General features: G+C 45.2%; 2 protein-coding genes across 2 annotated transcripts; both read left to right on the forward strand.

Moving 5' to 3' along the window:
• The first annotated feature begins 401 nt into the window (after window positions 1-401).
• FLT3 (fms related receptor tyrosine kinase 3) lies at window positions 402-44354 on the forward strand. Its single transcript, XM_058829711.1, has 24 exons — window positions 402-474; window positions 13237-13361; window positions 14850-15052; window positions 15837-15952; window positions 18185-18302; window positions 20813-20949; window positions 21550-21689; window positions 21771-21924; window positions 25389-25554; window positions 29540-29646; window positions 30854-30965; window positions 32488-32666; window positions 33920-34032; window positions 34132-34264; window positions 34354-34458; window positions 36080-36190; window positions 38075-38228; window positions 38574-38704; window positions 39087-39211; window positions 39568-39690; window positions 40312-40423; window positions 40507-40606; window positions 41939-42044; window positions 42774-44354. Exons 1-24 carry the CDS (start codon window positions 420-422, stop codon window positions 42906-42908), a joined length of 3060 nt encoding a protein of 1019 aa, XP_058685694.1. The 5' UTR covers window positions 402-419; the 3' UTR covers window positions 42909-44354.
• Window positions 44355-53023: 8669 nt separating this feature from the next.
• CDX2 (caudal type homeobox 2) lies at window positions 53024-56181 on the forward strand. The gene is made up of 3 exons (XM_058861939.1): window positions 53024-53528; window positions 55672-55817; window positions 55969-56181. Exons 1-3 carry the CDS (start codon window positions 53024-53026, stop codon window positions 56134-56136), a joined length of 819 nt encoding a protein of 272 aa, XP_058717922.1. The 3' UTR covers window positions 56137-56181.
• The last annotated feature ends 14827 nt before the right edge of the window (window positions 56182-71008 follow it).

Below are 71008 nucleotides of genomic sequence, written 5' to 3' on the forward strand. Positions count from 1 at the left end.
TTTAGCTTGGCAAAACACTAGCTCTTCCCCTCATCAGGACTCGTAGAAATGATGCTTACTGCCAGCACATGAAAGCAGAAATTCTAACTGCTTCAAAAATAAGAATTGAAGTGAGACAGCAAAAAGTCTTCTGCACCAAATTTACATGAGAAAATATGTAAGTGTGAGCAAAGGACTCAAGACTGAGCAGCTGAAATGGAGGCAGCTGCTCAGTTTGGTGGAGGCATCCTCTGACAGAAGGAAGATGCTCCCCAACCCCCAGAGAGGCCCCTCCACGTCCCACAGCTGTTTCCTCAGGTCTCGAGCCCTCTCTTTTGAAGAAGTGGTTTCTCTGTGGGCAGTGACATGCACCCTTAAGGCAACCACCTGCAGGCTCAGTTTCACTTGTGGGTCCAGGGGATTGCAGGGCACCACCAGCCATGACAGCGAGCCGGCCCCACGGCTGCTCCGCTGGAATTCCACTTCAGCTCACAGGTGAGGTCTTCTCATTACACTCCTCAGGCCCTTTCATCTCCACTTCCCTCTCTCTCACTGCATCCCTTCACATATTTCCTTTCTTTATCCTTTGATTTCTTTTTCTCTTGAATCTTTTATTTTCTGTATCACCTTTCTTCTCTCTTTTGGTGATGCTTTTCTTCCTCCCATCACCCTTATCTCTCCCAGCCCATCCTGGCTTTTGCTCTTACTGCATCCGACACATTTTATGCTCATGGCAAAAACTATTTAAATTATTGATTTTTTTTTGTTGTTCTCTTTCTTCTGATGTAAATGTATTTCCTGCTGTTAATGCTAGCTTGACCTGAACACTTTTAATAATATACCTGCAATTTCCCACATAAATAATCTGTGAATCAGATATTTTAGTTCAGCAAAATATAATGGTGCATCATTGTCTTATCAGGTTTTGTTGTTGTTTAGTGATCTAAATAGAAGAAGGCATTATATTAATATATAGAATGTACCTTTGTTTACTCTTAAGAGTGAAGAGTTTTGGAATTTAAAGCTTGATTTCCTCTACTGAAAATCAGCCCAGCAGTTAACTGTTAAGAAAAAAAAGGAAATAGCATTTGCTTCTATCTCAAATGCCTGAAACTGTTTTTTTTCTAAAATTAATGGCTTGTTCCTATCAAAAATGATCTTGCTGATTCAAAATCCAGAACTAAGTGCATATTTTTCTCCTGATTGATATAGTTCTGATACACACCTGAGAAAGTTTGTTAACAACCTGTGGTCCATATTCAGCTCCATATACAGAGATAATATTATTTACTTCAAAGAGAAATTGTTAGGTATTATTCATTCATGGTTGAAAGTCTACGTGAGCTATTTGAAGAGAAGGCGGAGTAAAAATGAAAATGAATATTTTATGATCTCATGCTTTGCATGACTGCTGATACTACTAAGCAAACCCTGTCAAAGAGGGATTTCTGTGTTTTTTTCTTGACTGAGCTTTGCTACTTTTACAGGCTGCATAACAAAAGAAATAAAAATTATTAGCATCTGGGATGTGATGGTGCCCAAAGGCCCCTGTCAGCATGGCTAAGAGATGGTTCTGCAGAGAGCAAAAGGTGTGAGAACCCCATGATGTGATTATCCTCCAGGAGGACTGCTGTTCTTTCTGTTGAGACATTATTTAGTCAAGACAAGGTGTACAGGGAGGCAGTGTTTCTTCTTGTAAGGCTGGCTATTATAGGGGAAAAAATACAAATGCTTTTAGACATACGAAACAGCCAGGATCTGAAGCATCAGAGACAGAGTTGACAACAAAAATTCTGAGGACTGCTAGTTCCATACATGTCTCTAACAGATCACTCTTAAAAACAATTTTGTAAATAATGTTAACCATTTAATGAATTATATATACTTTCTTAAAAATGCCTATGTCCCCTTTAAGAATCTGTTGTCTAGAGATAAGACTGAGTAATAAATTGTGCAGACAACAGATGGTATCCGTATGATGAACCAGTATCATCAGAAGTGGCAACACGTAACCAGCAAAGGGAAGCTAAACTCTAATAACACCTGGAGGAAAATCTCCTCAATATCTTTACACTTAAGGCAGCAGGTCAGTCTTAAAATTACAAGCTCAGAACTGCAAAAGTTTCAAGAAAGAACAAGCACTGTGCCTGTGTTATTTGCTGGAAATAAATGCTCCCCAGCAGCAAGAAATTTAATTCCAAGAACTTCAGAAAACAATATATGCAATATATATGTAAATACAGCTATATACATTAAAAGCACTATTCCAGTTTCTCTTCTTACATACTTCTGGTCACCCCAAAAAAGAGTTTGTGGCTAAAGGGAATGTTATCCAGCATAAAATTAGCCTTACGTTGGTGGATGAGGTAGAAGCATGGATGGGGCCTGGGAGCAGAGGCAGTAGTAGTTTTGTGTTTTAAAAATTAGAGAATTTTATAAAAAGAAACTTTCACTGACCTTTCTCATTAGAGGAAGTTTTCCACTGAAAACTGCTCCTGCTCCCTTTTTTTTAATTGCACCCCTTTCTTACTGAGAGATGTTCATTAAACCAAAGAGAGAAATTAAGACATGAGAAGCTGCCTAAGATCTCCCTGTGGCTGACAAATGAGAGGAAATTGTATATGAGCAAGGACTGCAAACTCAGATCCCAGCAAGACACAGATTTGATTATGGTGTGTCTGACTGCACAAAAATTATAGGGCAATACTGTTGAGAATTCCCTCACAAAACATACCAGTGTCCATTACATTCCTATGGCAGAGATCCTGGAAAATATGAGATGGGCCAGCACACTTCTTTTGTAGGAGAACCCAGAAATATGTGGGAATCAGCCACCTGCAGGATCTGTTCAACTCCCAGCAATACCCTGATTTCTCTCCAACAAAACAGCTGACAAACATTCCAGAGCAAGTTCAGGCGCTGAGCCCTGCCACTGGCAGGAAGGTGAAATCAATGAGCACCCCAGGGGGAATCAAGTTTGATCTTGTTTCTTTCCCAAAACATGCAAAAACTTGGGTGCAAGCTGCTTGTGAATGTTGAATAAGGCCAGTACGTGGTCTGCTCACTCAGGGAAGCTGTTGGGCCCAACAGACCACACATTCATGGTCATCCATCACCGTATATTTCATGGATCAGAAGATAAGGTATCACTTCTGAAGATTCCTGAAGGTGAAAGGACTGTGAAGGAAAACAATTATTTTCCAATGGAAGTAAATGCCACTTAAAACTATGGGTGTTTAGATTCTTTTGAGGTTTGGAGCCGTTTGCTTTTCCCCTTCTTTTCTTCAGAAAATCCTTCTGGTTACCCATATTCCAAGCTACTGAGAAGGAGGAAGGTGCCCAGAATGCAGCCCGACTTCCTGGGCTGCCCCACATGTGTTGGATGGGTGCTGCTGCTGTGGCTGCTCAGCAGAAGCAGGTTTGTCAGCTGAGCAGAGCTGTGGGAATCCTGTCCTGCTGCAGCATCCATTTCAGGAGCCACTCCTATAATGACCCCCAGAATAATATAGCATGGAGCACCTCCTGTTCACAGGCTTCTGAAAATGCATCTCTCAAAATTCCTGGAATTTCATGAAACTCACATTTCAGCTGAGAAGCTGTTTTAGATCACTGGGTTGATTTAGGTTTTCTGAAAATCTTCTTTTAAAACTGCTGAAAAAAATGAGCAGGGCAAACAGACAGAAAAGGTAGCTTATTGCCTGGTTATTTAGCTCTGTTAGTGTTGTAAAAGTAAGACAGTATTTACTCCTTTGGTGGTAGATAAGATTTCTAATGTGTGAGATACAAGGGCTAGTTTGAAAAGTGATTTATTGTTACAACATGCTCTATAAGGAATATGTTGGATTTTACATTTGTACAGCTGATTTGGAATTGAAATTATTTTTAACCCTAACCTCCTAATGAGACAAATTAGAAGAACTAGTATTTATTTTGTTAATTTTTACCATGGTTAATTCCGAATAGCAACTATACTTTTTCAAATACCTTAGATTTATTTTTGTCTTTTTTCATTTTGCAGCAAAATTGTTCTCTCCCACTCTCCCTCTTTCTGTCCATTCTTCCTCCATACACATCTCAGGCCTTCTGTGTTCCCTGCTCATCATTCCCTCTTTCAGGAAAGTAAGGACAATATCATCTAATCTGTTATAGAAACCTGTTTTCATTTAAAAGGGAAGTTTTACCGTACTAGGATGACAAGGAGTATCAGTTCATCTGCCATCTTCTGTTTTCATTTCTGTTTCAGGCAGATCTTTTTTCTCTTTCTTGAATATGTGTGAGGACTCTTATACCTTTACCTTTAGATACTTAAGTTAAAGTAGCCTTTGCTTGCAAGAAGTTAATAATTCCACTAATGTCAGTAGAAGTGCTAGAGTGTAATGAGACTGGAGTACTTAAACACAGAGCAGTTAGGGGAAAAAAAAAAGAGTTAAAGCAAACTTACTTATGTCATTAGATGAGACAGATCTGTTTACCTTACTTCAGGGTTGTCTATCCAGCTTCTTAATAGCACAAACATGCCATTCTCATGAACAAACATCCTCTAGAGAATAGTCAAGGATAAGGACAACCCAATGCCACTTTCTGATTCATGGGAGACCTCTGTGGTGGCACCACACCAGTGCTTCTTTGCCCACTAAATTATGCAGTTGTTCACACAATCACAGCAGGGTTGAAGAAAGGACCTCTGGAGGTCACTTGGTCCAACCCCACAGCTCAAGTGGAGCTGCCTAAAACCAGCCGCTTAGGATCCTGTCCAGGTAGCATTTCAATACCTCTGAGGGTAGAGACCACAACCTCTCTGGGCAATGTGTGTCCATGTTTGGTCACTCACATGGTGGAAAAGTCTGTACTCATTGCCTCTGTGTCACTGGGCACAACCAAAAAGAGCCTGGCTCCATCCTCTTTGCACCCTCCCTTCAGGTGTTTGTACCTCTGAGCCTTTTCTTCCCTGCACTGAACAGTCCCAGTTCTCTCAGCCTTTCCTCATTGGAGAGATGCTCCTGTTCCATAATCATCTCTGTGGCACTCCACTGCACTTTCTCCAGTGTGCCCATGTCTCTCTTAGACTGAAGGAACCCACAGCTTGGCACAGGACTCCAGGTGTATCCTTGACAGTGCTGAACAGTGGCAAAGGACCTCTGCCTGCTGGCAAAACACCTCCTAACATGGCTTGTGGCTCCTTGTTCACCATACTTAGTGGGGTGAAAAGGTAATGTGGGAGCTGAGAAGAAGCTCTCTTGAGAGCATGGAAGATGTGAACAAGAAGCAGAAGAAGAACCAGCCACAATGTAGGCTCTTCCTCAGAGAGGTTGCCATGGTAGCTGAGGCTCACTGTGTTTTCAGCCACTTTTCAGCCACTTCCCAAAAAAGGGTGTTCTCAGCAGTTCCAGTTATTCTTTGCAAACTGGATCACAAGTGGCTGGAATGGCCCCAAATGTGGCTAAAGCAGCAGGGATTTCCCTGTGAGCACCAGCCTGAGCAGTCAAACTAGGTTGTTATTCTTCCTGACTTAATGAATGCTGAAATCACAATGCTTATCACAAGGCATGGTTTGGATATCAGTCTGTAATAACGTCAATAGGAAAATTAATCAATAACACTGGATATGTAATAGTATCATGTGAAAAATACATCTGCACTTCCTCTCATTGTTAGCTTATTTTTGCTACATAAGGCACTGAATCTAACATACCTGTAAGGAATCAGTAAAGAACAGGAGTATCTGCTGACTCACAGCTACCTGTTCTTTGGGGCAAATTTTTGTCTGTTTTTCCAACAGAGGAGTGTAAAATACATGCCCTGTGTGATATCTTATTTGAAAAGTTCAGCCACCTCAATTATTCCTTGATAAAATCTCTATGTAATTTATAAGTTGTCTGCAATGAGCCATAGGCTGAGTTGCTGACTGTCCTCCTCTAAGAAGATAGGTATTAGCACTGAAAAGCATAATTGTATCTAAAAGATGAAGCTTGCTGAAATCTGTACCAAAATTTCTTAGGACATAACAAGACAGAGGAAAAATTGAAAACAGTGACCAAATCATTAGGTATTTATTTTAAAAAACATGAAAGAGCAAATTTATTGCAGCTTTTTTCATCTGGGGCCTGAAAATGGAGGGTTCATAAAAAGATGAGGAAAATTTAAAATGCAGAAAAGAAATTTGTGGACAGAGTTTTCCCCATTGCTTGTGACTGTTGAAGTAGGTGGGTCTTGGCAGTAGTTTTCTGAGGCAGATTGAGGAAACTTCTCCATTTCTTGTATGTTGAAGAAGATCTTTTAGATTAAGGCACAGATTAAATTTGGAAGAACTAGGGAAGCAAACTTCTTAGGAAAGGCAGTATGGTTTCACTACAGAAACCAACATAAAATGGATGTTATCAACCAGTTATCAACCCTTTGCTGAGACTTTCATTGGATGCATAGAAATGGTTTACTCACTGTGACTACAAGTTCTAGCTTAATCTCTCTTCTGAAAAAACACTTTTCAGAACACTATAATAAACAGGGGCACAAACTACAAAAAGGTGTTCTTCTGAGAAAGAAGTTTTTACTGTATGAGTTGTTCTTAGGAAAAGAAAACCCAAACCTTTTTCTTTTTTTTTTTTTTTTTTTTTTTTCAAAATCAGAGAATCATAGAATCACTTTGGTTGGAAAAAACCTCTGAGATTATCAAATGCAAGCAGTAATCCAGCACTGCCAAATCCACCACTAAATCAAGTCCCGAAGTGCTACATCTGCACATCTCTTAAATACCTCCAAGGATGGTGACTCAACCACTTCCCTGGGGCAGCCTGTTCAAACTTTCTCAAAGAAATTTTTTTCCTGATACCCAGCCTAAATTTCCCTTGATATAATTTGAGTCCATTTCCTCTCATCCTTTTATTTGTTACCTAGGAGAAGAGTCTGATCCCCCAGCTTACCACACTTTCTTTAAGGTAGTTGTAGAGAGCTACTGGGTCCCCCATGAGCCTTCTTTCCTCCAGGCTAAACTCCCTCAGCCGCTCCTCATCAGACTTGTGCTCCAGAGCCTTTCCTAACTTTTTAAAGTATTTTTAAGCTTTCTGTCTTTCAATAAAAGAATAGAAAATGTTTGCTGGAGACTGCAGGGAAAAAAAAAATATAAGAAAATAAAATCAGTCATCAGAGATTTAACTAATGCATGAAAGAATTTAAAAGGAACTCCTGTGCCACGTTTTGTTCCCTAAGAATATAAAAAGCAGGGCGTCTCCTCTGCAATCACACAGGAGCCAGAATTGGGCGAGTTGGGGGTCGGCGCCGGGCCTGTATCCCGACGGCAGTCCCTCAGGAGCGCCGGGGTGCGCGGGATGTGCGGGGTGTGCGGGATGTGCGGGATGTGCAGGATGTGCGGGATGTGCGGGATGGTGCGGGATGTGCGGGATGTGAGGGGTGTGCGGGATGTGAGGGGTGTGCGGGATGTGAGGGGTGTGCGGGATGGTGCGGGATGTGCAGGGTGTGCGGGATGGTGAGGAATGCGCGGGATGGTGCGGGATGCGCGGGATGGTGAGGGATGTGCGGGATGCGCGGGATGTGCGGGATGTGCGGGATGCGCGGGATGCGCGGGATGCGCGGGATGCGCGGGATGTGCGGGGCCGCAGCTCCCCCTGCCGCCCGCACGCCCCGCCGCTGCTGCGTCTCCCCGCACGGACACTGTCCCGGGACAAAGAGCGCGGAGTGCCAGCGCCTGCACCGGGGGCAGGAACTGGAGAGGAGCCGGGCAGGCGGGGGAGCAGGTAGTGGCAGATGCAGGCGGAAAAATAATCCTCGCGAAAGGCTGCGGGCCACGGCAAGCAAGACTGGCAAGCCACCGTAACATTCCAGGATGTTGTATAGTATCCGTGTTGGGCCCCATTATTAGTTTTTGACTCTGTACACAGACCCGAATTGAGCACTTTCTGAAACCACACGACCTCCCCTGCTCCACTCTTCTTGCTCAGTGATTCAAGTCTAGAGATTCTTGTCCCCTCCCTCTAAACCCTCACACAGAGCTATCACACTCTATAGGCTTTCCTTTCCATCTCAAATCTCAATCATGCTTGAGCATGACTGTGAATAATTAAATCAATTCACGTGACATTTATTGTAATTAACTGGTAAGACCAGATAAATGACTGCTCCTGACCCAGACATACCCCAGCCAGTGTTACAACAGCTGGTCACAATTAGCATGAGCTGCAGCAGAGCCATCTTGTCACCCACCTTGCTTGTTAAACCTTGTTCTAACATGGTTATTATTCCAAAACACAAAAAAAAACCACCTCTGGCCCCATCATCATATGAGAAAAAACTCACAAGGGGCATATTTTTCTGAGATAGAAGTTATTTAAGCTGAAAGGATGAAGATGCTGAGGAATGTGCATCTTTTTGCACACTTGCTGTGCACTTGATGTGCAAAAAGATGAGGAAGGTCAAAAGTTAAGTTTGATGGGAGAGAAATGAGATATGGTTAAAAGTAAGGAATTAATTTAAGATCACTTCTTTTTGCCTGTCCTGCCTCCCCCTGATTGTTAGCATATTTGTATTGAGTACAATTCTCACTTCAGGATCCACCACTTTAAGGGAGATTTCAGAAAAAAGTTACCACATGCAAAAGTGGGAGTTTTAAAGAGTTAATGAATGAATATGAAGCTCATCCATGCCACTACTTTCTGGCAAGTCATGACTTTTTTTTTTTCCTGGAAAAAAAAAATTTCCTGGAAGAAAAGGTTCATCTGCCTCCCCTGATCACAAAGAAAATTTTGGAAAGTTGATCCTGAGATTCACACCCATTAGACATAGTCAGAAGCCAAATAAGACCCAAATCATAGTTTGCTTTATGTAAATCTTCTGAGCTGTAAAGCAGGGTGGAAGATTGTTCTATATCTAGGAAAGGCCTGACTGCTATGTAAAATATTAAACACCCTGAGCTGAACACAAATACAAAATGCATCCCTTGGTATGAAGAGAAAGGTTTTAATCTTTCACTGTTCTCCAGTTCCCAAGCTATTGTGTTCCTGGTAAACTCAGACTTTCAGCATATTTTGGAGTGGTTTTCCCAGTCTTCCAAAGGCTACTTTTGTCACCCCCCCCCCCCCATTTGAAAATAAAATTTTGGAAGCAGATGCTTTTATCTGATAGCTGAACTATAGCTTAAACCGAGCTTCTCGGTTTGGTATCTCTCCAGGAGATTCAAGCCTCTCTTGTCAGCACCATAACACTTAAGCTCCCTTTTTGCCTTTTACAGGCATTTCCCCAAGCATGTGCCAACACTTTTTTATGAAGTCTTGGCTCTGTCTATGGCAACTAGATGTTTGTCTGACTGAAGTGAGAACAAGATTTCTCCTGTTGCCTTTATTTTTGTATCACCTATAAAAAGATAATGAAGATAGAAAGCAGAAACAAACATTGTTCAGAGGCAGCAATTTACTTTCATTTCAGCTTCACTCTAGTTCAGCAATAGACAATATGATTATGCATGCTACATATTTGATATTCTTTACCCTGTGCTTTCAGCCTCTGCAGATCTTAATTTGGGTTTTCAGGAAGATGACTGATGTGCAGACCATAACAGCAGCCCTTGAATAGGTCAGATAGAAGCTGGAAGATCAAGATGGCAAGCCAGAGCATTACCATTTTCCCAATGTTTCTTTTCCTGACTTTACTTTTTCTGAAAGGCTCATTCATGCTCTGATCTTTTGTTTTGTCCTGTACAAGTCTTGAAGATTTACACAAGTTTAGGCTACTCTATATCATGTAAATACTTCTTACTATCATATTACTCATTTGTTTCTCACTGTGAATCACTTGGAATCACGTCAGGTTCAAAACATCCTTCCTTACCCTGAAAACCTTCACAGGGTAAAGGTACACCACAGCAGTGGCAAGCTGTTGCAGTTGCATGAAAAGGAGTCCCATTTTCACCTACACATGAGGGTGTCAGGGTGCTCACTACTTCCAGCAGAGTCCCACATACCATCCTTTATTGATGCAGTTCCAGCTCATCAGACACTTTGTTTGCATGTCTCACTCACAGTCTGGTTGCTACAGCTGTCTAACTTTTAGCTGCAAATCTGCTCCCTGTTGGTGTTTAAATACATCCTTCCCTTTTCTGCTGTGGCCTTAGGAATCCCTGAAACAAGGCAACATGAGCAAAGTAGAGTAATGCCATACTGGGATACACTGGCTTAACTTGTACAATCAGAAGTTAAAATTATTCACAAATCAGAAACCAAAAGCAAGGGAATGCTCAGCAAGCCAAATGAGTTGAGCTTTTGAGGTCATATTTCCAGGTGGTTTCTGCTGGTGTGTTTTAGAAATCAGAGGACATAGCTGGGTTTCCATCAGCTAAATTCCTGGCCATAAGCCAAGTGAAAGGTCTCTGCTTTAAAAAGGGTAAAAGCAGAATCAGCCAACAAACCAACAAAAGTGAAGAAAGCTGAGCAGAGAAGGACTTGGTGAAATGCTAAGGATGGAGCAACCTGAGTTGCACTGATGGAAGGAATTCAGCATGCTTGGTGTAAATACCTAATGCATACCTGCCTTTCAGCTGCTCTCTGGCACTCCCTGTCTCAAGAAGTGCCATTATTATTTTTATAGTCAATGGATGGAGATACATGTCTCCACAAAGAAATCACGTTCATCTTTCTTAGGGATGACACAAAGGGTTTTAATATGCAAAAGCAGACCATTGCCTGTGCATGTTGTGGAAAGGTGGCACCCAAAATGAAGTATATGTTGGGTGCCTCAATGAGAAAGACTCAGCCTTAATACGCTTTGGCAAGGAGAAGAGGTTGTCAAAGTGTTGCCAGCTCAGAGCTCAGACAGTTCCAGAAGACACAAATGGCAAGGAGGAGATGGCAACAACTCTTACTAATTTCTTCCTGCTTCCAGTTTTGCTCCTTCATTGCCTGCAGAAAGAGACTCATCATATCCATCCTTCAAGTACTTTTTGATATATTTACCTTTTTTCCTTCTTTCAACTCTGCTTCTAGCTTTATGTGCAACCATCTCAGGAGCTGAGGGGGGGAAAAAAAAGAAAACAAAGTAAAAAGCCAAGGCCTGAGGGCATAAATCTTTCAGGTTGCCAGGAGAAAGATGTTATTTTATGATTCACTGCTTATTTGTAATGTTGACGGCTGGCTTTAGGGAATTAATGGAAATCAGACACATTTCACCCAGCCAGTTATACAGTTGTACTTCTGTTTGGTGTAGTGGTGGGTACATGGTTACTGTAGCTCCTTTAAGGCTAGAAGATCACCTTTGAATCTGCAGTCCCTGCAGAAAGGCTTATAGGAAGCATTCTGGAGCGATGATGTCTTTGAGGAATCAGCAGCTTTCCCATGCTGCTCTTTAAGCCTAAGTATAAAGGACTTCTGCTACTCGGGGCATCTGCAACTCCTCTGGGCAGCCTCATCCAGTGCCTCAACACCCTCCCAGTCAGGAATTTCTTCCTAAGATTTAATCTGAACCTGTCCTCTTTCAGTTCAAACAGTCCCCTTTGCGTATCACTACATGCCCTTGTAAAACTTTCCTCTCCAGCTCTCTTCTTGCCCCCTTCAGGTGCCTGCAAAATGCTAGAAGGCCTCCCCAGAGCCTTCTCCAGGCTAAATAACCCCATATCTCTCAGCCTGTCTCCATAGCAGAGGTCGTCCTGACCTCTGATAATCTTTGTGGCCCTCCTCTGGACACCCTCCAATGACTCCATGTCCTTCTGTGCCCCAGAGCTGAACACAGCACTCCAGGTGGGGTCTCACAAGAGCAGAACAGAGGAGCAAAATTCCCTTCCTTGACCTGCTGCCCACGCTGCTTTGGATGCAGCCTAGGATGAAGTTGGCTCTCTGTGCTGCAAATGAACACTGCCAGCTCATGTTGAGCTTCTCATCCACCAACACTCCTGAGTCCTTCTTCCCAGGGCTGCTCTCAATCCACATTCCACACAGCCTGTGTTTGTGCTTGGGATTGTGCTGACCAAGGTGCAGCACCCTGCACTTGGTCTTACTGAACATCATGAGGTTCCCACAGGCTCACCCCTCAAGCCAGCCCCGGTCCCTCCCTTCTCTCCAGTGTGTTGACTGCAGCACACAGCTTGATGTCATCAGCAGACTTGCTGAGGTGAACTTGATTCCACTGTCCATGTCATTGATAAAGATGTTAAACCACGTTGGTTCCAATTCCGACCCCTCAGGAACACCACTGCTCTCTGCTTGGACATCAAGCCATTGACCATCCAGCCAATTCCTTGCCCACCAATTGGTGCTTCTGTCAAATTCACGTCTCTCCAGTTTAGACACAAAATTTCATGCAGGACAGTGGCCAATTCTTTGCATGAGTCCAGGTAAATGATGTCAGTCACTCTTCCCTCACACACCAAAGCTGCAACCCCATCATAGAAGGCCACCAGGTTTGCCAGGTGCCATTTGCCCTTAGTGAAGTCATGTTGGCTGTCACCAGTCACCTTCTTAGTTTCCATGTGCCTTCTCATAGTTTCCAGGGAGACCTGCTCCATGATCTTGACAGGCACCAAGACTGCTTGTCCTGTAGTTCCTTGGTCTTTTTTTTTTCCCCTTTGAAAAGAGGACTTATGTTTTCCCTTTTCCTATTAGTGGGAATTTCACAGGATTGACACAGCTTCTTAAATATGATGGATAGGAGCTTACTTCCTCTGCCAGCTCCCTCAGGATTCTCAGATGCATCTCATCAGGTCCCATGGACTTGTTCACCCTCTGGTTCCTTAGATGTTTTCAAATCTGATCTCCTACAGCAGGCAGTTCTCTATTTTCCCAGTGCTTGCCTTTGCCAGTGCTTGTGTGGGAAGGAAGGTGCATGATCATTCTCCATCTCACAGTGGGCAAACACTGACCTGTGCGTCAGAGTTTGGTGCTGCAGGGTTTGGTGCTTTCCAGCACAAGGATGAAAAAGGGAAGTGCAAGAGATCATCTGTGTTTGGTAACGTTGTTTCTAAAGGAGCCTCCATAACACAAAGTGGTTTTTGTCTTTAGGCTTTCTCTGCACTATCATGGGACATACTTCTAAAGTGTGATGTGCCTGTGCTTTTAAAAGGTTTTCCAAATAGAGCTTCCACTCAGCTCCAATACACAAATGCAGAGTTAGCAAATTCATAACGTATGTTTGTATATTCAGTTTGTTTATTTTTAAAAAGATGTAATCTTTTTACAGTTTCATTGTATTTTAACTAAAAATTACTTTCCCATAGCAGAGATATAGATTTTATTGCATATGTTTTCTATTTCTATTTTGCAGTTTTTGTTGTGACAGCAGTTGCTTTCACTTCTGCAATGACTCAAAATACATCTGAGATCACGTGTGGGTTTATCAGTCAGAAGGATGAAGGTTCAGGAGCACCAGAGACATCAGTATCTCCTAAGGTGATATAATAGAGAACAAGTTGCTTATAAAATGTTCCTATCCATTCCAGAAATACCTTCCCAGGCACTTACAAAACCCTAAACCTTTAGAATGTGAGGGCATCGCAGCCAAAATCTCCAGTGTTATGCCAAATATAGCTGCAGAAGGTTAGAGGGGTATATATCTCACAATTCATACTTTGAAACTGTGAATAGTTAAGTACCAGTTTTCTCTAAAACTGGCTCTTTAATTGATATCTTGATGTTATCTTGTATCAGCATGCCTGAATATTGCTGAATATTGCTGGCAACATATCAGTGTAAAAATATATATGAAAATAAGTGCCCTTAAGAGAAGGAGACTGCCAAGGCCATGGTGTGTGTGTGCCATGGCTGCTGGGACTGACAGGGAAGCTGTACCAACCTCTATTCCCACCACCAAAGCCCATAAACTCCTACCAGGTCCAAACCTTGACTTAGACACCACAGCGGAACGATGAATCAAATACAATTTTATTTTCTTCCCTTCTGACTCAAAATGGTAGAAAGCAAGGTGGAGGTGATGTGTAGCTGAGACCTGTGGTTAAAGTATTTCCTGAGGATTCTTGTTTCAAGGGAGTCTTATGAAACTTTTTTCTTTCCTGAACAAATAAATCAATAATTCAAATAACAAATGAAGGTATAGCAGCCAAAGCTGTGCTGTCCTTGTATCTGACAAGACAGAATATGGCTGTTATTTCTAAGTACTTCTCAGGTCAAGAGAAAGGAAAAAGGAGAGAGGCATGAGAAGAACCTACCAAATAAGCAAAATGGGGATGCAGTGAACTCTGTCCTTTCATAAATTTACACTGGATAAAATTCACCCAACAAAGCAAGCTCCTCTTCAGATGGAGCTACTTACTTGCCACCTTTTTCTGCAGTTTATCTTAGAGACTCATAAATCCGTTGATGACTTTCAGAATGACTGTGGAAGATTCTGCTTCTGTTTGCAATTCTCCTTTAGCTGTACACAGGGGTGGGGAAATGAAAAATATGACAGCGTCCAGCCCAAATATTCCTTAACCTTGTAAAGCCCCCAAGGAGTTGAGGAGCAGTCTAGCCAGATGATGCAGTGACAAGCAGTGAGATGATAAAATAAACCAAACATTCTGACCCTGCCTTTGCATCCAAGTTGCAAGAAAGATTTTATTACAGTTCTGTGTCTCCCTATGGTTCTAAATAACAGGAAACAAAATCAAGTGCAAAGAATAACCTGTATCACTAGCTGAAATTATCATGGCTCTGGCTAAGATTGTTCTGTGGTGTCTGTCTAGAGAACAGAATTGACTAATTCAACATGAACCCTATAGAGTTTCCTCATGCAGTAGAATTCAATATATTTATTAATATGTTGGGTGGTAGAAATGAAAAAAAGAGCATCCTTTAAAAATATTTGAATACCAAAAAAAAAAAAAGCAAATAAATCTAATTGCTAATAAATACCTAACAGTCTATCGTCCTGCATTGCAGGTTTCTAATATTTTAGAAGATCTTGGGTGTTACTTAAGTTTTCAAGGAACAGAGAACATCTACCAAGCAACTAAAAATGTGGAAGTCAACATATTTGAAGATATTGAACTAAGAATAACAATGAGCATTTCAAATATCATTTCATGCTTTTGGTTTTTTAAAAAGAGCAAAGCCTGTAAACTTTCTTTTGACTCAGAGAATAGGTAAGTCAAGGGATGTACTGGATCAAAGATCCTTTAAGAGATCTTTTCTTTTAGAATGCAAATTGAATGTTTTCTGTGACTGTGCCTGTGTTTGATTTCATGTTTTGCATTATCTTTTTCAGCCTCTTAATCCTTAACTGTTGTCACCCAGCAGCACATTACTGATTGTCATTTAAGTCAATGTACACATCTGAATCATAAAACCAAGAACACTTTAAAATAAGCTTGTTCTTTTAATTTGTATGGCATCATGCATAGGGAACCCCAGGCACTCTCTGACAGTGATGGATTTGAGCTTTGCCATGCTTGTGAGGAAAAATTGTGATTTTATAGTCAAAGAAACAGAGGCATGGAGAATTATGTGACTTTTAGGATCACAGCGCAGATCAAGAACAACAGTGACAGCATTCTAACTCTCACAGCCAAACCTGGACTGGAACCTGAGAAACTGCATAATTGCCTCCTCATGCAAAACTTGTAGAATGAGACTGTAGGTAAAGCATTTGTCTGTGGAGCTCCTGAATTGCCTCAAGCTCAGGAAGGTCATCCTTCCCAATGCTCAGCACTGAGCATATGGTACTATGGTTCTAAACTCCTGTGTGCTGCTTGTGTAGGAAGACACATTAGGGAAGTATTTCAGGTTGAAAGGCACTATGTAAATAATGAATGCCAGTGTCTTTGAAGGGTTTTTGCAAGCACTAAAAGCTAACATTTAATTGTGTGTGCTGCATATTACCTTCTTCATATTAGAGCAACAAACACAACTTTACTTTCTGTTTTATAGATATATTGCATCTTTGGCTTTTTCCCAAATAAAAGAAGGACAAGCTGGAAAATACACCCTCTTGGTCACGAGTAAGACTGGCAATTACACAGTAGTTGTGCCTGTTCTCATCAGAAGTAAGTATGTCTACATGAAAGGAGTCATTCCATCAGTAGGTGCAAGGGCAGAGGCTCAAGTTCAGTCAAAGCGATGAAGCTTTCATGTGCTGCACTTCAAGCTTCTTCCTAGATTAGCATAGCACTTGGAGCTGTCTTTGGAGGCTGAAGTCAGAACTACAAACTATGTGAGAGTCAGCTTTCTCTAGTCAATAAACCATGCAAATGAACAAATAAAGATGTAAATTTGCAGAAGCTTTCTTCTCCCCCCGTGAAAAATTCCCCTCTGTGTCAAAAGGGACAGATTGCTGGTGTCTTTTTTTGTGCTTTCAAGGCTCATGGGCTAGATTTGTTAGCTTTCATTTTAACCTGTTAATTGTTGGGTTTGCTAGCTGGGTTGTGATCTGGACCAGATGAGGATGTGCCCTTGATATTCTGGGCACACTTTGACCTGCTGTCAGTTTTTCACTTGTGCCTGCTGCTGGTTCTCTCACTTCTCTCACTGCTTTTACAATTCTGGGTGGCAAGAGGTACGCTGAGGAAAGGAGAAAGGAAAGGTCCCTCTTCTCAGTGCTAGCTTTCACTTGTTCATTGTCTTTTAAAGCAAAACACATCAGTTCTGCAGCTCCTCAACACAAGCATGCTAGAGAAGCTGAGGTTTTAGCTGCTGTTAAATACTTATGACAGAGCACCTGTGAGGTGCAACTTCTTAAAAGGCTCCCAGTGGGAGTAGATTTGATTGAGTTTTCTCAGGGTTCACACAAGAGATACCTCTGATGCAAAGGCAACAGCTGCAACAAAGTGCAAGCTTCTGTTTCCAACTAGGGGTGTCGAAATATATCTCAAAAAAAACCCATAAACAAGCATGGTGGCATGATTTTTTAACAGAAAAGGAAGATTATATTATTTTGTTTGGAGAGGGATAAATTTAAAGTTTAAAACTCCAAGAAGAAATTTCAAAGGTAAAGCCTCAATCCAAACAGCTGAAAGACTAGCAAACCCTTCCAGGTTTAACAAGAGCTCTTACTTGTCTTGATTTTAATAAACTGTGACTAATCAATATTTGTTTTTCCCTCTTTATTGGTTTTTAAAGTATTTCTTCTGCTTATTTTTTTTTTCTCTCTCTGGTGTCAGAAAAGTCACCTCTAATCTTTCCTTGTTTAATTTGGAAACTTACTGCATACCTCAATTATAATTTTAACAGCTTCGTTGAGGGGACAAGGTATTAAACTTTTCATTAAGAATTGCCATCTCTATATCAATTAGGCTTTAGAGGTAAAAAGTGTTATTACATATGCAAGCAAGAATAGTTTGAAACAATGTCAGTAAAGGTCTTTTCCATATCAATTGCTTGGATTGCTTTCTCTTTGCTCGTGTGAATTTAATGCCATAATTACATTTCTTATAAAACACTTTAGGCTAGATGTGAATCCTTCAATTTGGAAGTGAATCTCTGTAGGTAAAGAAAACCTCTTGGCCTATTCTATAAGATATAAATGAAGAAAGAAATTACAAAGCCATGAGGATTACTTTCACCTTAGCACATCGCCTTGCCTGCAACAGAAGTATGACTGAGGAAAATGTCACTTTTACATGTGGCAGCTGCAATTTCATTGTAAGATGACTTAAAACAGGACTCAGTGCTTTTCATTTTGAGTCAAAACTTTAGTAGTTTTCATACATTAATTTTTTTGTTCCTAGTCCAGGTCTGTGCCTGAGAAGTTCAGGTTTCTGGAAATTGTCTCGGAATTATTTCCCTCTGGGTTACAGATGCAGGGGTAGAGGAGGGTAGAGAAGTTTGCTGGTTATCAGAAGTCATTATCACCCCTTCTGTCTCCATTAAGTATCTGATCTGACTGAGCAAACCCCATTTTGTGTACAGATTTTGTAGTCTCAACAGATACTCCAGCAAAGGACTGGTTTAGGATGTGATTTCAAAATCACAGGTGCTCCTGTTCAGTGAAATGAATAGCAAGCACAGCAAATTAACACCTTTCAGTATCAGTCTCAGGATTATTCCTTGGCACATAGAGGCAGGCCTCTGGTACAGGGAAGCTGTGCGTTTAGCAATCAAGGCTAAAAGGCTCATGAAACCAACCCACAATATGCCCAGGGCTAAATCATTTTCTGTTCCCTCGGTACTGAAACTCCTGAAACAAATCACAGCTCTGTAACTTTATGTACTACAAAATGAGCAAAACACTGTTTCAAAATTATTTCAGCTTTCTTAAACATTTGCATGATTTTTATCAGAAAAACCAGCCAAACCCTATTTCAGGAAAAGGGAAAAATCAGATTCTATCAAGTGCATATCTGAGAGCTACCCTCAGGCCTCTGTGGAATGGATATTCTGCAAAACACCTGAAAAGAGGTATGTGTATGTTTATATGCATGTTGAATCTCTAGACCATAAGTTTGCCATCTTCTGAAGAAAAAGTGACAGGGTGAGAAGAAATGACCTCAAGATGTGACGGGGGAGGTTTAGATTGTATATTAGGAAAAATTTGTTCTCTAAAAGGGTTGCTAAGCACTGGAACAGGCTGCCAAAGGAAGCAACTGAGTCACCATCCCTGGAAGTGCTGAAAAAATGTGTAATGTGGCACTTTGAGACCTGGTTTAGTGGTGAACATGGCAGAGTTAGGTTGACGGCTGGACTCAATAATCTTAGAGGTCTTCTCCAACCTTAATGATTCTACAATTCCACACTGCTTAGTGTACCTACTGAGCTGGGGAGATAACTGAAGAAGAGCTTTTGATTCAGAATTTTTGGAGATGGGCCCTGCTGGTTGGCACACCCGCTGCTGGTTGAAAACTAATGTCCATGTGATCCACTTTTGGAGTGCTACAACAGATTTTTCCTAGAAATTTTGACAGCTGTGCTCTTTTGGAAATTGTGGGCTCTTGGATTTAGAAATGTTATTCCGGATTCATATTTTGATGTCACAAGAGCAAATCAAAGGCATCTTGTTTCCCTCCAGTTTTAAATTTGAATCTTACAGTCATAGAACACTTTGGATTGGAAAGGACATTTAAAGCTCATTTTTAAGTCTAAGTGCACTACAATATGCAGGTACATCTTCAACAAGATCAGGTTCCTCAGAGCCTTGACCTTGAACGTTTCCAAGCATGGGGCATTTGCCACCTCTCTGGCAACCTGTGTCGGTGTTTCTCCCTCGTCATAATAAAAAAACCATACTCCTTATGTCTAGTCTAAATTTATCCTCTTTCAATTTAAAACCGTTACCCCTTGTCCTATGGTAACAGGCCCTACTAAAAAGTTTATCCTGATCTCACTGATAAACTCTCTTTAATTACTGGGCAGCAGCTGTAATGTCTTCCCAGAGCCTTCACTTCTCCAGGCTGACCAATCCCAGCTGTCTCCACAGGAGACGTGCTCCAGCCCTCACAACTTCTTTGTGTCCTCCTCTGGACTGTCTGCAGTATAGCCACGTCTTTCATATGTTGAAGGCCCCAGAACTGGATGCAATCCTCCAGGTGGGGTCTCATGAAAGTGGAGTAGGGGGGCAGAATCTCCTCCCTTTACCTGTTGGCCACACTTCTGTTGATGCAGCCGAGAATATGATTGTTTTTTGGGGCTGAAAGTGTACATGGCTGAATCAAATCCAACTTTTCATCTACCAGTTCTCCCAAGTCCTTCTCAGCAGGGCTGCCCAAGGTCTGTTCATGCCCCAGCCTGGATTGATACCAGGGATTGCCTTGACACAGGTGCCAGCACCTTGTGCTTGGCTTTGTTGAACTTCATGTTCAACATGTTCACGGGAAACCTTTTTCCCCATAGGCCCACCCGCCTCTTGAACTTTTCCAGGTCCCCCTGGATGCTATCCCATCTCTCATGTGTGCCACATGTGTACCACACAGCTTGGTGCCATCTGTAAGCTTCCCACTGTCTGTGTCATTGATGAAGATTTTAGTCCTGATCCCAGTACAGAGCCCTGAGGGGCCTCGCTTGTCTCTGAGGGCCAACTGGACACCGAGACATTGACCACTGCTCTCTGAATGCAACCATCCATCCAACCAAAGTCTCATTCCCCAAACAGCCCACCCATCAAATCTGTATCTCTCCAGTTTAGAGAGAAGGATGCTGGGGGGGAAGATGTCCATTTTTTTTACAGAAATCCAGACAGATGGCATCTGTTACCATTCCCTTGTCCACTGATATTATCACTGCATCACAGGAGACCACTAGGCTGATCAGGCAGGATTGCCCATGGTGAAGCCAAATAGCTTCCCTGTGTCTTAGCAGAGCTTCTAGGAGGGTCTGTTCTTCCCAGGCACAGAAGTGGGGCTGACAGGTTGGCAGTTCCCATGGTCTTCCTTTCTACCTTTTTTAAATGATGCAATGTTTCCCTTTTTCCAGTCACTAGGTGCTTCACCAGGAGCATTAGAGCTGAGAAGACAAGGGATCATGATTTTGTGAGCTAAATAATGTTTCCAATTCTATTAATATATAAAGCTCACTCTATTAACAGAAGCAATAATATCTTTCTCTGCAGCATGGCAGTTTCGGGGTCTGGATCTCATAATAGCCTCTGGATTTGCAGCACCTCCCACCACTGGGAAATCAGAGATGTGGTGTGAAAGCTCAGCCTCTATGATTTCACTATTTTCTGGATTTTAATCATGTCATTACCTGTCTAAGAAACAGTTTGAGCATATTCAGGTCATTTCAGCCCACATTTATGCCTAGGCTGTGACATTTTTGTTTTCTTATCTTCACCTTTCCTAGTTCCTTTTTATTCAATATGTGAGATCCAGTTTTCCCACTATTGTTTGCATATTCTCATGGTTTGGAGATTTATCAGATTTATTTGCTTGAGGTTAACCAAATGAGTCAATGAATAATTATGGTTGTAATTGCAGTTGCCCTTACAAAAGGCATGAAGAAACTGGAGAAATAGATGGCATCCAGATGGTGCAACATGAATTATTTCAAACTTACATATGGTGCTGCGCAGTTAATGTCCTGGGCAGAGAATGCACCAGCCTCTTCACAATAGGTAACTTCCCTCTAAGGTTTACGTGCATGTGAGCTCAATCCTGCTGCTGAATTTAGTTGCACTGCCCATATGAGCATGATTTCTGGTCTAAGCTACTTGTTTTTAATCACTGCAATAAAGCTAACAGTGAATATGATTGCTCTGTCACATGTTTAATATGACCTAGTTCCAATAACTCGTTGTGGTCTCTGTAAAAAGCTTCTTGCCTTTCTACATTTGCTATACTTGTATTGACTTTTTGTTCATGCTTTTAGAACTGTGTGCGTGGAAAAGCTCTCCAAAGTGTTGTCAAACATATATATTTATATATAATTATTAACTAATATATGCAATCAGGTTTGCTTGCCTGTTTTTTTACAAAACCACACCCTGATCTAAGCTCTATGCTGCATTGTGCCCTAGAGGTGTCTCGTGAATCATGACCAAATTTGTTTGCAGTGATCTAAATCCATGAAGGTTACTAATTTAATGATTATGGTAATTACCATGACAATGTAAAAATTAATATCTATACAGCATTAGCAGAAGAAATGTTGATCTAACTGAGCATTTTCCAGGCAAAGTGATTGTTGTTTCAATGTCTATGTTTTGGTTTTGTAGATTTAAATGAAAGACAAGCAGCACCTTTACCTGAACTACTACTTAGGGTCGGGGAACCATTGCTGATCAGATGCAGAGCTGTTCACCATAATTATAAATTCAGAATACAACTGTCTTTTGAAAACAGAGAAGTTTATCAGGTAAAAAGACAGGGCATATTTTAAAATTCGTTGTATTGGGCACTATCAACTGATTAAATGTGAATCTCTGTTGAAAACCAGGGCTACTACTCTGAAGGGTTAGAATATCAAGCAAACTTCTCAGCAATTCGGATCCAGCATGTGTTTGCTCCAGCAGCAGAAAGAAATGACAGTGGACATTACACCTGTTCTTCTACTGCTCATCTGAATCAAACTGCTTTGATCACAGTTCTAGGTAATTCCAGTCCCTGGTGTTAATTTTGTCTCTCAGTTGTTTTGTTTTGTTTTCCATGTATCCATTCTTTACTTGCAGATATGCAGTGTATGTTTATAGCTCCCTTGCTAAGGAAGAAGTCTGTTTGCACTTACAAACAATCCAGGAGAGCCAAAAGATTAATCTGAACTGAGTCATTCTGGTACCTGAATACAATTAACCTTTTCTTTATATTGCTTTTCAAATAATTCCCTTTAAAATACAGTACTTTTAGAAGTGAAATGAAATGGCACTGTTTAGAGGTGCAGTCTGTATGATTGTTTCAATGGGATCTCCTAGAAACACAGGCTGGGATTCATCTCATATGTTGCTGACTCTCAGCCAGTGTGCCACAGAGTGGTAATTTTAAAAAGCAAATCTCATTCTGCTTAAGCAACATGCTGATTTAAAAGCCAGCAGTGTTGAATTTAGCTGAGTGCAGTCTCAACTGCAAACTTTGTTTCTCAGGTGGAAATAATAGACAGATAGGCCTAGGTCTGGAAATAAGGCATAAAAAGTAAAGCTGTAGGTAGGACCACACTGCTGGAGTAGGTAAGGGGTGTAATTTAATGATTATGTGCCTGGAGTTGGAGCTTCTAGCTCTGAAAACCAAGGCTCTCTGAAGCAGTCATCATATGTTTGACCTTAGATGTAGTTGCTCTCAGGGTTTACAATACCTAGGCTAGGAATGGTAGGAAGTGAGAATACTTACCTCAGTCACTACAGAAATTACTTTCCCCATGTGATATCCTCTTTTCAGCTTCTGCCTACTACTGAGCGGGAAGTTCTCTTGTCATTTACAATAACTGAGTACGATACCTGTGCATTTTCTCTGCACACATCTCCTTAGTAAACAGGAACATAGAGGTGAGGGTGTACTGTAGGGGTAGGGAAAGATCCTCTTTTTTTATCAGTAGCTGTGCATAGGTCAGAAATAGTGGCTTCTTGGATCTGTGAACTATCAGGTGTGAGCATGACTGACAGTCAGAGAGAACATTTGGGTCACTGTCCCTGGAAGGCTGTACTTCTGATCAGGGTATATTTTTCACTGCAATGCACCAAACTTTATTGATTGTCTGTGCCCTTCTTAACACCCCTAATGCTAACAAAACTTCTAAGGGTTCACTGTCTTTGTGATGAAAAAATGTATTTGTTTACTTACATGGTGGATTAAAGTGGCTGATGTTGACATACCAAGCTAACAGCTGTGCTTCTCTCTCCAAGGTTCTACAGGAATATCCTGTGCTTCTGATCCCAGCATTTAGCCTTATGTGTTGATGACAATCACTGTGGGCGTGAATTTAAGCTGACAATGCTGATTCCATTTCAGCAGTGATACAGATACAGATTTCACTCGGTTGCCCATGTCTTAGGGTAGCAGTTTCTGAAACAATCAGCATCCCACCTTAAAACCATTATTGTGCATGATTCAATGCCTGTAGCTTCACTGGGAATCATCATGGTGTAACTTAACCAAGACAAAAGTGATTTGGTTGGCACACACTCCATTGCCTGGGGAGCCTGGCTACTATAGCTATATGGATGGGTGTTCTTTGAATCTCTAATAATGCCTTGCAGCCAGACAGCTTCACTTTGCTCTTTGGTAATTGATACCTCACCAATTTATCCCATTTTGTGTGACCTTCGGGTCAGGCAGGGTGGTTAGGCCACTTCAAAGCACAGCAGAGATCATGCCAACTACTGCAGCTGCGAGGCTCTTTGTTATTGCAGATCTTATATTCAGTTTCCACCAGTGTTAAGAATTTTTAGCACTATGAAATCTTACTTTAGGACTACGTAAGTTATTTTGCAGCACATTATATTAAAAGCAAAAAATAAAGAAACATGAGCAACATAGAGACTTGTTTGGTCTTGAGAGTTTCATCTCACCTCTTTGTCATTGCTAAGTGTAAATAGTCAAAAATACACTTAAACCTGCCAAAAATCTTAAACCAAGAAATAATATGTCATTTTCTTCCACCTCCAATAAAGAAACTACTTTTTTTCTCAGTTGTTTTCTGGAGAAATGGCATATACTGCTCCAAGGTCCTTACATGCTCTCTGGAGAAAGCCTTCACTCTTGGCTGGTTGTGTTGTTAACAGTACACTCAGAGACAATATTCTGCCTGGAAGGATGAGGACCAAAAGATGAAGGCTCCATGTATAAAATCAATAAGCTTTTAATACCAAAAAATAGGAGAGCAGTCATGAAAGCAATAGTTTCTTGTTTTGAAATACTGAAATGTTTGTGGTTTTTAAGGGAGTTTCCATGTAGTAAGTAGGCTAAGACAGATAAAACATGCCAAGCAGAATATAGGGTTACAATCAGAAGAAAAACACTCAAAAGGAAAAAACAGGTCCAGCAACATTTTTATGGTGTGTTTTTTCACCACGTAGCTGATTTAACACCACCACAGGTTTTTCAGAGGTTTTACAGCCCTTGGAGATACCCAAACCAAACAGGACATGGCTCTGGGCAACCTCATCTAGCTGGACCTGCTCTGGGCAGGAGTTAGACTACATATATCTTCCAGGGTATATGGTTCTGTGACCTTTACAGAGTTGATCCTAGCACCACTGGTGTCTTTAGAACAGCTTCCTCCACCACATGTCTGCTGTTCAATCTCTTTGGGCAGGATTTGTTCCAAGCCATGAGACATCCAGTCCCAACAGTGACTTTGGTTCCTTCAGCAGTCAGTGCCAAAAAATGGTATTTCCAGAATCAGCTCAGTACATCTTTGTTATCTTCTGCTTTAGGGTGGGATACATCTGAATATGTCTTTTTCATCCCACTGAGTTTATCAGAGGTCCAAACAAGTAGCTTAGGTGGATCATAGAACTTTTGACATCCCCACTAAGTGAAACAAATCCCACCCTAGCAAGGCAAATACCAGCAGCACATGCTTCATGAACCTCTTCAAAACATTTTTCCATGTTGCTGTCATCTTGCATTAAATGCATTTAATTTAAATGGAGAAATAAAAGACCAGCTACAGGACTCGCAAAATCTTCAGCTTGTTTCAGGGAAGGAGAAAGAGCTACTGATTATGATGGTGGTGCCACTTGGTTTTGTTCCTGTAGAAAGAAAGCCAGGAATTGCAGCTGTTAACACCTGGAATACACACCCAAACCAAACCAACATAATGACATTATTGGCCCTGTGGTTCTGTAGGTTAAACTGAAGAGAAATGTCAGACCATTTTGGAAGTGCTCTGGTCTGACCAAATACACAACTTCATCAGGATCAAATCATCTGTCTGCAACTGAACACAGTGACAATATTTCAATCTTGTTTTGAAGTATTATCTTATTTTAACAAGATACCTTTCGTGAAGTATCATGGTTTTTGCTTGAGATAGCCAAAATGGAAAACTTACAGATGTTAAAATGTCTTCATTAAAGTCCAGCCTTTCTAATACACCTTTTTTTTCATTTCTTTTCTCCAGAAAAGGGATTTATAAATATAACTGACTCTAAAGAAGATTTTGAAATTGGTGAGGAAGAGTTTTGCTTTGAAGTTAACTTTACAGCATATCCTCCAGTTAGATGCATGTGGCTATTTTCCAAAAAAACATTTCCATGTGTACAAAGTTACAGTGTGGATGGACGCAGGTATTTTAATATTTTGTAATAATTTAATATAATAATGTTTCCTCTTTATATCTCATTTGAACAGTTTACTGTCGATATTTTGTACTCTCTTTGCGTTTTTAAAATATGAATGGGCCACATAGTGAAACTGTGTTAACAAAATGCACCCAAATATAATTTTGGCTTTCAACAATTGTTCACAGATAACTTGTAGAATCACTTTATTCTCTGTGTACAATAAACCCTTTACTAAGTTATGCATCCAGCAACCCTTTATTTTATATGCATTTTGCCATTCCTCCTTCCCTCTAACATAATTTCTGAGTTAGTTCATAATTTCTTTCATAAGTTCTGTTGCAGTTTTCATTCTGGATCACAGGTTCTGCACGTTCTCATTTTCCCATCCTGTTGTTGATGATGTTTCCAGTGTCTTTCAAGCAGCTCAGACCAAGTCCAGGGTGCTGCAGTTCCCAGGCCTCTGCTAGATCTGCTGGCCTGTGCCTGTGTCACAGAAACATGCTGTTCTGCTCATTACCCAGGTCATGGATTCTTCCGCTGCTGCAGCAAAACATGTTTTGAATAAACCTGTTAGTTATCTACCTTTTCTGTTATTTCCTACAATGGACTTCTGGCATGAATTCTGTTTAAGGCTAATGTTTTCTCCATTCCCTAGGCTCTCTAGTTTCTTGATAACATTATCTAATTTCCTTCAGGGTTTCTTTCAAAGTAGTCCCATGGCTTTGCAGGTAACAGCTTTTACTCACCTCAGTGAAAATAAAGCCAAGCTGTTCTTTCCAAGTTTTTACATTAAAAGTGAACAGGCTGCAAGCAGGAGTTAATGCAGCTGCTCTGATTTTTTTCTCATACTCTTAAAACTTGTCATCATCTGCATAAAGCTGTGTCAAAGCCTTGATTTCACTTTTTATGATTTCTTTCCACAGTATATTTGGTACCTTTGATTTTATCCACTAGCTTGTTAAGTTATCCTTGCAATAGACTGGCTTTTTCATCTGTATCAGATGATGTGCTAGAGTCAGATCTCAGTGAAGTTGAGAGACAGCTCAGTTCAGGTTAGCAAATTGTCATCTCCTGGCAGTGGCCACAGGAACTCTGTCCCTGCTGATAAAGTGAGGGCTGTCAGCAAACTTTGATAGCACTGGGTGGGTGTTGGTGACTAATCCGCAATGCCTGACGTGGGCTTGGCAGAACTGTGCTTTGTGACAAGACTGATTTTGGAAATGAGGTCTCAGGGGACAGCCACGAGCATTTGCTCATCCTTGTCCAATAGGCACCTCCCTCCAGCTGATAACACAGAGTTGATTTGCTTTGCAGCTGATACAGACCTCTCCTCACTGCTTGAACCAGCAGGACTCAGTTTTGCTTGGATGATTGGCAGTGGGTGTAAATACAATCCAGACAAGAATTAGGTGCTACAGACCGTGCCAACAATAATAACATTGAGAACTTTTGGAATAGTTTAGGCAGCTGTCATGAGTCAGTAAGGTGCAACTGCTGGCCTGGGATTTCTGAGTCACTTCAGAGCCATCGCAGCAGAGAAGCAGCAGTTGCTGAGTGCTGATCACCACCTGCTGGATGGGGAAAAGGCCAGCTTCTGTCCCTGGAGCTCTGTGTCCGGGCTGGCTCAGCCACAGCCATGGCCACAGCCACCAAGCATTGCTGGTGGCTGCCTCCAACAGATAACTCTGCCATTTGTCTGACAGTGCTGCTGGACAAATAGGATTTTTCATGTTTATTTTGAGCAGTTATTCTTTGCATTTATTTGCATCTTATTTATTTTACAGAAAAATAAAATAGCGGGGAAAACACTTGAATTTGCTGATTATTTCATCTGACAAGTACAGTCTTTTGTACAGACACCCCTCATCCCTTTTGTACAGACGATCCAATTTTGGCTGAATACAAGCATTGGATAGACATGTCTCACCTGAGGACAAAGAGTAGGGGTACATATTTCATTCAGTTTGAAGCACCCAGAAGCAGCAAGGGGTAGGGAGGTCAGGACATTCTGCCTGCAAGCTGTAGCCTTGCAGATTTCAATGCGATTTTAAAACAGAAAAAAAGCAGCACAAAAAAGGTCATCACATATCTAAATACATTGTGAGTCTCACTTTGCATATTCTAGTTGATTTCTGTGTAATACTGTCTCCCAGCACTTCTACTTTGTTCCTTTCATATCCTTTTTCATTTCCTATTTTTATTTTCTTTTAATTTCTGTTGGTTTCTTGTAAAATTATTCCTTCAGACTAAATGTCATATTGAATTTTAGTAATTAGCTCTGTACTTTTCTTTAGGTTTTCATTTCAGAACCTAGCGATCTATCTCTCCTGTCACTACACCTACAGTATATTTTCAGACATTCCTTCAGATTTTCCATTTTCTCTTTGCTTTTGTGGGCTCTCTGTTTCAACACACAGCGGATTTTCACTTCCCCCCTAAGAGCTAATAACTTTTCGTACACACAATGTCCTTTGTTAAATTTATAGTACTTAGCTCACATCCCCTTACATTTTCAGGTATTGAAGATACTGTTTTAATTTTTTTTTTTTTTCTGATTGTTTCATTAGGACATAATCCTTCCAACCTGGGGTTTGAAAAGCAACTAATTATTTTTGGTTTAGTCCTTTTTTTTCCTGTCTTCAGTATCTTTTTTGAGGCAACTTAAAAGGCTTCTGACTTTAATAATCCATGAGTTCAGAGACATCATTAAGGCCATTTAAGATGAAGACATTCAAAAGTCAATAACTATATGAAAGTGTGGCCCTAGCCAAAAGACAAAATTGCCAATGGCTTCAAGGGGAATTTTCCTGGTTTCAGATTTCGAGGTGGTACTTGGTGTCTTTGGATGTATCTTGCTTAAGGAGAAATATCCCAATTTTAGTTCTCTAGACTGATCTCATTACTGCTTTCTCCTGCTTTGCATACTGCTTTTATGGGATGTCTGGCTTGGTTTTTTCATTCCTTCTTCAAACTCTCTGATGTTCCTGCTTCCCTTTATCACTAAAACAGAGTTGGGGACCTACAACACGTTCACCACTGAGTTGTCAGAAAAAACATCTATCCCTAAATTGTCAGCAACTATACCTAAGAGAGATTTTCTTAAGTTGCTCTTCTAATGCTGATGAACTCCACTATCTACTATTCAAAGACGACAATTGTCCTGACTGCAATAACCAAGTTGAAAACACAGAAATAAGGATACCATCACTGTAAAATGGCTGTAATATTCCCTTCTCCCTGCCTCATCCCATGTCCCAAAAACCAGTGACTCAACAGGACGGTCAGGCATGAATCTTTAAGTCTCTGCAGCTCTCTGCTGTTGGTTTCTGCCCAGAGACTTGCTAGAGGCCCTCCTGGCTGTCTCCATCATCACAAGTTGTCTCCTGCATGGTTTGGGTCTTGGCTTTCTGCCGTCCTCTGGCGCAAAGGCCACAGGGATTAGTAGAAGGCTGGTCTTCCTCCTGCAGAACTACCTTGAAGGTTGTTGTTTCATCTCATGACAATGAACTTATGATGATGATCTCATTCCTGAGTCTATATGAGATCTTTCCATTTGGAGAGGTTTTTCTCTTATGCTCCTCCTTGTCATTGTGTTTCCTAACACAGCCTTCCAAGAGCTAGAAGCTCCCATCAAAGTTCCTCAGAGAGAAGAAAGTTTGATCCTTTACCAGGCTTAGCAGATGTGCCTGGGAGTGTCTTTTCTTCCAATGAATTAGTAACAAAATCACAGCTTGACAGCCTGTGTGCACTCCAGGAACAGTGAGAGAAAAAATGCAGAATCAAATCAATACTGCAGGGGAAAAAAATGTCCTCTCACCAGGGCAGTTAGATTCTGAGATTTATATTCTCTAAGCAAAAATAATTTCCTTTGTATTCTTCATGAGAAGATGCAGAATTGTTTAAAATCTATATATGAGTCTTGACTGCATTTGAAATACTTTTCAAGTCAATAATTTGTCCCTTTCCCTTTTTTGACTTTGTTCCACAGCATTTCATCAAAGTTCTGCAACCATCAGCACCAGTCTGGGATATATATATTTTATGCTGAAAATGATGATACAGTTGTAACAAAAAAATTCACTCTGTACGTGAGAAGTAAGTAACAAAACTATTGCTGAAGATTTGGAAAGGTCTGGGATTTTGTCACTGGTACAAATGGCACTAATATGATTTTTTTCACTGGTATTCCCTATTTCATTTACATGGATTTATTGTTAAAAATGGAGGATCAAAAGGCAAAAACATGATTCTCTTCACACTGCATCACACTGCTAAAATCCAGGTACTGGGTTAGGGAAAGACCCTGCATTCTTGTGGGTTGTATTTCTTGTTAAGGATAGAGAACAGAGAAATGAGGAGAAAGTTATTGATTTTTTTCCTTCCCTTTAGTCTACCATAAACAGAATATGAGGAACCAGCTGCATACTGAGAAAATTAATGTTTCTTAAGAAAATTACAAGCCTAGGAACTCAGTAAAATAAAATAACTCCATTCTATCTCTACAAAGCTGGAACATACGTCACTGCTGCAGAAACCACATGAAATACAAAGTTGGGAGGAAACTTTTATCCCCCTTAGGAATTAGCTTTCTATGCCATATTTATGAATTTTTTCCCTAATGGCATTTATGAGTTAATGTAGTCAGTGTGGAGACCCTCTGGTGTGTAACTTGTATGTTTGGGCTCAGTGCCTCACACACCCTTGCCCACAATTCACACACAGGCATGGTCATGGCCAATGCTCTCAGTTATCTCAGTTCTGCCACATGACTGCAGCATCTCTCCCTTGCTCCAGTTCTGGGGGCTTCATTGGTGATACATAATGTATGCAAGGATCTTCTGTGCACATTTTGTATGAGCTGAACACCAGAACCTCAGTGCCAGGGTAGTCCTAGGTCCAGCTGCTTAGTTAGAAAAGCAGAAGTCAAGACTTCTAATTTTGGCTCTGTCATTGTTTTGGTTTGGCTGTGCCCATACACAGAAGTGGCTGCTCTCCTTGCCTTGCCACACTGCCATCCACAAAACCAAGGAAGGAGGAGGAGTGTGAGCTACACCCAGCTCTCAGTGTGACATGCGGTTTTTATTTTGAAAACAGAAGCAGACCTTGGTCTCAGCAGATACAACATTGCCACATAAGTGTACAGGGTTTTGTCACTTGAAGTGCTGGCAGAAATTGTCTTACAGAATCATGGAATTGATTAGGTTGAAAAAGATCTTTGAGATCATAGAATCCAACAATTAACCCAGCACTCCCAAATATACCACTAAGCCATGTCCTTAAGCCTTGTGTTGTCTTATTGCAGGAAAGCCTGAAATAAGGATGCAGCTGTTGTTCAAGCAGATCTCCTGTGTTGCTGAAGGTTATCCTGCCTCATCCTGGGTTTGGAGAAACTGTCTTGAACTGAATTCATCCAAGTAAATAACTTTCTTGCCTTTTATTCATTGCAAAGACTATCTGAGCTATCCTTGATTAAATGAAGACCAGCCTGTAAGAAATTAACTCTAAAACACACTCTTAACTAGTGTGTTAGTAGGTTGCCCTACTCCAGGGGAATTAGATCACCAAAATTAGGGAAAGGTTTCCTCTTTTTTATTGACATCAAATGAAGTCTGTAAAGATATGTATCTCAGGCTCTTAACACCAAAATAGATCCCACTGGATTTATATCAACAGTTAGGTAACAAAGTTAAATCTAAGTTTTTCTCTTACCCTATCAAAGTTATAGGGATTCAGGGAATGAATTAGTTAATACAGGCTTGATTAATTGGTTAAGCTTTGGTTAAAAGACCTGCTATGGTGATCTGTCACCAAAGCCGCTAAAGTCAGTGAGAGTATTTCCAGTAAAGTCAGTAAGAGTGTCCCCATTTCCTCTATTTATTTAGGGCAATGAGTCAGGCTCTAAAATTTAAAAAAAAATGGTGAAACAGCTTTGACCTGGTTTGTGAACTATGCAGTTTTTATTTTAGATATGCCAAGAAACTAATTATCCCATGGTGCAGAAAACTACTAAGTCAAATTTTCCTCTGTAAGATTGTGGATAAACTCTTAAATAGTTATTTTAGCTAGAGATAAAAAAATACCTAGACAATTTTCTTATCCATACCTCTTAAAAGGCTTCCTTATATCAATCTGTTTGTGCAGGATTGGAAGAGGGGAAAATAAACATGCAGCTACTAGGTTTAAAATACTCCTTAAATAGTCTTTCTGGAAAGAAAACACTGTGACATATCTTCTCTGAGGAACGTACAAATGTAGAAGCTTAATAAATTTAATTTATTTCTTATTTCCTCATTTATTTATGTGGAGAGTAAATTAGACAGTAAGCTGAAAGCTAGAAGTCAAAATTATCTATGTGGACCTCCTTTCCCTCAAGTGTAAAGTTCCCTTTTTCAGGCCTTAAGTCATTAATACTCTCCATCTGAGTGGATGGAGGCTGTCCACCATGAGTGAGAGAAACTTCATGGCTGAAATTACATGCCTTCAGGGAAAGGAGTTAGAACTTTTACTCTGGGTTCATATTGCATTTATAGTATTAGCAGTGGCTCATTTGCAGCTGCTCAGTGGTTTGAATGTTTGAGGCAAATATAAGAGCAGTGGGAATAGATGAGGTACAGGGCAGGGGGGGGTTGCATCAGTTGTGAAATTGACGGAGGTTCCAGAGTTCAGGGAGTGCAAGTACCCTGCCAAGGCAGTGGTGGAGTGGGGGGTGTGCCCAGTGTAGGAGGTAGCTCAGTCCCTGCTAACCCTACCATGTCCATCACCAGAAATGAGACTGGTAAGTGACCAGAAGTCTCACTCTATTGTTGACAAAATCCAAGCCACTTCCCTTCTTCTCTTCCAACACAGACATAAGACATGTTTTAAAACTTCCCACGTTCTCCCCTGGCAAATGTCACCGCAAGCTAAAAATCAAAACTGGTCTGCTTCCTTTTTCAGCTGCTCAGAGGAAATCACAGAGGGAATTCAGAACTTCTTGCCAGAGAGGAGATCCCTGGGGTCATGGATTTCAAGCAGTACTTTACATGTAAAGGAGACAGCAACAACCTACTCAGTGGAGTGCTGTGCAAACAATTCAGCCGGTTCAGCCTGTGAAAAGAGTTTCATTAACCTGTCAGGTACCACAAGCCAGTGTTTTAGCACAGGTTTTCTCAACTAAAGCTGACATGGCAGAACCTATAATACTTTTTGTCTGGTTAAATGGCTGACGGTGCAATGACACTGCAGGTGAAACACAAGTTCTGCATGTACACCGTATCAGAAATCGTGGGTGAATGGGACATAACATTCTCTTTTCTCTAGGCCCAAAGCAGAGACCTCCCTCATTAAAATAAACAGAAACAAATAGGAAGTGAGGGATGGAGCCATGGCAAAGTTTAGGGCTGAGTTCTTATTTTACCTTAGTCATCCCTACAGGAAATCTGGAAGAATCATCTTTTGCAAGAGCTAAAAGCACTTTGGGTAGCTGGTGGCATGTGCTATCTCTTGCTACTTTCCTGTCCCTCTGGTGCTGCCAGAAATACCCATGGGAGCTCTCCTCACCACATAGAGGTCATTGCACACCCAAGCAAGATCATGACTGAGCCCACTGAAGGGTCAATCCCTGTCTGGAAAGCAGGAGTAGTGGGAAAGAGACCTTCTTAAACTGCTGTAGGCAGGTGACAGAAGGTTAAGTCCTGGTTATGTAGTCTCTCTTCTTGTCAAGGGAATGACAGATTATTTCCTTGTTGAACCAGAAAGTCAGTATGATTATTTTCATTTTGTACTTGTAACACCAAATGTATTCCATAGAGAAAAACATTTCAGTTAGAGGGAATATGTTGTGGTGACAGGAATTGTTTCAAAACACACAGGTATTTGCAGTACAGGGATTTCCTTTGTCATGATGAACAAGCAGATTGGTGCTTTTGACTACAGCAGACAGAAGCTGTGACCACTTGTCAGAGTCTGAGCATTCAAGTTGAAATTAGAATAGAAAGCAATCATAATATTTAAGCTTTTAGAAACAACCAAAATATGAGGGTAAGTCTCATGTTTGCATGCTCATTTACCGCTCACCACCTTACTCCCGTTTATGCTCACAAAATTTAATCCAAGGTTCACAGCAACACCTCCATGCACTTAGGTTCATTCATGGATTTAGTTCTCTCTCTCATTTTTTTTTTTCTCCTTTTTTAATGAAAACAGATGTCAGAATTACCCAGAATTTAATGCCTACTGCCCATCTTGCTTTGCATACGGCTGCATCTCACTCCCCATGCAGAGGAGGCTCGGGTGTGAGAGGGATGCAGACTGACCGTGGGTTCTCCTTGCACCTTCAGCTGTACACACAAACTCTGTTTCATTGTGTAGTAATATGTGTCTTTTAAAGTTGCAGGAGCTGTTTCTTCCCCCCTGGATAATGCTGCATTCTATGTCTCCGTTGGATTTTTTCTCCTCTTGATGGCTTTTGTGTTTTTATTCATTTTTCTTAAATACAAAAAGGTAAAAGCAAACATAAATACCTGACCGTCCTTCTTTTGTTCCTGCCAGCCTGTTTCTTCTCTAAGACTTATTTCACTGTGTGTTTTTTTTCTTCCAAAGCAATTCAAATATGAAAGCCAGTGGCAAATGATACAGATGATAGGGCCATCAGATAATGAATACATCTACATTGACTTCAGAGAATTTGAATATGATATAAAATGGGAGTTTCCCAGGGAAAATCTGGAATTTGGTGAGCAATCCATAAGGTAAATCCCAATATTGGGGCAGTAGTCTGTGCTGTACCAGCAGCAAATAATACTGGTATTTTGTGTCTTGTAGGACAGGTCCTTGGTTCTGGGGCCTTTGGGAAAGTAGTGAATGCAACAGCTTATGGAATTAACAAGGCAGGAGATTCAGTCCAGGTTGCAGTCAAAATGCTAAAAGGTATGATAAACTCTGGTGCCTTCCACAAACAGTGATGTATTCTAGTATCTCCAAAGTAGAAGAGGCATTAGAAATCCCCCTTATATAAAAAACTTTTGTCACTTACACCTCACAAATGCTTGGCTTCAAAATCCTTTCAAGATGCTTTCAAAACCCTGTTTCAGTTTGGAAAGCTATTGTTGAAGTGCCTTCATTCCACAGCAGGTTGCATACACACTACAGAAGGTCTGTGTTGTGTGGGGAAGTATGGAGCCTCTAAAGAGGAGAAATGTAAATCCCCAGTGCAGATTAGCCTACTGGTTATATTGGTGAATAGGAATTCTGGTGTAAAACCTCGTTTTCTTGTAGTGCTCTCTAGCTGTGGCAAGCCCTTTGCCTGCTGTGTCTAAGCTAGCTTGTTTCCAAAACTTCCAGCACAATTTCCTGTAGTCTTTTTTCTTGATGATGATACAAAACAGTTTCTTTCGATCCCTCCTTATGAATTAGGCTTCTAAACCTTGAATACTCCTTTCTGGTATGGTCTGGCTTCTCTCCAAGTTGTCATGACTCCTCATAACAGCCATGTCCAGGATCAAGCCTCCCTGGCAGCAAGCAGAGGAGGGCTGACTCACTGTGTCCCAACTAATCACAACCTTGTTCACAGAATGTCAGAGTAGTTTACACTGGAAAAGATCTCCAGGATCTCTAGGATCAGAGTCCAACTGTTAGCCATCACTACAACTGTCAAGTCCAGCACTACACCATGTCCCTCAGTGACACATCTACACGTCTTTTAAATACATTCAGGGATGGTGCCTCAACCACTTCTCTGGGCAGCCTGCTCCAGTGCTTGACAACCCTTCTGGTGAAGAAACACATTTTTCTGAATATCCAATCTAATCCTCCCCCAGCACCAACTGAAGTTGTTTTCTCTCATCCTCTGACTTGTTACTTGGGAAAAGAGACCGGTATCCACCTCACCCACTTTTTGATATATACTGAAATGAGCTTCACACTGATACCAGCACCCTGCCCACCCATGTGCCCACACAGCCCCTTCCTGCCAGCACTGCCATTCAGGTTTTCACCCCCATTTCCACATATGCATCAATTTTATACTCCCTTGGTCCACTCCTTTGTGGTTGTTGTCTTTGTGGAAGCTCAACTTGATCATTTTGGTTCACATACCCATTTCACTGAAATTGTGAGCACCAAAAGACTGAAGCTATTACTGAAACACAGAGTGGCCTTCTCAGCTATTGGATTGCAGCTGGTTGTATGCCATATGGCTGCCATTTCTTTCTCTTGACATTTCTCTTCAACAGGCTTGACTGCCATTTTTTCTGTGCTTGGGAACACTTTAATATATTGCTGTCATTCCTTGCCAGCCTCAGAATGACAAATGTTGACATTTAATGACTACTTTCCCAAGCTTTCAAATGATATGCACTCACACATAAATTTAGTTTCCACCTTTGACTGAATCTTTTTAAACTTTGGAAAGGTTTCTTCAGTATGTTCCCAGATGTACTGTCAGTCCAATGAATTTGAAATGAAGATTTGCATGTGACAAAGCATCACAACCATTTAAATTTTCATTTCTTTACCGGAGATTTTCAGATCTGTGTTATTATTTTTACAGAAAAACCTGATGCATCAGAAAAAGATGCTCTAATGTCTGAGCTGAAAATGATGACTCACATTGGAAGCCATGAAAATATTGTGAACCTACTAGGAGCTTGTACTGTATCAGGTAAATTGAAATTGTGGAAAAGCACCGATTAAAACCGCCAGAATAATGGGGACTAATTTTGCTGTTCTGTGCTGGCCCAAAATGAGATGAAGATGAACTGAAAGCAAATTTAAGTTCATGCATGTGTACAGAAAAGGGTCGTTTCTAATTATGCTGACGGGAAGTGATACAACAGTCCCTCTGTAGAATAAGATTTCCTGTTACGGTGCTGATGGCACTGGCATGAGCCAGTTTATAAATGAAAAGGAAAAACTTATCTGGTGTCAGGGACATTTGTATACACATGATTATGTTCACATAGGAAATTATAATTTTTTTTATTATTTATTCTTGTGGCTCACCAATGAATGGATAAAAATGGCTAAAAGATAGGAAACAAAAGACACTGAAAAATAACAGGGGTAGGAGGAACACAAAATTAAAAATTAGAGAAGCAAATAATGGAAAGAGGGACAAGCTTCTAAAGGACCAAATGTAAAAACAAAACTGAAGAATGAAAAAAATAAGCAAAGGTGGGCTAAGATGAAAGTAGCGAGATAATATCACTGATTAATTATTATGTGACTCATGTTATCATTGAGGTAATTTAACACAGCTATTCTTGTCCCAAGAGCTGCTTCTCTGGCCAGCCCAATGGTGAACAAGAGTGGGTGAAGAGAGGCCAAAAAACAGATCAGCTTGGGGAAATGCCAGGGTTTCACCCAGTGTAGGTCTGTATCATGAACTGTAACACCTGACACTGAAAAACCTGACAGATTTTCCAGCATGGTAATTCATTTAGTCAGAAAGACCAAGCAGAACAGTTAACTTTTGTTTCCTCAGTTTACATCAGCAACAATATTGTCAGGCACAGACGTGAGGGGTGGAGAAAAGCCGAGAAATAGATTGTTCGTAGTGGCTTTAGCTGATTTAAAACTATGCAGGCTGCTATTGCCTTCTGGAACAGTGGGCAGGATGTGATGGTGTAGGCAGGAGAGCTGCAGGGAAGACCTGCTTAGTCTGACAGGATAGGGCAGGAACACTCCCAGCCTTATCCAAGTGCCATTTTCAGAAGCATTTACATGGTTCTCAAGACTTTCCCATCCATCCACTCTCTGGGAGACTTTACAGCTTTTTCCAGCACGCCCTACCTTGCTTGACAGTGCCTTCTGGCAGAAATGTCCACAGATCCATGGCCAGCCTTTCCGGGCCAGAAGTGGTGGTGGCAGTGTGAGGCTTTGCAGGGTGACATGTGACCACTCTGAGCTCCTGCTGGTTGGTCATGGTTTTTATCCAAGCCTGCCTGGGTCAGGAATTGGATGTATTTTTCCTTTCTTGAGAAAGTGGCCTGACCAGAGCTCTACTCAAACACCTTCCCTTGCAAAGGGTATCCCTTCTTTAGGTCCCCTCAGCAAGTACTCTTGGATTTCAGGTGGTCTTCTCGGGGAAAAACAAAAGGATGTTTCCAGAGCATGAAGGTTGCACAGATAGAGAGAAGGATGTAGTCAAAGGATAAAAATTCACACCATCCAGATAATTAGCAGGGGTCATCTTTTGCTTGAACCCTGCATGGTTTAGAAAATATGTTGCATCTTTATAGCCTGTACTGTCCTCCCCACCACCATTGGGATGGGAAAGTATTTTTGTGTTTCTATAGGGATTTTCAATACAAGTTTGAGAGATGCACTGCAAGGAGAAAGTTACATAGACTTTCCAAGGGACATTATAGTCAGTAAACAAATTCTCATTACATGCCCATCAGTACAGCTTATCTGCCTGGGAATGGAAGATTCTTGGCATGTTTTTAATACAGATTAATCCTGAGAGAAAATGAAGCAGCATTAGGACTTTAATGGGGAGAGTGCTATAAATAGCAGCAGACATTTACATTTCCAACTATTTCAGGACCAATCTACTTGATATTTGAATACTGTTGCTATGGTGACCTTCTGAACTACTTAAGGAGCAAGAGAGAGAAGTTTCACTGGACACTGACAGATATCTTTAAGCAGCAAAACTTCAGCTTTTACCACAACATCCACCAGGACCAAAACTCTAGGTAACGGATTTAATAACAGTTTGATACTTTTAAAAACCGCTATTGCTTTTTAATCTGCATTCTTGCCTGTGATGTACATTGGTGAAATTACTGAATTATTGAGAATGTGCCTTCATATACTTCAATAAGCAATGCCTTGGGAGGAACTGAGATTTAATTCTCCTTATGGAGAATGTAGAAGACAAACAATCTCTTGTTTCTCTTTCCAGTTTTGAGAACAGTCATATCTGCGTCCGTATTTTTAGTAGTAGTAACTGCTCACGTTTTTCACTGCAAAAGAGTTCATGTGTAGAGGATTATGTGATACACTGTGTGAAACCTTTGAAAATGTGTTGTTCGCTGCAGGACTGAGATTCACCTGAAGTATGGTGTGAACACAACTCTGTGCAGAGAGGATGAATTTGAAATGATGCAAAGAAGTCAAAACATAAATTTGACACCAGGATCAGATAGGATCGTGCTATTTTCTGAGGCAGGTAAGAGATTAATTGATTATATCTTCAGTAATGCTGTAATTTCTGTATTTATTGTGTTATTGATACGACTAGCCTAGATTCCATGACAAAAGAGTCCTCCTTCTATCATACGTTTCTCTTCAGTCCTGGCAGGAATTTTGCTGGAGGAGGATTCAGCAACATTTAAGATCAGAGGCTTATGTTTCTGCTCATGCTACACATAGTATTTGAATATGAAAATACTAGACTTTATTTTGTATCTGAGTGAAGGATAAAAAAGGTGGACGCTCTTTGTGATGTTGCTCTTGGTAGGAGCATGTGAAAATCCTTACAGCAGTCAGTGGAATTAATCAGAGAGTGAGGAAGTCCATGGAAAACTGATACTTTTGGTTATTTTGTGCAGATAAAATTAAGGATGCAAGCATACAGGTGGATGAAGAAGAGGATTTTAATGTGCTCACTTTTGAAGACCTTCTTTGCTTCTCTTATCAAGTTGCCAAAGGAATGGAATTTCTTGAGTCCAAATCGGTATGGTGAAGGGTAGCAAATTTTTCAGATAGAAAAGATGCTAAAAATAGGTCAGTCTATAAAAGACAGGTTGAAGAACAGAGCCACTCAGTGGCAAGCTTGAACTATACCTCCTTCCCTGGCTTAACAGCAAAGACTGGGTTGCACTTTTAGGCAGCACCCTGAGTAAGAAACAACTGCACGACACATTTGTGCTTGATCTGGCCCTGTCTCTTTGCCACCAGCAACCAGGGAGTGTCCAGCTTGGCCATTCACCAAAGTATTTAAGTGGAAGGAGGTGCCAGCTCACAGAGTAAGGGATTGTCCACCTCTGATACCAAATGCTGCGGAGGGTTAATCCTTCCTTTCCTTCTAAGTGCATTCACAGAGACCTCGCTGCCCGGAATATACTGGTGACCCATGGGAAAGTGGTGAAAATATGTGATTTTGGCCTTGCCAGAGATGTAATGAACGACTCCAACTACATCGTCAGGGGCAGTGTAAGTTCATGAGGGCTCTCTGGTTTTCATACCATTGTAAGAATTAAAAGAAACTAAAGAAAAGTTTTAAATTTGTGCATATCTGTGTGGGCAATGCAGAAATCTCAGTTTTTCCTGCCCTAGGCAAAAACAAATCCTTAGATTATAATTAAACTAATCAAGCTTGTTCTGTAAATGAAATGGTACCCATGCTTTTTCTAAAACTCCCATCTATGGAAGCACTGGGAGTTGTTTACTGTTATGGGCAATAACAGTGTAGGACAACAGCATATGTGTGTGGGTGTACCAGATCCTCTGGCTTTATGAAGAAGTACAGTGTGGACATCTCCATCTGGGCCACTCTTCGCTTGAAGTCAGGAGAAGGAAGGTGGCTCTTCCAGGACTGAGCTCATCTCTTCCTTAAATAGTCATCTAAAATGGATGAGATGAATTGGCTCTTTAAAAGTGTCTGTTTCTCCCTGCAATGGGAATGTCCAGGGACTGTTGACAGAGACACAGCTTTGCACACAGCAAACCTGAATCAATCGTGCTGGTATTGAGAAGCACAGTGAGTCACCTAGAAAGACTGTGTCACAACCTGTGTCACAGCATGACCTGGCCTCCATCCCCCTGTCTGCACAGGCTCGATTGCCAGTCAAATGGATGGCTCCTGAAAGCTTGTTCGAGAGGACATACACGATGAAGAGTGATGTCTGGTCGTATGGGATACTGCTGTGGGAAATATTCTCCTTGGGTATGTTTTGCAGTGGTACAAAAGAGAGGTGTTTGGTTTTGGCAGCTTCTGAATTAACACGTATTCTCCAACCATTTCCACAGGTGTAAATCCTTACCCTGGTATTCAGGTTGACACAAATTTCTACAAATTAATACAGAGTGGATTTAAAATGGACCAACCATACTATGCTACAAAAGATGTGTAAGTGTATTTCCAAGTGATGCACAGCATGAGAATTTATACTTACTAAGTCACTGTTTGAATAACCTTTTATTTATTGTACACTTTATCTTACCCAAAATTAGTTGCAAAACATGAGATCTTCCTCTAAATCTAACAAAGGCTGCCTGATCCTGTTCATTTTGTTCTAAAGCAGAAAAGATCAACACTAAAAGTTATGTGTATTTCACAGGACAAATTCATTGTATTTATTTAGTGGTGCCCTCTTTCCCCAGGGAACTTCTTATTCTCTGACTACAGGTTCCCCCCCCTTTTATTCCTTTTGGTTTTTCTCTTTTTTCTTTTCTCTTATTTTTTTCCTCCAAAAAGCTATGTTTTCCCATATTGACTGAATTTTTGGTGGGTCCTTTCCTAAACTTTCTTTTTTAATCGAACTTTACCAGCTTAAACAAGTTTGTTTCAGTTCCAGGTGGCTAGGGATCCTTTTAGATAAATACCCTGCTAAGGAAAAGTTGTGGGGAAGCTAATTTTGTGCTCTCAGCACATTATTTTCAGCCTGTGCCTCTGTGCCTGGGTGGACTCTGACTAGAGGTGGGCCCCAGGGAACAGGAGAAGAGAAGGTGACAGAGAATTATGAGGTCTGGAACATGGAGGAAAGGGAAGGACTTTGGGTCGGCTGAGCAATTCTGGCAGGCGTTTCATAGCTGCTCTAGGGACAGAGTGCCTTGCTGTGACACTGCACTGTTCTTATCCTCACCACATAAAGTCTGAAATGGCATTAAAAGTACAGGGAATATGACAGATTGATCCATGAAAGATTGCTGTGGGGGGGTTAAATATCAGGGACCCTATTGTCCCAGTAACTTTGCAAGGGACTTCAGCAGTCAGGTGCTGCACTGATGCCTGATGAAGTTAAAATATTTCTAAGGCAGCGTTTGCATTTCAGAAAAAAAATGTGATATCAAATTACATGAAAAGACTTGCTGTGAAAAGTTTATATAAGACTGCACAGTCCACAAGGAGGAGGTTTAGCCCCAGTGACAGACAGGCATTGTCTTCCTAACATTTTTTCTATGGAAGACAGAAAAAAAATTCATGCCATTATGTGTCATACCACAATGAAGATTTTACTAAGGACTCTGATTAAGTCCTTAATGATTAATGATTAAGATAATTTCACCCTTTTTCCTAATCTTGCTGCTTCTTTTCCTCTGATGCAACACTGTAATTCAGGCCTCTTTCTATAAAACCATTCTGATCCCCATGATTCCTCATTCAAGTCCTGCAACTCCATGTAGTCACAGAGAGTCCAAGAGCTAGCATGTTTTCTGTGTCATGTCTTTGCTTCTGCAGCTATTCCATGATGCAGTCCTGTTGGGCTCTTGACTCCAGGAAAAGACCCTCTTTTTCTTGCCTGGTTTCCTCTCTGGCCTGTCAGCTGGCTGAGGCAGAAGGAGCAGTAAGTAAACACAGGAAGATGAACATGTGAACAATGTCTGGGTTTGGGTTTTTGTGGGGTTTATATGCAGCTCCACAGGTCACGATGAGCTGAGGGAGAGTCTCCTGGCTGAAGTACACAACTTCCATGTATAGATACATTGCCCACTGCTCTATGTAAGAGCTTGGGGCATATTTTCCTGCCATCAGAAGGAATCCTGGCCTTCCTGATGAGGATTTCCTTCCTCCCTCCCACTGCCTGCACGGGGTCTCTGCAGAGCTGAAGTCTCTCAGCCTGTGCTGAGGGAAAGGGATTCCCTTGTGCTGCAGCCAGTGCAGTCAGCTTTGGTGATGCTGATAGCTGCCATGAGAGGGAAACTGAGAATGGGCCAGAGGGTCACATGAGGGGTCACCATGCCATGTCCTCACAGATAGAATGTTGTATGTTGTTCTCAAAGGTCAAAATAATAAAGATTAATAATAATAATAATAATAATAATAATAATAATAATAATAATAATAATAATAATAATAATAATGAGGAGGAAGTTCTGTTCTATCCATACCAGATGTTTATCTCCTCTTCATGGAGGATAAACAATTCCTTTCCAAGTTACCAATTCCTACTTGGGTATCCATTCTGGACTAGATACTCTATTTCTCTGTGCCTGCTTCATGGGGAGAAGAGCAGTTTTCCAAATACAATAAATAATAACAGAAGACATCTTTTATTTCCTCTTCCCAATTCTAGGTTTACTATAATATGAAGAAAAACATTGCAACACACCATTCCAGCATCAAAACTAAACCATGTGTAAGCAGGGATGAGGAATCTTTGCTGTCCCCAACTGCGCTCCAGCATGAAGACCCTCAGGTTGAAAAATAATCTGGGTTGTGGATTTGGTCTCAGTATTGTCATAAACTCTGTGTAGGGTGTTTTTTATCAGCTCTAAGAGATTGTAATCAATTGTTGCACTGTTTGTATTTCTTGTGGGCCAGTCCATATTTATGTGACTTTTTGAGAAGAAGGAAGAAGGTGTAATTCATTCATTTGAATTCAGCAAACACATCTATAGCAACATGGGGGTTTTTTGCTGCCTCTCTCCAACTGAATATCTCTTTTCCTGGTGTTATGTAAGTAGTGCCCAATCAAGGTATTGAATTCATACTGGTTTTGCCACATTGCAAGCGAACATGAGAGATACCCACAATTTTTTTCATCAATGTCTACAAGCATCAACTACACAGCTAAAGACAGCTGGTGTGATTTCTGGAAGTGCCATTCACATCTTCGTCTCCAGATGTCAGTGAGTGTTGGAAAAAAACCCCATTGGAGTCACCAATTTTAGATGTCCACAATCTACAGTTCCATCAGTCTTGCTTCACAAGGAACTCCTTATTTGATTGAGTGTAACTGTCTTACCCTGGACATCTCAAGGGCTGTGAAGTAGCTGGTGGGTGTTCAGTTCAGGTGAGTTCATTTTATCAAGATTTAGTTACTCATGTGGCCTCTTCTCAGCCAGGCTACATTCTGCAACTGCTGATGAGAGATGGGCACTCACAGTGAGGGATTCCTTTCTACCTAAAATAAGCACCTAAAGTAACCAGGAGGAGTGATATACCTTCTACCTCCCTGGACAGGAAAATCCAGGTGGCAGTCTCTAGATGGCAGTCTCCAGTTGGAAGTCTCACTTCATCTAAGTTACACCTAATTCCATTCATGGGGCTTTGTGTGTTTTAATAGCAAATAAAAAAATGTTTAATTTTCATGAAATTATGTTCTGTAATTTAGGAGTGTACTATCATCACTTCACTCCAAAGCCACAGAATTTAGCCGGGGTGTATGAACACTGCTGCACTAAAATCAAAGTATGTCTCCTTAACTTTCTCACTGACTCCCAGGAAAATACCCAGAGGCTTGATGCGTTTTCAGTATAGTTAAAAACAGAGCTATTTTCATTATGAGACTTAAGAATTTCTAAATGCAACTTTCATCATGACTAATAGGATACATTTGTCTATATCACAGTGGAACAAGATGAGAATATATTGATTAATTGTTTCTTCCTCTTTTATATTTCACAAGGTTCAGTTAACTTCAGTTAGGATTTTTCAGAGGCATGTCTTATAAATTAATAACTGTTTGGAATATGCTATCACAGAAATTGAACTGCTCTTTACTAACACTGTCTGAAAATAATGTTGCAATACAGTGATAATGATTTGTATATTTTTGTTAATGTTGTTAATAATTACCAGTGAATCATCAGATTTTTTTAATCAGATACAAACCGATGAAGAGCAGTTTGGAGATATTCAGACTGAAATAAATTTTAACACTGCATTCTCTGGAAATCGTGTATTATTTTTAACATACCCATAACAGTTTGAAAGTCATCTGCAAGATGTCACTGTCCAGGGCTGTTAGCACACAGCCTGCAGTGGCTGGACAGTGCGAGTTGAGTGTCTTGTGCAGACAGGAGTTTTCAGCCTTCAAATTTAGAGGAACCTAATGCTGGACCAGTCACTTCCAAGCCTGGCTGGCCCTAGAAATGTAGCAGATGTGAACTTGGCTCAAAGAGGAGCAGATGGGAATCCCATGTACTTAAAAACATGCCAGGGAGTTGTGTCACATGTTTATCCACAAAACTTGAAAAGAACTGGACATGGATCATCTGGCCACATCATCCCTTCTGAGCTGAGACTTGGAAATATAAAGGCAAATAGAGAACCTTGGAGCAAGTACAATTTCTCATGATTCACAGATGAAAAGCAGCTCAGGCAACACAGCACTCCATGAGGAAGTGCAATCAGGAGGCACTCAGGAGAAAAACCCTCCTGTTATGGCTGAATGTGTGGAAAGTTGTGCATCTGCTTCTCCACACAGAAGAGATGGATGGAACAAAGCTACAGGAGGTACTGAGTGAAAAATATCTGTTAGGACGTTTTCTTTCCAACACAACTTAGCAAAGTGGTGGTCCACTCGTGAGGCTTGTGCAGAGCCACAGACAGTTCTGTTTAGGGATCAGTTTCGTGATTCTTGAAGGGAAATTCCCACACTTCTCTCATTAGGATCCAGACCCCTAAGCTGCGCCTCCAGAAGCACATTGTCAGGAGAAAGTGACGAATTCCTCTGCAGTGAATGTAGAGAGTTAAACCTGTTTGAAGACCTCCAGCAGAGATGCCTTTAGTATAAGGTGGATTCCTCAAGTTAGGCACAGACTGACAAAGATTCAGTAATCATTAATCCGGCAAGAAGAACAATAGAAGGGTTGAGGTGAATTAAAAGCACTGAAGGGCAAAGGACGTTTGAGCTCTCCCTCGTAGCAGTAACAGAAATAAGAATAAAGATAATTTGACATCCCGAGCTGAAAGACAGGATGGCGCTGGGGAATCTGCCCGAATTTGCTTTCCCCTCTCCCTGCAGGAGCGCGCGTGGGAGGCGGGAGCGCTGTGCCGAGGAGCTGTCCCGCGGGATGCCCGGGATGCTGCCGGGCCGCAGCCGGCGCTAGGTGGAGCTCCGCCACCGCGGCTGCCGGCCGGGGCACAGGGAGCGCGGCCGGCCCTCGGAACAGGGACTTGGGCCAGCCGCGGCAGCATCTCTGGAGCAGAGCTGCAGGAGACCCGGAGAGTACGGCTGGGGATGAGGCTGTCGGTTAAAAGGATTCCATAGCCAAAACCTCGTAGCATCGATGGGACAAGCCCAGTACCAGCACAAACCACTCCTCCCGCCCCCCCTCTGAGAGTTTTTCCAAACAACCATGTCCCTGTGTCACAGGCAGCAGGGACCAAAAATGTAAGAGACCCTTCTCTGTCCCGATCGAGAGACACTGGAGGTACTCCTCCAACACGTCATGCTTTTGGATTTGGGATGCCTGGGATTGGCTCTGTGGGATCCCTCTCAGAGAAGCTGGAACAACCATGTGTTAAACCAGAAGAGAAGAACAGAAGTGACCCTGTCATGCGTGCTAGCAGTGGCTTTTAGCCCACATGTTCATGGGGGCACTGTGAAAGGCAATGAAGAAATCCAAGGTCGTAGGTATTCCAGAGCTATTTGCAGACAGATTATACTTTAAGAGTCAAAACTTCTGCTGGAAATTATTTCAGGGACAAAAGAATCAAAGTACACTGAAGATGAGTGGCTTCCCATGGAGCTGGATACACCACACCTCAGCCACCTTCTCCCAGACACAGAAACTCAGTGGGCTCAGGCTTCCCATTCTGCCACATTCCCTCCTGCATCATTGGCTAATTAATTAGATCATGCAAAGAAAAGCAGCTTTTAAAAAAAAATGGCACAAAAAGACCCGCCCAGATCTGTGGTTGAGAAAGCCTCAAATGGCTTCAGAAAGAGCTGGAACTTAAGCCCAGCTCCTTCTCACCCTTGGTGAGCATCCCAGCACTATGGAATGGCCCCAGCAGGAGCTCTTCCAGGTAGGTTGTCTGAGACCTGGGCTGGATTAATGCTTCCTGAAATGCACTGTAATGAGATAAACAGTGCAGCTGCTTAGGGTAGGGATCCTGCCTCATAGGTCACTAACAGATGAAAATGCTTAAGGCTGTGCCAGAAAACTGATAGAGCAACACTCCTAGAAGTGTGGGTGCCCTGGGGCACAGTCCGGCTCAGATCTCAGATGAGAATGAATTCTGAAAACCTGCTTGTGGAGAGAGATGGAAAAGTGGCGGTGTTCCCGTGGTCGCCTCCACTCAGGCACATAGGCTGGAGTGGGATCCAGTCCATTTAATACTGCTTAGCTGGGGTGAAAACAGACAGGAGATCCTGACAGGGACCCACTCCTGCTGCCATGTGTTGCCTACACCTACTCCCGGTCCTTTGTGCCGCAGCTAAGCTCTGACACTTAGCTTTGCTGCCCAGAGAAGCCTCTTTCCAGGTGCACTAGGGTTCCTCTCCATGCTCTATGCATCTTCTGGCTGAAGAAAACACTGAAGTTACTTCTAATGGCAGCCCTTCAGTCCCACCAGTGCCATGACTGCCCCATCTTCAGAGGGGGCTTGGAGGCATCAGATCATAAAAAGAAAGAGATGCCTAGCTCTAGTTTCCAACATACTTCTCTTGGAGAAGTGACTACGTGATGTGTACTGAGTTCTCCTTTGGAAAAGCCTCCAGTGTGTAGAGCTGCCCTGGGTGAGGAGGCTAAACTGAGGCAGGGCTGGGCTGGTCCCTGGCAGCTGAGTCATGGAGAAGAGCCTGGGGGAAGGGAGTGTGGGCCACAGCTGGGAAGCTGGCTCTGGATCTGCCTGGCCTTACCTTCAGCTCCTTTTGGGGCTTCTTTTCAGGCCAGAAAAAAAATGTAGTCAGACTCCTTTTCCCTTTCAGGAACTAGAATAAAATAGCTGAGAGCAAATGTGAGATGAGGGAGAGGAGTCAGGTACCAATTTATCCTTGGAGTCAGAAGGGCTGTTTTGGTTTGGAGAGTAAAGGTTTGTCTGGGGAGAAAGATGAGTCTTCTTCTACCTTCCTACAGCCCCACCATAAGGAAAAGTTCCATGTGGGAGCCTTGGCCTGCTCCCTGCCAGGCCAAAGAAGTGCTTGACACATCTCTGCTTTGGATTCCTAACATTTGCTAGCACAAAATATGATCCACAATGCACCATGGCCCTTCAGGGATGTGTACAATTATGGTCTTGCAAACAACAAACCACCTACATGGGTCAGCAACACGCTGTGCCTCTGCTCACTGAAGGGGTTTGTAGGATTGGGCTTGCCAAGGAGCTCAAGGCTGAGGGAGACAGTGGTGTGGGGCAAGAGCATCTTGCCATGGAAGGGCCTGGAGAAGAGGGAACAGTGGGGAAAAGTCAGCAAGACTAACACGTGTTGTGGAGATGGGGATAACACATCCAAGGGGCATGCATCATCTCTCTGCTAAGGTTTCAGAGCTGGGAAATATAGAAAATTAATTGCTGAGGAAAGCAACGAGGGCATCAGCCTTGAGATTGCCCTTGGGGAGAGAGAGATAGCACGGGAGCAGGCACACTGGTGGTAAATGTGTGCAAACCATTTTACAGCTCAGACTCGGTGTTTTGCTCGGCACGGGAGATGATACTCGTGTTAGCGGCTCCATCCCACCGGCTTGCGGTTTCCCGGGGAGTGACGTGACTCTAGGCGAGGACGGGGAGACCGAGAGGCAACCTCAGCCTCGCTCTCCCGGTCCGGCCGTGCGGCCCCGCAAAGGCGAGAGCGGGAGGCTGGGGAGCGCCGCGCTGCCGCTGCATCCCGTGCCGGGGGAGATAACAGCGGTCCTGCGTGCCGTGGGGAGCGTCCGTGGCTGGGCGGGGGAGTTCTCGGGGGCAGGGGTGATGACAAGCGAGCCCTGGGCTCCCCCAGAGGGTCAGAGGCATCGCCCCGCCCGTCGGGGCCGTGCTGCGGGTGCGCGCTGCCCGGTGACTCACGGCTCCCGTGACCGGACCGGGTCCCGGCCGTCCCAGGAGGATCATGCCAGCGGGGCCCAGGCACAAGGGCTCTGCGGGCAGCCGGGGCGCCCTGGGGCGGCCTTCTTCCTCTGTGACATTTAAAAACGATAAAGTAAGGTAAAGTCAAGTAAAGAAAAGTAAAGAAATTAAATCCAACCAAGGCTATTTCCTGGGTCAGCAGAGGTGTGCCAGCCACTGGATCTGGGAGGCTGGGGACGCCCCCACCAGCCTCTGGCTGTAGAAATCTCCGGTGTATCATACGACTTATTTTTTCCTTCTTCTCTGTTTACGTTCCTGTTTCCTGAAGGGGAACAGGGCCATGTGAACTCAGGCCTGGCAGCACCTGTGCAAAGAGGCAGGGCTGGCCGGGGCCGCAGGGCTGGCCGGGACCGCAGGGCCGGCCCGTGGCGGTGCTGGTGCGGGGCGGCTGTGCCCCGGCCAGGCACCAGGTGCCACCTTCCCTCTCCGCCTGCTTTCTTCCCAGCAACGCCAATCTGCTCGGGAGCGAGCGCTCAGCATCTAACCCCCTCCTAGAGGCATGTGCTTAAACGAGTATCAACCCCACGATAAAAGTATTGGGTTATTCTGCAAGGTAATCTACATCAAAGCCTCGGGGGCTGCCGGCTTGAAAAGATCCAAGATGTTTTTTAAGTCCTTATCATGTCTGTGCTTAGGGGGAGTCATAAATTCCACAGGTCGGACTAACTAACACACGATTCCTCCTTCCCTTCTCTCTCCATGGCCGCCAAAGGGCTTTCAAGCTGGCTTTTTTTTTTTTTTTTTTTCTTTACCTTGCAAACAACGCTCCCTGTTCCTTGTCGTTAAGGTGGAGGGAGACGGGAAGATTCCCCCCCACCCCGAGACTCCTAAATCACAGAAAAATAAATTATTTAAATCACAAAACAATTAGAAATAAAGACGGTGAATCCGCATCCCCACAGGGGTCCCGCCGAGTGGGAGCGGTCTGTGGAGGAGGGATCGCGGGGGCTGCACAGCACTCGGCCCTTCCCGGAGCTTATGGGGACATCTCTGACCTGCGACGGGAGTCCTCGGGCTGCGATGCTCGACCCCTTTATCCCTCAATCCGCGTCACCCCTGAGGCCCGAGGCGACGATGAGGGTCGGCCCCGAAGCGAGGTGTACGCTCGGGATGCGAGCCCCGCCTGCCCGGGGTGCGAGGGCGCCCTGCCCCCAGCACTGCCCCGCAGACATGCCGCTGCCCTGCCTCCCCCCGGAATAATGTCGGAAATTATTTTTTTCAGATCAAGCAGCAAGGCTGAGGAAGGAGGAAGGCGGGGAGTCCAGCTTCTGCCCAGGAGGCCGCTCTGGGTGAAACAGCTTTACGGGGAAAATATCGAAGTCAGCGTGGAGGGGCGGCGGTAGATATTTCCCCGGGAATGGTGTCCCCCATCAGGCTCTTGTCAGCGTGAGAGGCGTCGGGTTGCGGTTCCCTGTTCAGGATCTAATGAAATAGGAAAAATGTGGGAGGAAGCAAAGAGGGAGTGATCAGGCTTTCTCCCACGCTCCGGTGTGGGGGTCTGGTCCCAGGGTCCCCACTCCTCTCGGATCTGCAGCTCTGGGCCGGAGCTGGCGGGAAAACCCAAAACGAAAGCAGAGAGGGAGCAGGCAGAACGGAGGGGGAAAAAGCAGTGAAATCCGGACGAGAGATACGTTCTCTGTCCCCAATCTCCTTGAGAGGTCCCGAAAGCTGGGTAGGGCCGGAGAGGGGACAAATCATGTGTCAGTCACAACAAAAAGCCCGAAGGGCCGCAAAGGCATCTAGGAGTGGATCAGGATCCCCCTTATTTTGAGACAAGAGTGTCCCTAAGCAGCGTGTCCCCATCCCCAGCAGCTGCCAGGGGTCGCGTCCGGGAAGCAGTTGTACAGCGGTGGAGGATGCTTGGAAGCATTTATCTGCGGGGAAGAGGGACTCGTCCCCATCGCGCCTCCGACCCCGGTTAGGGTACGGCCCTAACCCTAACCCTGGTGGGGCCCGCTCTTCCCAAGCCCTCCCCGTACTGGGGGAGACAACTGGGATCAGTGTCAGAATGGCAAAGTACCGGAGCAGCGCTCTAGTTGCTATTCCAGGTAATCACGGATCTTCCTTCACCTGTTCCTTCACCAGAGCCCCGAGACTCTCATCCGATCCCACGGCCGATGGCCCCCAGCCCAGCCAGCTCGGGCCTCACCCGAAAGAGCTGCCACCTGGCTGCCAGGGATTCACTGATGGAGCCCTAGACACTGAAGAGGGCTGTTTCGGGGTTGATCAGGGTGGTAGCGCGTTTTATTACAGTTTATCCAGAGTTCTGTCGTTTTAATGGCCCCTTTCTCTGTTTATGGCATCATCAAATTCACATCTGCATAGATCGGCTCTGTCGGTGCTTATCGGGAGAGGCGATTACATTGAAGGGACACAGCATTTCCTTTCCAGAGTGACATTTCAGTCTCCTGCTCAGGCAGCGCTGGGAGCTCCAAGCCCCGCTCCCCTCTCCTCGTTACCCCACCGTCGGGGCGCGGAGAAAGTGTCACGGTGGGAATAGGCAACAGAGAGAGAAATTCCCTCCAGAGAAAGCGTCTGGCAGGCTTCTCTGCATCCCTGCTGTTGTGCTGGTGTTATGGTAGGGTTGCAACCGAGGCCACCTGCGACAGCCTGCGAACAAGTGACGGTGTAGGCACAAGCGTTCGCGGCTATGTGCAGGGTGGGGACACCCCGTTCCTCGCATCCGGAACATCCACAGGGACTCCGAGGGGGCCGTCTGTGGCCTCTTCCCAAGGAGAGATGCTGCATCCTTTCCTACTTGAGCGTCCTGGTCTCCCGGGGCCACTGACACTGGATCCCTTGGGACATTTTGAGAGAGGTCACTGAATCACCCACGCTGGCGTGGCTCCGCGTCAGCCCCACGCTCAGCGGCAAAGGGACGATAGAATGGGGGGAAGGAGAAGGAGATTTTCAGAGAATGGGCTCGGGGTATCTGCCTTTGCAGAGCTGAAATGCGCCCTCAGCTGCAGGACGCCCCGTCTCAGTGACACTCCTCGGTGTGCAGAACAGCCACCCACGTGGAAGGAAAAACACCCTTGGGACACGAGCACGTGGATCTCCGTATGTAACTCCCGGGACACGAGGGTCCGGGGCCGAGCGGGGCCCGTCCGGGGAGCCCCGGTAGGACCGAGCCGCGGCCGCCCCACGGGACAGAGAAAGCCGGTGAGAATGGCTGAGACAGCGCTGCGCTTCACCGGCGAAAAGTCCTGGGAAAACGGGGGGACGTTCCCGTCCCCATCCATTTTTTCCTCGGCGGGTGAAAGGTTTCCTCGCTGTGTCATGGGAAAAGATGCGAATATGCAAACGTCGTCTCGCATTGTCCCCGCTCAGGGTGAAAAGTTAAAGCATAAAAGCGGCGGGGGAAAGCTGAGAGGGGGTCGCCTCTTCAAAGGGGACTGACCGGGCTGGGGGAGCCGGCTGCCGCTTGCCTGGGAGCCGCCCTTCCAGAGCCAGCATTTCCAGAGGGTTTCCAAGGAGTTGGGGAGGGAAGAAGTGAGTGTGCCTGGAGGGACAAGCCGTCGGGTTCCCCGCGGGCTCGGCCGCGCTCCAGCGAGGGAACCGCCCAGTGAGGTGACAGACTCCCTCCTCGAGGAGAACCATCCCCTGCCTCGGTCCCAAGGCCCCCCCCGGGAGACAGGATTATCCAGCCTCGCTCCAGCGGTGGGTCTGAGGGCAGAGGTGTTTTAGACGAAGTTACCCCAGTCCTCGTCCTTTCCCGGACCTGCTGGGCGCGCCCGACCTCGAAGCTCTGCTGGAGCAAAAGGAGGAAGGAGACAGCGCCCTTGGAACGGGGGGGATTTCTCCTCTTACCTCGCCTTCATCGCCCATGACCGAGCGGGAGCGGGAGCGGGAGGGAAGCGTTTTACAAAAAAGCAGTAGGCCGTCGCGATGGGGTTTGTTGCTCAAAACAACCACGACAAAATGGCTTTGTGGATTTTTAATCAAAATGCCCTCCTCTTCCGCCCCTTCCCCCACCACCCCCCAATCCCAAAGCACAGAGATGAGCTGGCTAAAGGGCTGCCTACAGATCGGCCGTGATACACGGCTCCCATATTCCCACCCTCGCCCTTAGATCTCCCTCTCTGTCTTTTGCAAGTCTCTTGATTTCATCCTTTGAACCTGTGATTGGAGGTTAAAGTGCACCAGGTTGCAATGGAAGGAGGAAGCTCTTAAACAATAAAGGCTTGAATATTTAGCTGTGATCAGGTCGCTGCCCTCTCCTTATCTTTTTAAATGCAAATCGTCTTTTAGGGGTAGTAGCTATATACCCAGCGCCTCTCCACGTCACCTGCCTTTGGTGTGTCTGGGCCATTACTAATACAGCCTTGTAAACAATCGTTAATCATGTAAGGACTGCCGGCCATTGGATTCGGACCGGGAGCGCGGAGGAGCGCGGAGCGCAGCGCGGGGCCGCGGCCCCTCCGCCTGCCCCCTCCCCGCCCCGGGCAGCCCGGCCCCAGGCAGCAGCAGGCGCGCCGCGGCGAGAACCCCGAGCAGCATGTGGAGAGCCGCCGCCGGGGCTCCGCCAGCATGTACGTGAGCTACCTCCTGGAGAAGGACGGGCCCATGTACCCCGGCCCGGTGCGGCACTCGGGGGGGCTTAACCTGGCGGCGCAGAACTTCGTTGGTGCCCCGCAGTACGCGGACTACGGCGGCTACCATGTGAACCTCGACGGCGCCCAGTCCCCCGGGCCGGCCTGGCCCGCGCCCTACGCCGCCCCGCTCCGCGACGACTGGGGCACCTATGGCCAAGGGGCGCCGCCGGCCGCCGGCGCCGTCCACGGCCTCAACGGGGGCTCCCCTGCCGCCCCCATGGCCTACAGCCCCGCCGACTACCACCACCACCACCACCACCACCCGCACGCCCACCACCACGCCGGCCCCGCGCCCCACTGCTCGGCCGGGGTCATGCAGCCCCTCAACGCCGCCAGCGCCGCCGCCAGCGCCGCCCCCGAGCCGCTCTCCCCCGGTGGGCAGCGCCGCGGCCTCTGCGAGTGGATGAGGAAGCCGGCGCAGCCCCCGCTCAGCAGCCAGGGTAAGTGCGGGCCGGGGCCGGGCGGGCGGGAATCGCCTTGCCGACGAGTCCCCCGGCTCCCCGTACGCCGGGCAGCCCGGCAGAACCTTTATTCGGGGAGAGGTCCCCGGGGCAAACCCGCCCGAGGGTCGGTCCTCGGGACAGCAGGACTGCCGCGCTCTGCCCGCAGCCCGTCCGCGCTGCCGAGCGCAGGGCCGGAGCGGCGCCGGGCCCGGGGGCTCGGTGGCCTGAGGTGAGCTCCGGCGGAGCAGGGTGGAACGGCCAGGATCCCGAGGAAACGCTCCCTCTTCCTCCCCCTGCTCCGCTCTCCTGCTTATAGCCACTTAGAAGATTTTTATAACCAATTATAGTCATATAAATCATCGGCCGGTGTCGCTCCGCATTTGTTTCTGAGTCACTGGGCGCCTGCCCTTTATTAAGGTCTCCGTGCGGCCAGGCCTCCCGAGCGACAGCGGCGGCCACTTGGCAGCCCGATCCCTGCGGGCCGGGCCGTGCCCCCGGCCGGGCCGGGCCGGGCCGTGCGAGGGCGTGCCCTCCCGGGTCAGGCTGCAGCCGGCGCCGCGCTCCCTTGTCATGTTAATACCCCCGCAGACCCTCTTTCGTTCCCACCGTGCATCTGCCAGGGGACGTGCGTGTCCTGCGCTTTGATATACGCCTTCCACGGCTACTATCTCCTCTTTTCCCTTTCTTTTTTTCTTTTATTTCCTTCCCTTTTTATTATTTTTTTTAATTTTTATTTTTAAAATATTTATATGTACTGGCCAAGAAAAAAAAAAAAAAAAGGATGGCGACTTTGGCAGTAAATAATGACTTACGGCGTTCCCCTCTCTTCCCGTGCCTTGCGTGGCTGACGGCAGGGCCGGCGGGGGCGCCCCGGTCGGAGCGGAGAGGGAGTCCCGGCTGCGCCCGTGGCCGCCGCGCCCCGGGGGAAGAGCCTCGGTGCCCCGGTGCCGACCGCTGCCACAGCCACGTCCCGGGCGCCGGTGGCGGAGGAACTCTTACAGGCCCACCGCGCTTCCCACAGCAGCCCGTGGTGTTCCCACAGTTTGGGCTTGTGCGGCGGTGGCCGGTCCCTTGTCTCCATTCAAATTCTGCCTTTGGAGCCAGTGTTTATGTTAATGTGCAGAGCTGGGGGGATGAAAGCGCCTGCCGCCATTTGTTCAGTAGTGGTAATTCAAACAGAATGTGGCTGTCATTAAGGCTTTGAGAAGGGTTTTTCTTTGATAAGATCTCCTTGTCCTGCATTGTTTGGGACTGTGTTCCCTATTCACTGGCTCTGGGGAGTTTTCTCTGATCAGGCTTGTATCTTTACAGGGTGCTTTTGTTGTGGTTTGCAGAGAGTTTACCTGAACAAAGTCAGCCTACTAGCCATTAAGCACCTTGGGGGCAGAGACTCCCCGCCTCGGCTCCCTGGGGAACGGGAGGGCCGGGGTCACAACCAGTTAAACAAGAAACCCTCGGGAAAAGGAGATCAGCGGCTGCGGCGATGCACTCGCACCGGCTGCTCGCTGCCATTCGCCTTCGGATTCCGTCGGGTTTTCGGTGTTTGGCTTGGTTTGGGGTTTTTTGTTTGTTTGTTGGTTGGTTTGGGTTGGGTTGCGTTTTTTTGAACTCTGAAGTTCCACGTCACACTTCCAGGCTTCCCAAGAAATCCCTTTAGCCCCCATGCTGTAACAGAAAAGGGGGAGCTGGGCAGCTTCACGAGTGGTTCCCGACGGCCGCTCCCGATTTTCCACCCTTAGATCGCTGTTTAGAAACGAAATCACTGTGCCATGAATGGGCCTTTTCTTTCTTTCTTTCCTTTTCCCTCTTTCCCTATAAAATGTTTGTTGTCGTTAGGGAAGGCGAAACAAAACCAAAAGCCAACAATAAAGGTGTCCCCGTGCAAGGCAGGGGTGTGCGGTGGGGCCAGGGCTGGGAGCCTGCGCCAGCCGGCGTGCCTGGCATTGATGTCCCATGTCCCCAAGGAACTGAGGAACGTCTCCTCCTCTGCTGCTCGGCGGAGCCCAGGGCAGGGGGAGGCGAGCAGCAAGCCTGGGAGGGGGGGGATAGGATCGCTCCTGATCGCTCTGCACCGCAGAGAGGACGGCTGAGCTCTGCCCTTTGGCTTTGACTTTCTCAACCCTGGCTTTTTGCTCCGCAGTTAAAACCAGGACGAAAGACAAGTACCGCGTCGTGTACACCGACCACCAGCGGCTCGAGCTGGAGAAGGAGTTTCACTACAGCCGCTATATCACCATCAGGAGAAAAGCGGAGCTGGCCTCCAACCTGGGGCTGTCAGAGAGGCAGGTCTGTCCCAAGAGCGATGCGCGGGGGCAGGGACGTGCGGGACGGGGGCGGAACGCGCGGGGTTGGGATGCGCTCTCGGTGACACCCCGTGAGAGGGGGATACATCCCCGGCCGACTGTCCCCCCTCATTCCCCTGTCCGCCTCCCGGCAGGTGAAAATCTGGTTCCAGAACAGGCGGGCGAAGGAGAGGAAGATCAACAAGAAGAAGCTGCAGCAGGCGCAGCCCGGCGGCGCGGAGCCCCTCAGCCCCAGCGCCTCCTTGCAGGGTCCGGCGGCGGGGGCGGCCGGAGCCGGGCTGGGCCCCGCGGGCCCGCAGTGACAGCGGCCGGGGACAGCGGCGCAGGGACTGCGGGAGGACGCGGAGGAGCGGGCCGGGCCGGGGGGCACGGCGGGAGCGGCCCCCCCGATGCACTACACCGCCCCGCGGGGCCGGCCGTGTGTACAGGTGTACAGTGTATGTGTCTCGTCGTCCGGGGAAAGCGTGTGCACCGCTTTATTAATATTATTATTATTATTATGTTCGGGTGCATTTTTTTACCCTGGAATGTGTTGAAAAAGTGGGGGCGCTGCCTGCCAGTCAACCCCCGGTATATCTCAGGGATCGGTCCAAAAGACCTTTGCAATGTTGTTGGGCTAATGATGAATTTTAGCAGGAAAAAAAAAAATTAAAGCACATGTTTTTTTATTTTATATTTTACTTCATTTTCTTCTTGCTACCATGAATATGCAAAATGTTCATTCTGCCCCGAGGGTCAGAGCAGACAAGATAAGACACTGTTTAAACGTTCAGAAGTGAATTGCCTAATGTTAGACACTTGTAAAAGAGCCCATAAATCCAGTGCTGATAGTCATCCATCCAGATTTATTAGCTGCAGTGCAGAGAAATTGAAAGAATTTAGTCTCTTCTGATAAAGGTGTCCTGTCACGCCGAAGTGAGGAGCCTTGTTTGCACGTGCAATGTCCCTTTGGTTAAACTATACGCTGTTTCTCACATCCTTGAAATTTCTGTCTTGTTGGGGGGGGGGGGGGGGGCGTGCTGTTTCATTTGATTTTCCAAAGTTCCCTTGATTTTATCAGCATTGTGCAGGCTTCATCACAGCTCCATCAGACACAGAAATCCTCAAAGAGCCCTGAGAGGCCAAATGACTCACTTAAGCAGAGATGGAAACAAGGAAAGTCCAGCTGATTTGGTCAAATCACCCTGGCTGTTTGCCACTTTTTACTCAGGGATGGGAGAAGTCCAGCTGTGAAGTGAGGCCAGGCTGGAGCAGCCACGCTGCAGCCAGTGCCCCTGGCTGGGTGTGGAGCTGGCTGATGTGGGTCTGGGCCCAGCAGGGATGATGGGAGCACCGTCCAGCCCCAAACACACTGTGTGGATGACTGAACTGCCCAGGATCTAGCCCCATGCTGTTCAGTTTTGGTCATCAAATTTATTCAAGCTATTCCATTTGCCTTCTTTGGGGCACTTTGTTTTTTTCGCTGTTGAAGCTTTCCTTACCTTTTTGCTGAAAGCCAAAGCCAAATGCTAGCAGTGTCCACAGGACTGCATGGGGAGAATGGTCTGGTCAGGGCCAGACCCTACTGACAAGGCTGCTGTCTCTGCCTAAGGGAACTTGGGGATATAGAAAGCATCAGCCCCAAAGGCTCTGCACTGTCTTTTGTCTGCATGTAGCTCCATGCCTTGTAGGGCCAGGGACTGGCAGTCCTAGAGCAGATATGTGGCCATGCAAACCTGATCCAGGACTCCTGTGCCTGAGACAAGACCGTGGTGGGAGGCAGCAGCTCCAGTGCAAGGAACCAACTTGATTTTCTGCTGCATACGTGGTCTCTGAAGGGGTCCTGGCCAGGAAGCACGGGTGCAGCCCCAGAGCAGTCATGCTCATTACGCATGGGCTGGACATAGAACACGTCCTGCTGAGTCCAATGTCCGCAGTTTGCTCCTGATCAGAGGGAGGCAGGAGCTGGATTCATCGTTCTCTGACTCTAAAGGGTCCTTGGATCATTCTGGAGGAGCTGCTGGGGACAACCAAAGCTGAGCTGCGTCCCAGCCGAGGGTCTTGGCTCTGCAGCCCCGGTCCCAAAGCAGCGTAGAGCAGTGGCACCAGGGCTCTGAGCTAGAAGGGCTTTGCAGGCACCACGGCCCACTCCTCGCTCTGCACTGTCCCCGGACACGAGGGCTCTCGGGCGGCAGCAGCTCCGGGCGGGGCCGCCCCTTCGAGGATGTCCTCTGGCGCCCGGGGCCACCCCCGCAGCATTGATCCCAGCCCGGCTGCTGCCGGAGCTGCTGCGCGTTGCTGCGATACGCCTGTCAATAAACCCTGTTTGGATTGTGGAGCAGAGCGCAAGGTTTGTTTGTTTAGTGGTTAGAGGTTCAAAAGTCGGCATTGTCCCACTGCAAACGAGCACAAGTTTTTTCTCCCTAAGGAAAAGCTGGCTGTGCTGAGTGGGAGGGAGAGATATCGGAGGGCCCTTTTATTTGCTTCCAGGAATAATTAATGGCAGTGAGAAAAAAGATGACCACACAGTTATGAAAGACCATCAATAAGTAAATTAATCACAAAGGATCTGAGGGTTTAAGAGGTGTTGCTTGCTGTGGTTTTGTTGGCGTTTACCCGTGCCCACGGGGCTGGGGTGACACTGGAATGGCAAAATCCAGGACTCCTTATTGCAGTGGTGGCACACAGTTGCCCCTGGCACCAGCCCAGGCATGGCAACATTTGGGACAGACCCTGTAATCTTTCAGAAGTGTGCTTCGTGGGTTGAGCTTTTTAAATGCTGAAAGTGTGAAAATTTCTTTCTTGCCTGTAGGACTTTTGAGGAAGAGAGCTGCCCTCACTGATATGAACTGTTTGATGTCCATGGAAGTTCTTTTCTCCAAAAAGTTCATTAGAGATATACAAACAAACATGACACATTTTAAACATCCCCATCCCAGATCTCTTGCTCTCTGTTAGCAAGCATTCATTTTCTGAGCTCTCCTCAAATTCTTGACTCTGGCAACACTGAAGTCAGATTTCTGAGTGTAAGAACCAAGTAACCAAGCAAACCACATCCACTTCAATTTCAAATATGTCCCCTCTCCTGTTCCCAAGCAAGCAAACCATTCAGCTTCTATCTTCCTTTATATTCCTCATGCACCATAAAGGAGTGTAAAAAGGAACAAACTGGGCATCCTGTTTATTGGAGTGGATATTTACAGGCACCTGAATCAGTCCATAGCTGAACTATGACATTAAACCAGAAGCTCTGTTTGTCAGAGGCAAGCTGGTCGTGTTGACCCCCCACGAGAAGCCCATGTGTTTTCGGTTCTCACAGAGCTCCATGCAGGCCTGCAGCAGCACGCCAACCCAGATTGGTGGGGCTCAACAGGTCAGAGCTGCTGCATCTTGCTTGCCTGGCACGGGCTGGAGCAGGAGTCCATGAGAAATAAAATCCAGGAAATCAGAATGTTTGGCCCCAGAGTTGTAAGATGGAAGTCCCCCGGTTCCCCTCTCTTGTCAGATTTTCCTGCTCCTGTCACAGTACAGTAACAAACCAATTAGTATTCCTTCTCTCAGATTAAATCTTAGGCAAATACCAGCTTCTCAAGAAAGCTCTTTGAGTTTGGGACAAGGGACAAGAACATGTGTCATAGCCCCATCATAGGAAGACCAGTAAGGTTCTTAGAGGACTTGGGTGGCATCTAGAGCAAATGTCTGCTTTCTCTGACCTGAAGTATCTTAGGAACATTTTATGTGTCCTCAGTCTGATGGTTGAGCACTCTGCGTCTGCAGGATAAAGACAGGAAGCTTTTATAAAAAGAAAAAATAAATAAAAATCTTCCATTAGGAGTAAGCTACAACTTCAGATGTATTCTCCATCCAGCATTTTTCCCACACAAGTGACCTCTGTCCAGGCTGTTTCCATCTGTGGATGCAGCAGTGGCTAGAAGCAAACATGCCAGCCATCTAACAGAGGGCAGAGCCCATCCTTCAGAAACTGAGTGGGGATTTGCTATGGCTGACTGAAATCATGGCTCCAGAGGACTGTGTGAGGCCATAGGTTTCTCCTTGCTACTCCATCAGCAGCTGCCTTGGAAAAGGCAGTCATGGAGCTTACAATTCTGTTGACACAGCTCAGCTGTGTTGTAGCCAAAATTCATGACCAAATACCTTCCCTCGGTCCCACACTAGTAATGAAGCTGTGTGCTGAAGTTTAGAGCAGCTAGAGCTGAAAGCAAACCTTGAACTCATGCCAGAGAAGCAGCTCTGGAGGCCTTCCAGGAAGCAAACAGCTTGTAAATGGTAACAAAAGTCAGCAGGACACCAGTCTGTTGAGGGCAGTCCAACTGCACCAGGAGCTCAGCAAGAGAGCCAGGATCCTCTTGGAGTGAGAGGTCATGGGATGCGTGGCCTGGTGCAGCAGAGTACCGGTGCTAAGGAGGTGCGTGCTAGGAATCTCCCTAGCAAAACAGCTCTCTCAGAAAGCCATGGCAGGGAAGTGCCAGAAACCTCTGGGGACAGATGGGAACAAACTCTCCCAGAAGCCTTAGCAGCCTTCTGGGCTTTGATCCAGAACAGCTCTTTGATGGAGCAGGATGTTCCCGCTCTCCTCGCTGATGAGGAACGACTGTTTCCCTCTCACCTGCATGTCCTGCCATGCTGTGACTCAGGTGAACACAGTTTCTTCTAATTAATGTCTCAACTTCTGCAATGCCTCCAGTTCCATTCTCGGTTTTTGACACTTCCAGAAGTCAAACTTACCCTCCTTTAAAAAAGGGCAACAGAGAGTTACTTGCAAAGAAACAAGAAAAATTTGAGCTATTCACAAAAACAAACAGTCTGTTGCCAGGAGACTGGAATTAAAATCTTGGGAATCCCTTTCAAGCCCTGTGTTTCTAAATTGAGGTATCATCTGTTTTGGGATGACACCCACTGGATCCCCCTGCTTCAAAAACAGGAAAATAGAGGATGAAAACTCATGGATGATTCCCATTACATGTTCACACAGATGTCTGGATATACCAATCTGTGACATTCATTAGACTCCAGACCAGTTAACCACTGGTAAATGACATGAATAATTTTCTCATTGCTCCTAATTTCCTCTAATTAAAACACTGAGTAAGCTAATCTAATATCTAAGTCAATCTGTATAATAGATAATCTATTTAATGTAATATCTAACCTATTGTTCCAGGTAGGTGTTTTGATTCAATTTTTCAAACTAAGGGAAGTTCATCGTTACCTTTCTTAAGTGTACTTCATAGAATCATGTGATAGTGTGGGTTGGAAGGAACCCTTAAAACCCACCTAGATCCTTCTGCCCTGCAATGAGCAGGGACATCTTCAGATGGGTCAGGTTGCTCAGAGCCCAGCTCCACCTGATCTCAAATGTTTCCAGGGATGGGGCATCCACTCCTCTCTGCAGAATCCATGCCCTTCATGCCCTCCCTGGGAAACACATTGCAGTGCTCTGCCGCTCTGAGTGCAAAAATTTCTTCCTTATATCTAATCTAAATCCAGCCTCCTTTAGTTTAAACTTCTGACAGCTCATTTCCAACCTGCCGATCCCTAGCACTTGAGCTGTACTGAAGGAAATTAGAAAGATGCCAAATGTAACATCTGCCACTCAGCGCTCCTGCACCCAGCTGCAGCAGGCAGGATTGGGGGAAAAACCACTGCTTTTAGTGCTCTTCCAAAAGAAGAGAACAAGCCAAATGGAGCACATGGAACTCCTCTGCTTTCAGCATTCTTGTTCCCTTAGTCACCCAGGTATTTTCGGGCAGCTGTCGCAAGCTCATGCCGTTTTGCTTTTGAATCAGATCCTGTTCCCCTGACATGCCTTGCTGCCTTCCACAGAGTTACAGCCTGTCCTGCAGATAACTTGTAGACCCAAAGACCTTTGTGAGAGAAGAGCTGCCTTATCTCCTGCATTCTTGGGAAAGGGATGCTCCTCACTGCTCTGTCCCTTCCTCTGCTGGCATTCAAGACAAACTTTCAGCCCTGGAAACTGAGATTGCTTGTGGTCTAATTTTTCCATGCCATGGTGTGAACATGCAAACAGAAAGATCACCTAGGGCTACAAGACTTGTTTGGTCTCTTCCCAACTTGAGTGTCAACAGCTGGGGCTTTCAGCAAAGGCTTGCTTGTAATTAAGTCCTTGGAGAACATCTTGATGCAGAACTCAAACCTAAACCAGGTGCATGATTCAGGGCACTCCACAATCAGATGAGTCTCAGGATTTTTAAGATCCCAATTCAGCTTTTGGGCACCTCAAGTGCAGTATGGGAAAGACATGGACACCAAGAGGCCTTCTGAGCCTCCAAAGACATTTAGACTCCTAAATCAAGCAAGAGACAAGAGGCATAAGTATCAAAGGTTTTTCTTCCGTTTTCCACAGTTTGCAAATGAGCCGATTCCTCTCATGGAGATAGTTGGAAGTCATATAAAGAGTGGTGCAACAGTTAACTACTGAGGTCTCTTTAAAGATAACTCAAGCTTTTGATTACATTTTAGGGAAATTCCAGTCCTCACCTGATCTAGAGATTTTTTTTTTGTTATTTGTAAAATTTCAGGTAAGATGGAATTTCCATTGGTGAGAATTGTTTCCTATCCATAATACCAAAGATTTTTTTTTCCAGTTTAAAATACAGATGTGCTATTTTAAAAATAATCAAACCACCCTTTTTTTCATGTATATGCATAAGTGCACAAGCATATGTTGTTTCTCTGGCAATTATGCCCATCTTTTTAGATCTTCTTTCCTCCCCATCGAGAAGCTTATAAGCATCTATGCAGGTGGAGATAGAGCTAACCAAGGAGATCTGAAAAGGGGTCTCTGAAAACATCTTGCACAACTACTCCCAGGAATGTAGTGACTCAGAAGAAAAAGCGACTTTCTCTTATCAGGAGCGGTGTTTCTTCCTTGAGGACTTCAATCCAGAAACATAATCCTTTTTCTGTTCCCAGTAACGACATCCTGCTCTTCCAAGGCCAGAGCAACGCTTTGGACCTACTCTTTCATTCTCAGTCACTCCCTCACCAGTCTGCTATCGTGGCTCCAAAGGTGTTTTCCATCCTCAGAGGCTTGGTCTTGCCGGTAAAACATGCCCTTTGTTATCTCTTTGCCTGTGGGCATACGTTCCTGAGTTGGAGCAGGAAAACATCGACACTGGCCCAAGGAAAGCAGCTGCTCCAGCGGGGCAGATGGGGCTGGCATGGCGAGGGGCCAGCAGTCCACCAGAGTCTGCGGTGGTCCAGAGTCTGGGGGGATTCAGCCTCCTGCACATATCTACTCAGGCATGCTGCCATGGACACCTGGAAACCTGCCTCCTTCCCTCTTGGTGTGGGAAAATGCTTCTATAAGGTCCGTGGGCTGGGAGCTACTCTCACACAAATACCCTGGTGCTGACACCCTGTGCAGGAGACAGCAAAACTGAAGTGCAGCATGAGAAAGAAACTAAGGAATTTTCCTGACTCAGAGATAAGGAGGTTACTTCTGCCCTGGTAAGGGGAAGTGCTGGGGCTGCAGTGCCAAGTGCTCCTGGAGGCAGGGGATGCCCTCAGTGGCACCTGCTGCCTCCCTGCTGAGGTGTAGCACAGTGCCCCTCACCTCAACCTGGCAGCTGCCTGCGCCCCATGGAGTTCCTGTGGTCTGGGATGAGCTCTGAGGTACAGGGCAAAGGGAAAGCCCACTGAGAGGGACACAGCCGCACCACAGCAGCTTGCAGAGACCCCAAAAAACATGGAAGGAAGGAGTGAGAGCCCAGCAGCCACTGCTACTTTCCAGGCAGGCTCCTCACCGTGTCTCACCATGCCACACCCTGTCCACCCACCCTGCTCAGCTCACTGGTCTCTTCCTGACAATCCAGGAAAAAGCAAGGGCCAGTATGAAACGTTAGGAGCACAGTCAGCACAAAATGATGATTCATGGTGAAGGAATCAGCTGTGTGTTTTTATCTGACCTTAAATGTTTAACCTCTCTCAATCTGTTTTTCCTTTCTGAACATCATGCTCTATATATGCTGTTTTATGAAAGTCACAAGACTGCTTCCTCCCAAATCAGCACATGCTCAGATCCCTTCAGCAGTGCTCAGATCCCTTCAGCAGTGCTCTTCAAATTCAACCATTCAGTCCTGGTTCAGAGGTTCTCAGCCTGGCTCCCAGATCCTCACTGCCCTGGCATCCTGCACTATCAAGCCCCTTGAGAGGACTACTTTTATTTTATTATTTTATTGTCTCACAAAGTCAAGATCAATGTAGTCACATTTCTTCACTCTCCTGGAAATTCTCTGAAGTCATCCAGAACCAGCTTGGTTCTTGTCTCTGGAAGACAGACATCCTCCTTGCTGCAGTCAAGTTGCCCATTTGATAAGAGAAGGTAGGGCTGAATTCCTACGTCTGTCCTAACAAACTGAAAGGTGCCAGGAAATATTCCTGGGCACTGCAGCGCAACCAGCTGGGTCAGTGAATGGCTGGCATGGTCCACAGCCAGCAGCTGGCTTGGGACAGCTTTTGCTTGCTCAGGAAACCTCTGGGTGGAGATTTAGGGTTAGGACAAGCAATAGCTTTCAGGATGTGGTTTAGGTACAGCCAGCCTGTTCTAGAGGGTAAAACATAGAAGTCACCTGCATTTGGTGACCATTTGGTGACAGTTTGGCACGGTGCTGAGGAGTGATCTTGAGGCATCCTCAACTCATGGGTGCACTCAGATTCCTAAGTGGCATTGAAATCGTGTGAGCCAGTTCCAGAAAGGCATTCCTTCTTGTGTTTTTTGTAAGAAGACGTGGATACCTGGAGATGTGAACGCTCCCAGTGGAATGTCCCTGGAGATCCACTCATTTCTGTTTACCCTCTTCAGCAGGAAGGCAAAAGCACCAGGATTGGGGTAGGTGCTCCAGCTGTGCTGGACTCACAGGACCGATTCCTGATGTGATGGCCAGGGCGCTGCCCAGCGCTGTGCCCGTGCAGTAGGCAGAGCTGGGCAGCGGGGACAGGGACAGCTGCCAGCGCCAGCTGCCAAGCTGCGGGCACGGCAGCGGCCGGCAGGTGGCGGCGGCAGCTCCGCCGGGCTCCGCAGGGATGCCGGCGATGAGAAAGGCGTTTCCGCCTCCAAACTGGGTTGCTGTCTTCAGCTGACCTCACTAGAGGAGTATGGCACATCCTCCCTCCCTTCCCTGGGCTTGTGCCACCAGGGATCGATATAAAGGGTTTGAAATGGCTCAGCATCCCTTTCCCACCAGGCAGCACAGCAGTATCGAGCACAGTTCCACTTGTTTTCTCCCCTCTGCAGTGTTTTTCCTTTCTTCTGATAGTTGTTGCTACTGCAATACAAGACATCAGCCAGTGCTGCCATATAAAACACGGCCTCACAGAGCAGAGCCTGCCAATGGCTGTGGCACCATCTGGAGAGCCCTGGAGGCATTAAAGAAAGCTTTTACATGTCCCACATAAACCATGTTTGAATGGCTGAACAAATCATTCCTCCTCCTCCTCCTCCTCCTCCTCCTCCTCCTCCTCCTCCTCCTCCTCCTCCTCCTCCTCCTCCTCCTCACTTTCCTATCCTCAGTTCTCCACTCTCATCATACCCCCTGATCCTCTTTTACAGCTGCTGTTCAAGAATCGAGTCCAAAGCCCATTCAAATCAGTCCCATTGGCTGTAGTTAGTTTTGGACCATGGCCTAGATCTCCTTTAATGGCTCTTGGCTTTATGCTTCTTCCAAGTCCTCAGTTTGAACAATCTATGCCTCTTTGAAGGCTCCCTTTCATCAAATTTCCCTTGGTCCCCCTTCTTTCAGGATGTCTCCTTATACTGAGTAAGTGATGGCTTCAAAAAAGCAGATTGGGATGTAGCAGAGGCCATCTAAGAGAAGGCAGAAGATGGAGAGATTCCTGGCAAAGGGGGATATCTTCTGGAGTGGCAGGAGGGAAATTAAGGTGGCAAACAGCCAAGATGTGTCAGGCTGCAGAAGAAAACTCAAGCAAGGCGAGGAAACTCTTCTAGTAGCTATGCTGCACCCATGACACCATGGGTAACTCTCCTCTGCTTCCTTGTCTGCTTCTTTTTGGCCTCCAGATCCTGCAGAAGCTCCTGCTTCGTGTCAAAGGTAATGCAGGTGCAGGTGTGCAGTGAGCTTTTTCCAAAATTATATTTCATTTCAATTTTTGCAGGATGATGGGTGTTTTGTTGGATTGATGAGTTGAGCTGTCTCATCCAGCTGCTTCTGTTTGCTGCAGAAACAGGAGGCAGAGAGGGAGCACTGGGATTTCAGATTAATGTGACATGCCACTGCACCCTCAGATTGGGTGTGACAGCTTCCTGGCTCTTGCCCATCCATTGCTGCTCTCCAGTTCGGCCCTTGCCTAATGGTTCCTCCATCTCTATTATTGCTTTCTGCCCCATGTTTTATTCCATGTAGGCCTGAAAGAGGGAGATGGCTTGAAAGCAAATTTTTCCTCTTCCTCTCCTCTCTGCCACTCTTCTGGCTCCCAGCTACAATTCCTTACCTATGGCTTGGAGGGAAGCACTGTCTCTTTAGTTGCTCCTTCCCTGGGTGTTTTTTAGTTCCTTCTGCATCTTCCTCCATCATCCACTCCGTGCCCCATAACCAGGCACGGTGCCAGGCTGGCATTGCAGAGGAGTGCAGAGGTAACGCCACATCTCCCCTGGTCTGACTTCCCCATCTCCTCTGTGCAGACACGGCCTGCAGGTGTCACCTTGTCTCTTCCTAGGTCCTGATGCCAACCTGTAAATTCCCTGTCTCTCCTGAGCCTCCCTCCCCACGCTCTCCCAAGTGTTTACAGAGCTGCAGCCAAAGCAGGATGAAGCCCTGACCAATGTAGGGACCACATCTGCATGTCCACTAAGATTTTCCAACAAGCTATCACTACTCCCAGCCCTCCATAATCCAGCATCTGGGACACCACAGAGAGGGTGGGATATTCCAGATCTTCCATGAGCAGTGCTGCTGTGTGGCTTACCTCACTCCTCAGAGCCAAGCTGAGAGGTTGGGATAAAAGGAGACATAGGGGCAAATGGGACTTTTTGCTGGAGCAGAACATAAATCTGCCACCCTAAATGGATTTTTATCTCCCACATCTCTGCAGATTTTCTGACAATTTCCAGTGCCTGCATCTAAATGAATTTGGATTATTTTTCACGGGAACCATGAGGCAACTCTGTAAGATTTTTTGCCAAGAAAGAGCTTCACTTAGAGCCCTGAGCAAGCAGGACTTTAAGTACCTGAGCTGTCATAACCAGGAACAGCTGGAACAAACCCTGCATGTAACAGTGAATAAACACTAGTGCAGAGCAACTGCATTAAATGGAAATCTCTGCTAGAAACACAACACTTTCTTTTAGTGTATGGACCAGGAGGAATGTGGAGACAAGTGAGAAAACTCCATCACATTACAAGGGAGAGTTAAGCTTCTGCAAGGAAGGTGCGAGCTGCAATTAACAGCTAAGTAAAACACACAAAACACCTGGTTTCTGTATCATGACTTTTCCCTAGAAGCCAAATGGCATTCCCAACTAATGACCTCATTGGTGTCATAATCCTGTAGCTGTTGAGGTCTTGGCATTACATCAGTTACCTTTTTCTTCACCCTTCTCCATTAATGCCTCCCTCTGGCTCTCCCCATAGCAAACCAACAGCTTCAGGCTTCATTTTCCTCTCTTCTGACCTCTTCTGCTTTCAGTGCCAGCTCATCCTTCTGGCTGTGCACCCTCTGACACTATTCCATCACGGTCTGGAGTACCATTCCTCTACTTGCCCTGTAGGCCCATCCTGTCCAGTTTCTGCATTTGAGCTCTGGGAATCTGCTCTCGGTAATTTCTCTAAAAAGTCTCTAATAATGCAGAAGTTGCCTGGAAAATTAATTTGCTTCACCAAAAGTTTCCTTTGGCTTCTTGGGAGGCTGTTTTGAGGAGAAGTACACTGTCTTCTCCTTGCTATTAGGGCCAGAAAGCATAGGCTATAACTGCAATTTGTAAGACTGGTTGGATGCTAGGAAAATGCACTCATGGTAGGAGTAATGATGCACTGGAACAGAGAAGACTGTGAAATCTGCAGTTATGTAGGCCTTAGAGAAGAGAAAAGAACAACATGTCTGAAGTGATCTTACTTTGGGCAGAAGAACAGAGTAGAAAGCTCAGTGGTTCCAGTTCCGGTTCTATTTTTGCTCCTTCAGGGGTGCTCCTAAGGAATCCCTTCTTTGTAGTGAAAGGGGCATGCAGCTCTACATTTTATGGCCCTTTCCTCTGCCTTTACTTCCATCTAATCTCATGCACAGCTCGAAATGCCCTCTTGCACACCTGCCATCAGATGTACCTCTTTCTGTTTGAAGTGAAGCTGTCACTAAAATATGTGGGATGAATATAACAAACCATCAGTGATGTGGCAGCAGAGGGTGAAGCTGTGAGCATATTTTCAAACACAACTCCAGGAAACAGCCTGACTTTAACAACAAGTTCTATCACATCTATTCCAGGGTAAAGGATTTGATCTCTTCAAAGTAAAAGGGATTTTGCCCTCCTCCCCTTTTTGTGACTGTTTTCATTTTTTGGATAAAAATTCAATTTACAGAATAGATTAAAAATAAAAAGAATCCCAAAACAGGACTTGCTATTCTGCCACCTTATCTTGAGCAATGTCACCTCATGCAGTCTCACCCTTAGCCAAATACTGACTCACTACCAAGGGCTTAGCAGCAGAAAAGGAGAGAGGGCATACCAGATGAGAGATCAGCTCTCCTGGCTGGAATCCTGGCAGGGAGTGAGAGGCACGTGTTTGAACCAGAGGGACTTGAGCCGCTGTGCTGAAATGTTGTTAAAAGCCAGGATGCAAGAGGGCTGCTTTGCTGCTGCTTGCTGCAGGGAGGTGCAGCCTCCTCCCCTGGAGGGCTTGTGCTCAAAACATGACTTGGAGCCCTACGACGCCGCACCCAGCTGAGGCTCCCAACAGGGAAGTGTTTGCTTTTCCCTGGAGAAGGGTTTGGGCCCAGGAAAGTGGTGTTCAAACACAAGTCTCTGCACAGTCCAGGACCTGGTATGGCTCCACCTTGGTCCTGAGACAGCTTGGTCTGCCAGCACAGGCTGTGGGTACCCTCTGTTCTCTCCAAAGGCAGTTCCATTCCCTGTTTCTGATTTCTTCCTACATCAGTGAAGTCACTAATCGCTGCCTGCCTCTGCTTTGGGGTCTTCAGGGAATGTCCAAAGCAGGCACAGCTGAATATATAATGGCACACATGGCCCATGCTCAAACAGAACACCGGAGTGCTACCAATCACTCTTGGAGACAACTCTTCCAGTATCCACTACCAAGTCTAGCCCTGGTAGCAGAGACACAAACCATTGCACCCTCTGCTTTCTGAGCCTGCTGCATGTGTTTTACTTTTGAATCTTAAATCATTCTGCCAAGGGTTCTTTGAGCAGATGCTTTTCTTCTCCTGGGTCTGGCCCAAAGAACAGGGAGAAAATGAAGCTGTCACTGTCAGCAGCTCGTTGTTCCCATTGTTCCCTACTATGAGACAAAGCCAAGCAACCTCTTCTTTGCCAGTGCTCCTTAGCAAATGCATTGCATTTGCAATGGTCATTGCAATCTTCTTGCCTTGTTGGTCCTGCTCACCTACACCTCCGGAGTTTCTTCCCATTCAATCTGGTTTTGGGTTGTTTGTGAAGAATTTGCCTGTTTGCAAAGGCACCTGACTCTTGTGACCAGTAAATCCTACTGGAGGGAGCCAGACATCAGGGCTCCTGGGAACATGGCACTCATGCAGAAAGAGCACAAGTGCAGCCTCTCCTCCTTGCAGTGGTGCAGCTGCTGGAAGCAAATGATTTCTGGAACAAACCCTGATATGAGGCAGCAAGTGCGTCAGACCTTATAGTAGAGGAACCACGTGTTTGAGTTTCCTGCTCCATGAATGAGGCTGGCCAGGCCTGATTCATCACCGAGGCATGCTGGGGAGAGAGGCACTCAGTTCATTTCCTCTGCATTTTATTTGTTCCTGCATATGTCGTGATCCCAAAAGCGCTGAGAAACAGAGGACCAGCATACCAGGACAGCAAGTAGTGGGAGGAGAGGAGATGCAGAAAGACAAAGACTGGGAGAAACCTTGCCTCCAAGCTCCACCGTTTCCCCTTTGCTCCACCATTCCTTGCACTTGCAGCTAAAGCACTGCTGGGGCTGTGGCATAGTGCATGGAAAAGTGGTGCTGACATAGTGCATGGAAAGACACTGGAAAAGGTGCTGGAAGCCAGTGGGACAGGAGCAGTGACAATAAATATTAAGTGTTAAATGAATGTAAGTAATGGGGAGGTGAAAGTAGATAGTTCTCTACTAACACGGACACTGCAGTGCTTCCACATTTCATTGTCATTTCATTTCATTTCATTTCATTTCATTTCATTTCATTTCATTTCATTTCATTTCATTGTCCTCCCTATATTTCTTCCTGATTGCTATAAAAAATATCCTTGAAGGTCTGGCCGTTCTTATCCCCATCCAGGGAAGAAGAAAGCAGGAAGGGTATCGCCTTTCTGAGTCACAGTTTTTTGGAAGCCACGTGTGTGCATGTGTGTTTGCATGGCTTGTCCATGCTAATGTGTAAAGGTCGCTCTAAGCTATAACAAATGAGGGGAGCACAATGGCACTTCTTACAGCTCCAAAAACAAGCCTTGAAACTCAACACTTAACCCTCAGCCACCTCTGCCCTGTGTGGAGGACAGACCATGAGCTGCACTGCCCAGGCCTGCTCTGCTTTGGTGGTTGCAGGGCTGGCATCCCATTCCTGGCTGCACTTCAAAGCACCAAAGCCTTGCTGAGCAATATTTCGTCTCTCAGCCTGTAACATCTCTCTTCAGTTGTGCTCGTGGCAGCAGCAGCAGGAATCAGAAGGAGGTAGCAGCCTTCAGTGTCTAACTGGAAAGTCTTTCACACCTTATGTTTAACCACTGCTTTCAGAATTGGTTTATAGGCATAACTATCCACAAACTAGGAGATTTTCAGACAAAAAATGAGGGTTTGGAAGAGAGGAGACTAGTCTTCTAGACTAGACTGCAATCCTTCTTTTCATATCACCGCTGCTGCAGGATGGTGGGACCCAGTCCTGTTGGAGGGGAGGTAAGGCAGGGTTGGCAGCAGGATCTGGTCTGTGTGTGTGACAGCAGCCCCAAGCTGGTTTGCCCAGCAGTGTGCCCTTCTCCTCAGA

This window comes from Poecile atricapillus, chromosome 1 (genome assembly GCF_030490865.1).
Source record: "Poecile atricapillus isolate bPoeAtr1 chromosome 1, bPoeAtr1.hap1, whole genome shotgun sequence".
In the NCBI taxonomy this organism is placed as follows: domain Eukaryota; kingdom Metazoa; phylum Chordata; class Aves; order Passeriformes; family Paridae; genus Poecile; species Poecile atricapillus.

Excerpts from the sequence above, each read along its gene's own strand:
- CDX2 (XM_058861939.1), top strand. The coding sequence starts at position 53,024 with ATGTACGTGAGCTACCTCCTGGAGAAGGACGGGCCCATGTACCCCGGC. Across the intron at positions 53,529-55,671 it reads GCCCCCGCTCAGCAGCCAGG|TTAAAACCAGGACGAAAGAC; the intron begins GTAAGTGCGGGC and ends TTTGCTCCGCAG. Across the intron at positions 55,818-55,968 it reads TGGGGCTGTCAGAGAGGCAG|GTGAAAATCTGGTTCCAGAA; the intron begins GTCTGTCCCAAG and ends GCCTCCCGGCAG.
- FLT3 (XM_058829711.1), top strand. The coding sequence starts at position 420 with ATGACAGCGAGCCGGCCCCACGGCTGCTCCGCTGGAATTCCACTTCAG. Across the intron at positions 25,555-29,539 it reads TACAGTGTGGATGGACGCAG|CATTTCATCAAAGTTCTGCA; the intron begins GTATTTTAATAT and ends TTTGTTCCACAG. Across the intron at positions 34,265-34,353 it reads CAGGGAAAATCTGGAATTTG|GACAGGTCCTTGGTTCTGGG; the intron begins GTGAGCAATCCA and ends TGTGTCTTGTAG.